Source organism: Piliocolobus tephrosceles, chromosome 13 (genome assembly GCF_002776525.5).
Source record: "Piliocolobus tephrosceles isolate RC106 chromosome 13, ASM277652v3, whole genome shotgun sequence".
Classification (NCBI taxonomy): Eukaryota; Metazoa; Chordata; class Mammalia; order Primates; family Cercopithecidae; genus Piliocolobus; species Piliocolobus tephrosceles.
The window spans coordinates 116,192,201-116,264,289 of record NC_045446.1 but is presented as its reverse complement, the minus strand read 5'-3'; the positions used below and the strand labels follow the sequence as shown (position 1 = coordinate 116,264,289).

General features: G+C 43.0%; 1 long non-coding RNA gene across 1 annotated transcript; it reads right to left on the bottom strand.

Annotated features, from left to right (window-relative positions):
• Positions 1–29,218: 29,218 nt before the first annotated feature.
• Positions 29,219–62,586, bottom strand: LOC111540045. The gene is made up of 3 exons (XR_002730876.3): positions 62,471–62,586; positions 31,914–32,094; positions 29,219–31,244 (listed from the first exon to the last, which is right to left on the bottom strand). It is a non-coding gene; the product is annotated as an uncharacterized LOC111540045 (long non-coding RNA).
• Positions 62,587–72,089: the final 9,503 nt, after the last annotated feature.

Here is a 72,089-nt window from a genome sequence, read left to right as displayed (position 1 = left end):
CCTTTTCTCATGGATGAGTCATTTCTGTAAAATAGACAGTACCCCTTCTGATGTCACTCACCTCCTCTAGAACCCTACTTAATTTTTAGCCTGACAAACTCCATCCAAACCAACTACCCTGACCACAAATCTTTCCTTTTTGCCTCCCATGCAAAGTCTCCCTTGTGCCCTTGTGTGCTGTTAGCTGTGCCCATCTGACCACTCAGGTATGATTCTTCCATCTGCCCCTCCTGTTGTAGTTTATGGGGCCAGAAACAATAACCCCACCTTGACAAATAATACCAGAAATGCTAATAAGGATGGTGATACATTGAATTCATGTTGCTCCCTCTTCCAGCACCTTGGGAGGTCCCAAGATGACAAAAATGGTACATACAAAAATTCTCATTATTTTAGACCAGAGGAAGTGGGGGAAGGAATTCTGCATTCTCTAAAATCTGAATTAATAAATTAATGAAACTTTACAATCTGAACATATATAATAAAGTAGTTCTGTTGGATAAAAAGAGTTTCTTTTAAGTATGATTAGCAATGAAATTCAGGTTTAAAAATTGTTGAATAGAGCTCCTGAGGGACTTGCTTTCACATAAATAATGCTATATACCTAGCATTTCGCTGTTGATTCCAAAACAATTTTAAATGCTTGTTTTTATGAATAGTAATGGAAATAACTAACTTTTATCAGATCAGACTGTTCCCATTTGAGTCTAACAACAGTGCATTGTAATTATCCTACTTTACAAAGGAGGCAACTGAGATCTCAAGAAGTAATCTGCCCGGAGGTATACAGCTAATAAATTCTGGGACACAAACTCTAATGTCAGAGGCACTTCTGTCCTTAACACCACTTCCTAAAGCCTTCTTTATGTTATTAACTTGCTTTGAAATCCCTATAAAAGTAAGCTCAATTTCAAACTCTTATGTATATCACTGGGAATTTGAAAAGAGGTTGGTCAGATTTGGTGAAATGTTACCATAATTGCCTTGGGATATTGGAAATAAAGGAAGGAATTGCCAGGAACAGCTCCATCATTTCAGGCTTTGAGAACAATTCCCCTCTGGACCTTTATTTCCAACTCTTATAAATATTGCTGGACCAATTCTTTGCAGGAGACCACTTGCTCCCACCTTACTTTGACTCAGAGGAGAGTCATTTGCAAAGTTTCAACCAAAGCAGAAATGCCCTTTCTGAGTTACAGGCCTGAGAAAAATTAACGCGTTTGGGTTTGCTTGGGCATTTTTTGTTTTATTTTGTTTTTAAAGTCAAGACCTTTTTTTTTTTTTTTCGCTAGCTCCCCCATAAGTCACAAATAGCTTTTCTTTCAAAGTTCAACCTTGTCAGGCTGTTAATCCTCCACGAGGAAAAGCACACATGATAAGTTTATAAAGGTTTAGCTTTAAAATAAGGAAGTTATTAACTTTTCCATTCCTTTTTGGCCCCCTTCTCAATAGTTCTGGAAGTCTCTTGGACTGAAGAGGCCAAATGAACCATTTCCTCTGTGACCGTTTGCTCATAGCTCTCTACTTTCTCCCGGAGAAAGTGTGCCCAGGGCATGAGAAGTCACCATAGAGAGCAGAGCAGGACGGGAAAAGGGCAAACCTCAGAAATGATGCTCTGAGGCTCACCAGACACCTGGGAGGGAGGTGGACTGGACAGGATCTGGTTGGAGACTCTGAGGGGAATGCTACTGATATGGGCTGAAGACATAGTTGAGTCCTCAAATATTCCTCGGCCATATTATCTTTCAGAGTCATCATCCATCAGTTAACTAGGATATTGCAAGAACTAGATTTTCAAGGCAGTTTCAGAAGGGGTATGAAAAAAGAAGGAGGGCTTAAATTCAGAAGATCTGATTTTGACTCTCAGCTCCACTTTAGACAGGTCAGCATGCCTGTGCAGGTGTTTTCTCACCTTTAGGAATCCCCACTTCTCAAGATTTTCATGAAAATAATAGCAGCATTGATTGGGTGTCTATTATGTATCCAGCATTGTGTTGCATGTGAGTTTCTTATTTATTCCTCCCAGCAATCCTAGTAGGCGCCCACTATGATGATCCTCACTTTACAGACGAGGAAGCTGAAGTTTACAGATTAGATAACTAACTTTCAAGAGAACAGAGTTGGTTTTCCAACTGACACAGTTTAGGAGAGTTCCATTCACTTAGCCATGGAATTCACTGCCTCAAAAAAGGTAATGGACATGAAAGCATTTTGTAAATTCTAAGCGGCTGCACAATAATGGTTACTTGTATTGTCCTATCAATATGTGACATCCCGAGTGTAATTCCCAGCTTTCAAAGTGACCTCCAAACAAATCCAGTAGAGAAGGGGGAACCATGAAATCACCAACTGGTGCAGTTGTTCTCACTTTAGCATGCTTCCAAATCACCTGCAGGCATTGCGGAAACACAAACTACTGAACCCCAAGCCCAAAGTTTATGATGCAGTCAGTCTGGGATGGAGCCCCCAAATTTGCATTTCTAACACTTTCTCAGATGAAGTCAGTGTTGCTGGCCTGGACCGCATTTTGAGAACCACTGGTACAGTGGTGCAAAGCTTCTGAGGGGGCGCAGAAGTCAGGCCTGCCCCTGCTGACTTAATGAGTTTGCTTGCATCTTAATTTTTCTCACCTCCAAGATGTAAATACTGTCACTGAACAAGCCAGGTGGGAAGAGTTCCGTCGCAAAACTCCAGCTGGCCTGTGGACTGGGGAGCATACCGGGAGGGAGCCACAGAAATCCGCACCATTTGCGGTGGGGAGGAGCCTGGCGCCTCCTCTTCCTGTGTGGTACCTGGAATTCAATTTGCAGGGTGGGAAGTCCACGGGCAGGAAGCACACTCTCTCGCTCGCTAAGAGTCTCTGTTTCCCTTTTTTTTCCTTTTTGCCCAATAAATCCATTTTTCTCACTCTTCAAATTGTCTGTGAGCCTAAGTTTTCGTGGCCGTGTGACAAGGACCCCGCCTTTAGTTGAACTAAGGAAAAGTCCCACAACATTAATATCTACCTTGCCGACTTTCCATGAAGATGAATAGTATGACACATGCCAAGTCCGTAGGCTCTTATCCGGAACATGGGAAGCACCGTTGTGGCCGTTTGCATCCTGCTCTCGGCAGGCCCAGCTTTGTTTTCTTAGCAGTTTTCATACCAGATCGTGCAAGAGTTAAATAGACCATCTTAATTTTGTGTCTTTTAAAACCTGTACTTTCATTTTTCATTGAAAAGGCGATGAAGTAACACTAACATGTTGTATCAGTCAGGGTCCCAACAGAAAACAGATGGTATACTCAAAATAGGAGCATTCTAGGAGGGTTTATAACAAAGGGACTGTTTACACTGTGTGGGTGTTGGGGGAACCACAAGGGACAGTACAGTAAGCTGGGGCTTAATTGCAGTTAAGTTGATAGCACCCGTAGGCCACAAGGAACAAGGAAGGGAAGACGCAGTTATTAAGCCTGGTGAGAAAGAATTCTTTAGAGCTGGCTGCCTTGAAAGAAGCAGTGATCTTTAATCAGAGGACACAACCAGCTCCAGAGTACTTGCCAGGAAGAGAGCCCAGGGTATTAACTCCCTGACCTCACTCTTCTTCCTCCTCCATTACCTGCCAGAGCTCCTTACTGACTAACTGCTCAAACCAAAGGCCGTGGGAACAAGGGATGAATCCAGTGTTGGTGTATTTACTTTCATTGTATTGATTGATTCTGACACCAATCCTATACTGCAGATGAGGAATGAGTCAGCCTAAGTTTAAGTAATGTGCCTCATGCCACACTGTTTGGGAATGGGTGGGTAGTCAAACCCAGGTAGTTTTATTTCAGAGCCTGTCCACTGAGTGAGCTCAAGAAAGGGAGCCCCAGGAGAAAAAGAAAAGAAATTGAGATGCATATTTTTGGTTAATATAAAAATATTATCCACTGTGTGTGGTGGATGTTACACAGTTGTGTGATCTAGGGCCTCAGTGACCTCATCTGTCTTGTTAAGTTTAAAAACAAAAATAAAAGTGAAGTGCTCTCTCATTGCTACCATTACAAGTAGGTAAAAGATGCATATGGTAATTGATAACATTGGCTATAATAGGACATTAGGATGATGAATGATATTCTTTTGATTTTCTCCATTTTCCAAAGTTCTAAAATATGGCCAGATTGAACTTACATCTTTTTAGCATGAAAGCAATCAAATAAAATTTTTAAAAATAAAGTAAAATGGAAGGTGAACCAGGCAATTGCCAAGTTTTGATGAATGTTTTATGAGCCTACAATCTTGATGTCAATCTCTCTATCTCCCCTCTTTTAATATTAAATTAATCCTACAAATATGAATAAAGGTCCACAGAATACATGCCAAGCCTGGGAGACTCACGCTTTAAGAAAACTCTGGTGGAGGGAGTGAAATGAGCAAAGTATAGCACAATTGCAGTGATGCCCTCTGGAGTGAGAACAGTTGCTTGTACCCTCCAGTTGCATCTCATCCATCTTCTGTAACATTTCCTTGACCTTTCTGAAAGATTTAGAAGGAGGCTGGGCAAAGCTTCGAACATGGGCAGATAATCTGCTTTTGAGGCATCCCTGGAGGACATTGCCACTGGAGCATTCTCGAAATGAGAGTTGGAGTGTCCTGTAATGGGTATCCTGCTTGCTAGATAAGCATAAATGTAAATGGCTTAGAAAGAAAACCCTGAGAGGTCAGAGCATGACATTTGAGTCGCCCCACAAATAGGTCACAGATCTCCTGCAGGCAGGAGGTCATCTTCCACAGGAGTGTACCTGCAGGTGGGTCATGGAAAGCCAGAGCCACTGCCTCTGTCCTGAAACAGTAAACTGCTCTGTAAGGACCATGTAAAGTCAAGTCTCTGCATTTCCATTTGTGATACCAGATGTCATAATTACAAATATGAGAGACTAACATAAGTCTATCAATTCTTAATACAGTTATGGCATCTTTTCCTTACGTTCTAACTTGGACAAGTGACCACCCGTGTCTAAAGGGACTTCGCGCTATTCTTAGCAGAGAGATGATCTAATCTGGTAAATTACTCAATTTTCACTCAGCATCTCTTCAGGGCACTGAGTCGATGGCCACTCGCTGACAATTTACTTTGTAACTCTTCTCAAACCATGTTTGCATAAGAATGCTAAATTCACTACAGACAAAGAAAGTGTCTTCTACTTTTCAAAACTTGCAGTGTCCCTGGTGTAGGACTCTATATTTGGGGCAGAGAGGGGGGACTATAAGCAGAAGTTACTAAACCTCAAACTTGAGTGAACTTCAGTGCCTCTCGCAAGAATCTATTCCTATGCTCCATAACGAACTTTATGTTTGTAATTTTGCATTTTTAGAAAGAGTCCCCCAAACTGTATAAATTTTAGACATCACATCCATTACACACTGAATCTACCTGGTGTGTAAATCTAAATATTTCAGACTATTTGTCAGGGGAGAGTTTATATTTCAACTATGTTTAAATAGCAAAAGCCCAGGATATAGGCTCCCTTCATTTATTCAGGCTGATATAACAAAGTCCCCTAGACTGGGTGGCTTATAAACAACAGAAATTTAATTCTCACACTTCTGGAGGCTGGAAGGCAAAGAATGAAGCACTGGCAACTTTGGTATCTGATGAGGTCTCACTTACTGTCTCAGCTGGTGCCTTCTTGCTGGGTCCTCACATGTAGAATGAGTTCCTTTGAGCCTGTTTTATCAGGTCACTAATCTCATTCATGAGTGCAGAGCTTCCCGTATCTTCCCAAAGACGCCACCTCCAAATGCCATTCAGTTGAGGGTTAAGTTTCAGCGCATGAATCTGGGGAACCACAAACCTTCAGTGCATTGCACAGTCTTCTGCTCCAGATCTGTTTCCTCTGCCTTCCCCATAACCTCACCAAGTAGTCAAGGAATGGAATGAGAAGAGGAGCTTCGGTTACCTAAACAGTTTAACGCTGAAGGCTGCCTATAGCGACAGACTGTCCGTTAGTAATCAGGTGGGAAATATGGTCCAACTGAGCAGAGAGAGTGAAGAATGGGGAGAGAGATGGGATGCCCACCAGGTCCCGAGTTCAGCCCCGTGAGTGAGCCTAGCACGATGGTGAAGAAAGTGCGCTCTGGTGTGAAACAGCCTTACTCCTTACCAAGTCTGGAATCCTGTGCCTTGTTACTGAAGTCTCAGTTTCCTTATTTTAAAAAATAAGAATGAGAATGCTTACCTCTTGGGGTTTTTACAAAGACAAAATGAGATAATATGCGTAAAATGCTCAATGTGGTATCTGGCACAGATATATATAATTGGTCTATAAACAAGAGCATCTGCAATCATCACTAAACTAGACAAGACAAAAATAAGATCATCTCAGAGAAATGCGACATACCATGTGATATTTTACTTAGCACCTTATATTATTACTCCTTTGCCCCCAACCCTTCTCATGTCTTTTATCAGTACATCATAGTTATTATAACCTCATGACTATCTTATAAGTAGAATAATATGCCATAGAATTAAGAAAAGAAACAAAACATGTCTTGCCCATGTTGACACACAAAAAAAGCAAATTATAAAATCAGAATAATAAATTATATTCCTAGGGAGCCCAAATAGTTCATGGTACCAATAAAACTTATTTCAACTTATATTAGTTGAGCACTTACTACATACAAGAACTTTGCTAGACACTATGGGATAGTCAAAGATAAAAGAGATTCCCTACTCTCAAAGACTTTATAATACACTAGAAAAGATTTCCCAGAATGAGTTCTTTCCGTGGAATACTAGTTAAGAGATGTTACATTAAATAGGTATTTCGTGAACAAATAAAATTTCAGAAGCTTCAGATTAAACACAAGTATACAGGTTTTTTCACTATCCAGCCTCTCATAACTGTTGCCATGCTGATATGCCTTGCAAAGCTCTAAGAAGTGAAAAATGACTACAGCACTTTGCAAATTTGTTTAAGTTTCTATTGTTGTTTTTGTTTGTTTTTTTGAGATGGAGTCTTGCTCTGTTGCCAAGCTGGAGTGCAGTGGCACGATCTCTGCTCACTGCAACCTCCGCTTTCTGGGTTTAAGTGATTCTCCTGCCTCAGCCTCCAGAGTAGCTGGGATTACAGGCACGTGCCACCACTCCCAGTTAATTTTTATATTTTTAGGAGAGACAGGGTTTCACCATGTCGGCCAGGATGGTCCCGATCTCTTGGCTTCGTGATCCACCCGCCTCAGCCTCCCAAAGTGCTGGGATTACAGGCGTGAGCCACACTGCCCAGCCTTGTTTAAGTTTTGAACTCTACTAGCATCGTATCTCATAGGCCTAGGGTTCCAGGAAAACACTTCAGGAAACAATGGAGTACATAACTAAAACAAATACACAAATGACTCTAGGACAGATTGAGTGAAGTTCGGTATGTAATAAGAGCTGAGTAGAAACAGCAAATATCCTAGTTAGTAAGATTCTGGAAAGATGTCGGGGGAGACTTGGTTTGAGATGGGCCTTAGCGGATGGATCAAATGTTGTGCTATTGATACCCAGGCATGAGAATGCCTTGTAGCAAGGTTAACACAGACCGGGAGAGGCACGAGGGCAAGAGTGTGGAACAGTGGGTTGGCTCCATCAGACTAACTCATAAAATACTTGCAGTCGATATGGGGGAGATAAAGTCTGAGAGAGAGTGAGCCATGGTGTGTAACAGCATGAAACCCACAGCAGAGTCGTTGGAAGTAACTGGGAGAGCTGATCAGAACTTCAGGAAGAAAATTCTGACAAAATAGAAAGACTAGATTGGACTGGGGAAAGTTAAGAAGTGAAGAAACCAAGCAAAGATGATCTTAACCTCAGCAAGAAGTCACCTGTCCTGAACCAAAGTGGTGACAGTTACGTAATGGGGGCCAAAACATTTCAGAGAGAAATATTTTAGAGATAAAATCTTCAGTGATTGGAACTCTTCTGTACGTTTTATCGTATTGATAACATCTTCTTATAGTTGTAAGTGGTCAAGTTGTACTTACCAAGTTTAGGAGGTTGAACCCAACATACGTAATTCTCTGCCAGCGTGATGTCAACTAAGGGAATCTGATCAAGTTACTCATGGATAGGTATTTAAATTCTTACAATAGAAGACTTCACTGAAAGAGCCAGTGACACTGTCTGATCAGATGATTGGACAGACTCCTCTGATCCCCAAAAGGTGATTTATAGGTAAAATTGACCAGAAGGTAGAGCTGAAATTCAATACGCATTTGTCTTTCTTACCACCTTAGGCTGTTCGGACCTGTGAGGAGCACTGAAACGTCGGTCACTTAGAATTCAAAGTCCTACAACACTGAAACCATATTTAAAACTGCTCCCCACACCATATACAAACAGGCCGTTAGAACAATCCAAGCCCCGGGTCTCTGCTCCCGTGCAGACTAATTGGACAAGGTACAGCATGTGGTGTGTGAGTGCAATTGTTCAGAGGGGCAGCAGGCTCTCTCAGGTCTCCTGACCCGGACTGCACAGCCCAGAGGTTGTCACCCACTGCTGCCTCTGCTGAGTACGCATGAACGGAGAGGCCTCATACTTCATCCACCAGATGGAAACCTCGCTGCCCCATACTGTGGGTGGCAGATGTTTTCCTGCTTAATTGTTGAAGATTAAGATTTGCAAACCAAAAAGTAAAAATACTTCCCCCAGGCAATTATGGCCAATCAAATCACAGACTTTGGGAAGAAAGATGATGACTACTACAGCAATTCCTCACTTAACTTTGTCGATAAGTTCTCAGAAACTATAACTTTAGGCAAAACACCATCTAACAAAACCAATTTTACTGTAGGCCAGTTGATATAAACAAGAGCAAAGTTCCTACGGCATATTTCTAGTCACGAAAACATCACCGAACTTCTAAATAAAGACCCAAAACACTTCTAATAGTAAACATTGAAATACATGTGATCTATGCATTTCAGAAAGATTAGTACAAACAAGTAAGATACGTATTTACCCACCTTTTGGTGAATCAGTGAGTGTCGGCAGTCATAGTGGTGGTGAGTTAAATCCAGGAATAAATAAATGTTTGCAAAGGGGAAATTGTCAGAGAACCGCCTACCATCACACAGTTCAAAAATGATCAGAAACATGGTGGGCTCATTGAGCACTTTTATACGGCATCGTTTTATTGTCATGTATTTGTATTACTATCACAGACTTTATAAATTTTTATTGTATAATCATTGTATTCATTCATTCATTTCCCAACCCACCTAGTCCAGTCCATCCAGTCCAAGGCACCAGGTGGGAGCCAGCCTCAGACAGAATGTTGTCCCATGGCAGGGTGTGCACTTACACACACACACACACACGCTGAGACCATGCACTTACACACACACACACACACACACACACACACACACGCTGAGACCATGTAAACACACCAGTGCAGCTATCAGGCACATCTCTGGGATTTGAGAGGAAGTCGAAGTACCCAGAGAAAACCCTTGCAGACATGGGGAGAACGTGCCAACCCCACACAGGATGGATTTCAACACTGTAACAAAATGATATTGAAAGAACCGATGTTATTCTAGGATGTGCTGTACGTCCTCCCTCTCCTTGTAAGTAAATTGCACTCCTCTGAATTCATTTGGCCACATGTGGATTTGAGTTTCCTTCAGTGTCCATCTTCTTTCCGTGTATCTATTCCAGGAGCTGTGGTGTCAGCCAGAACAGGGAGACTAGGCACTTCTGTCCTCAGGAAACTCATTTAATTAAATACGTGTGTGTGTGTGTGTGTGTGTGTATCTATCTATAGTAGCTGGGTGTGGTGGCTCACGCCTATAATCCCAGCTCTTTGGGAGGCCAAGGCAGGTGGATCACTTGAGGTCAGGATTTCAAGACCATCCTGGCCAACATGGTGAGACTCTGTCTCTACTAAAAATACAAAAATTACCTGGGCGTGATGGTGTGCACCTGTAGTCCCAGCCACTTGGGAGTCTGAGGCAGGCGAATTGCTTGAACCTGGGAGGCGGATGTTGCAGTGAGCTGAGATCATGCCACTGCACTCTAGCCTGGGCGACAGAGCAAGACTCCGTTTCAAAAAATAAAAAACTAAATAAATACAAAATAATAAAAATTATCGTTTTAATGTCCCAATGCAAAGCACTATGCTAGATGCAATGAGAGGTAAAAGTGGAGAGGCAAGTGTTAGAAAGATCGCTTCTAAATGAGAGAAACCAAGGAAGTGATCTTTGAGCTCTAGGAAGAATTTTAATAGGCAAAGATGAAAAGAGAAGGAGAGAAATAACAGAGGAAAATAGTAGGCAAGCAATTTAAAGTCATATTTGGGGTTCGGTATAGTAAGCCAGATTGAAGGCTTCGTGTGAGTAATTATACACAGCTAATGCTTGAATTATGTGAATAGATGGATCTTGGATTATTTGCGTGACTGATAAAACAGCAATAAACCTATTTATATTTTATGGAAAATTGGTACCATTTAAAAGGGCTTCAAAGAATTAACTTGGTTGCAGAACAATGCACAAAATCAAATTAGAATTTAAAACACAATCACATATACACACTAATTGTAATTGTCCTATAAAAGGAAAGAATTGATTTATCAGCAATTGTTCCTAATTAGACAAGTCCACTTCGCTGTCGGGCTACCCAGCTGGCAAACATAATAATCTTTACACATGTACACTTTGCAAAAATGAACTACAGTTCATTTTAAATCTCCCAGTTTGTTTTGGAAGCACATACACACACCCTTCTGGATATAATGAGATACATTCTGAATGATAAATATCAGTTGATTAATGTATGCAGAGCTTCAGTTTAATAACTGTTTCACAAAAAATTATTTGACTATTGTTAAATCTTAATAAATGTTTTAAATAATAAATTGGCCTGTATTAACGGCTAGCTATTAGCTCTCCTACTTGTTATTATCTATTAACGTAACTCTTTCGATTTAATAAGGTATTTATCATTGTTTATTTTCACAGTTGTTGCTTAGAACTAGTAATGCATTTTCTTTCCTACAGATTCTCAGAGCTCTTTTCTAATATTAACCATGACTTCTCTCTTTTTCTAAACCTCTGATGACCTCCACCCAAACACAGCTGCACAACTGGGCTTCTTCAAGGAATACTTACTCAAATAAAGAATCTGCTTGCAGAACTCTGCCCAGACTCTCTTTCTAGGCCATGGCTTTGACTTGGTTTCTATTCCAATGATGCTTCAGAACGGGCTGCAACCAGTGACTCCTTGGGAGTGATGGACACCTGGCAGAGGGACTTCTTGCATGGACTAACCATAGATGTGAACTCCTCTCCCCAGTCCTGTCATAGTAACCAGGAGACTGAAGGGTGCACCTAATGAGAAAGCGTCTGAGGCATCTGGGCACAGAAGTGGTCAACAGCACACGTGTCCCACGGTGCCAGGCTGCAGCCCCCTGCTGGCACACCTTTCCCACCTGAACCCTCAGAACAGGTCCCGGCTCCTTTAAGAGCATCCAGTGAGAATTCAATAATTGTCTCCGTGGAAAGTACGAGTTCCCCCCAGTGCAGCGTGATAAATCATGGATAATAATAGCTCTTTCCAAAATAATCCTTAGGCAGAAGCAAAATCCAACTGAGAAGGTTGTTCAGAGTCAAAACGAGGGACCTAGATCTGTCGTTTATTTAGCTCTATAAATACATTGAGTGTTTCCTTTGTCACCGCTGTTGACATAATGTATTATTATTACTATTCAGCTATTATTCCCTTAATGCCTATATTTTTGTCTCTCTGTTTCCTGCTAGGCCTTCATTCAGTGGGTTGACCGTCCACTTTTAACCCTCAGTCTTCTACTGACCAGATTTCAGTTCTAAGCCTCTCCACTTTTACCACCAAGAGTCAGTACCATACTTTCGGGAGATTTCTAGAAACAACATCCTAGTGTGAGTGGAACAGATCCAAGATTCTAAATTTTGCTGATTTTCTCTCCACGGTGGCAGGAATATCTAGAGATAGATTTCTTTTTCCCCAGGCATAATCCCCATAATATTTGTTCTGTCATTTTCACAGTGTAAGAACAAATGGAACTTTTTATGTCTATACACGGGGACCCTCAGAATGACTCCCAACACTGTTCGAAGTGGAACTTGTCATCTTGAATTGCCTGGGACTGGTTATAGTGTGATTCAGTTGGCAGAGATATGAAAGTTTTTCCAAAAGAGGAAGTAGACAGTGATTCATTATCCTGTTCACATTCATGATCCTTGGTGGATGCCTTAGCACTCGCTGGAAGACCTGGCAGCTCATCCCGGGCCCCTGCGTCCTCTACATTGCTGCACATAAAATCCCACCTATTATCTCAAGTATAGCTACCCATTGCTGAGTAGGTAAAGTCCCAGCATTGAGTACTTAAAGCTTTAAACATAGGTTTCCAAGACCCCAGGTTATTACCTCACCCACAAGTTCATGCCTTTCTTTTCGATTTATGGAGAAAGCCCAAATCATAATTCTATTTTAAAAGATCATAAGGCAGATTGTTTCGTTTTCCTTCTTTAGAGTGTAATTATTCCTAATTCCACAATTACTTTGCAAAGTGACAGTGTAATGATTAAGAGCACTCTCTTTTAGCAAATTTTTCTTATCACCAAACTCCATAAAAATTTAACTTCCTCCAAAAATTATGATGTTGTTGGGTAGTTTTTATTAGACAATTTTGGGACTTGAAAATTCTTTTTGACTGGTTTTCCTATACTCCAGCACATGTATAATTATAACTAATTGCTTCTCTGCACATTCCCCTTTTCTGTGGAAGGAAAGAAATAGTTTTGGGAAAAATAAGAACAGTGGGAAAAGCAGGGAGGGGCCCTTTTTTTTGTTAATTGTACGGGGCTGACTGCATGTCTAGTGTACAGTCAGCATTTCAATCAGCACATCTTTTCAACTTGTGGCTCTGAACAGCTGGAATGTGCTATGAAACATAGGCCAGGATAAAAGGCCATAGTATTGTATAGCTTCAAAACCAGCAATCAATGAATCACATGTGCTCGTGCACGCACACACACACACTGGGAGGTGGAATTGAACTATCTCAGGGGCTGTCATTATGCTGAATGATATGTGCTTTACAAGCATGTGAGTTGGCAAACCTATGCTCTTGACCTTCTTCAAATGCCAAGTCAGGTCTGAAATCCAAGTCAGAAAAAATCTGGAAAAACAAGTAGCCTGATCGATCAATCAGGTATGTGTCTCCCCGTGACCCCATCATTGATCGTACACACTCACGGTTTGGAAAATCAAGCTGCGAGGTTTCAGTGCCTCACCCAAATGTGAGCCTGTGTTTGAACATAAGAGATAAGGTTCAGGCCTCAAGACATATCTCCAGAGAGTCCATGGCTGTCAGAGGAGTAGACTTGCCTGGCCATTAGCGTCCTCCCATTACCACAGTTGAATCAGCCTCTGTTTTGGGGGCAGTTGTTGCAGGTTAAGAACAGAGCTATCCCTGCTTAGCCAATTACAGTGGAAGGCTTACAGAAAAACATATAGCCCGGCGTTTGATGGAGACCGGAGAGATGAATAGTTCCTTGTACTTGGGTCTCTTAATTATCTGAGATACAATGAACTCTGGTTGACCTTCTCTTCATTATCTCTGACCCCTACTTTCCAACTTTGGACAATAGAATTGGGAACTAAAAACTGAAGGAAGGGCACGGAGCACATTCTCACGCAATTTCCAGGAGAAAGTGCCAGGGAGTTTGTGAAACTTCCACTTTAGCAAGCCTGAGAGGCGGGAATAAGCCTCCTGCCATGCGTGTGTGTGTGTGTGTGTGTGTGTGTGTGTATATGTGTGTGTGCGTGTGTTAACTGCGCTGAGTTCTTCCTAGACATTAGCTCATGCAGCCTCCCAGTCCCTGGTGAGGCAGGTAAAAAGCTCTGATGCCTGTTTCACGTGCATCGAATGTCAACAACGGAAGTGTATCCATGCAAACCTCAGAGAAAGTCACAGAACTGAAGGAATCGTTTTCCTTGATACTCTAAGATCTCACTGGCAAATATGGATTAAATTCCAACTGTGTGCATCAAATTGTTCTGAGTGAAAATGACATACTGGGAAAATGGGAGATACAGTTTTTTTTCTTGAGGATCTAACACTCTTGCGTGGGGAAATAAAGCAATATACACATGTAAAGCAATTAGAGAAGAAAATAGGACAACATAACCCACTGCCACACCTCAATAGAAGACTGTTGTGATCCTTTTTTGTTAATGCCCCAAACACATCTGACAGGTATGGGCTTCTTTAAAGGACTGCTGTCATGACTTCTATGAGAGCAAGACTTCCGCGGTTTCCTTTTTGAGACTGTGGAACTGCTCTCCACACCTGATCTCTGTTGGAGTCCTCCAGCCCAAATACCACAAGGACAAACATATGTCCTAGAAATGGCTGGTGACCCCACAGAGACGCAGTTGGCACCCTGAGATGTTCCCGAGTGGGCAGCTGATGGCCTCCAGTTGGGAGGGCGCATTTCTTCCCGTGAACTTGCTTGCCTCGGTTCTTCCATTAATGAGTCCATGGGTCAAACGAGGGGCGAAGATGAAGCGCGACTCCCCGCCGCTCTCGGCCTCCCGCCTTAGGGTTGCGGAGGGGAGCCCACAGGGCCCAGCTGGGCGGGAAGAGGCGTTCCCCCCTGTCTCTCTGTCAAAAAATAAAATAATAATAATAATAATAATGTCGATGATGAAAAATCCATTATGGCTTGAGGGTGAAAATAACATTTTCATTCTAACATCCATGTGAGGCATCCAGGCATCTTCTGATAGAAAATGATGAACTTGCACATCAGGAAGTGCAAAGACTATTTAATCAAAGCCTTAAAGAAGATCAAACCTCATCATAAGATGTTAAATATATATATACTGAAAGCAGATAAGAAGAGTTTTGGACTGTGTGACCTGAATCTGAAAATCGGAAAAGAGCCTTTAAGGTTCTTCCACTACAAGGAAAATATGCCTTTTTTTTTTTTTTTTTCTCGCTCAGCAATCCAATTTACTCACTGCAGTGGGTACAAGATAGGACTTAATCAGTATGGCCAGTCGGATAGCCTGGAGAACCAGAGTGCTCTCATATGTCCCTTGTTCTCCACGCAGTTTGTTATTGACTGTCCCTGTTTTCTTATTTTGATTCATGTTATACATGACTTTTAAATGAGAAACAGAAAATGGGGAAATCCCACAATATGTGAATGAATAGGTGTCATGGAAAGAATAAACAAGATCTAAGAAGGATATGGGGATCCCTCGTTCTGGCTCCTCAAGTGGCTCCAGGGTTCAGGTCTTTGCTCTTAAGACCGGGCCAGGTTCAGTTTCACAGAAGGTAGCTAGAGGGATGCAGGAGCACATAGAAAGCCTGTAGAGAAATCAGGGGGACAACAACACAATGAGGGCAAGGACAAGGACTCAGGGTGGACCACAGTTTTAACGCCAGTGATGTTTGCATTTGTTACTATCATTAATATGTTAGTGTGACGGCAGGTCATCAATACCATTGCTGGATACTGTGGGTATTGTACAGTGGGGAAATATTAATGCCAATAGCTATCATTGAGCACTTACTATACACCAAGGATGTGCTATACACTTTTGTAGGTTATATATAATTCTCTCAACAACCCCTCAAAATAGGCATTGTTTAAACCCATTTTGCCCAAAGCGTCAGAAAAGTGAAGTAACTTGATTGAATTCATATGGTTAGAAAGAGCAAGACCTGGAATTCACCTCAAATAAGCATAATTACAGAGGTTTTATTCTTCTTTCTTCTTTCTTTCTTTTTTTTTTTTTTTTTTTTTTTTTTTTTTTTGAGACGGAGTCTAGCTCTGTCGCCCAAGTTGGAGTGCAGTGGTGCAATCTCGGCTCACTGCAACCTCCACCTCCCGGGTTCAAGCAATTCTCCTGCCTCAGCCTCCCAAGTAGCTGGGATTACAGGCTCCTGCCACCATGCCCGGCTAATTTTTGTATTTTTAGTAGAGACAAGGGTTTTATTGTGTTGGCCAAGGTGGTCTTGAATTCCTGACCTCGTGATCTGCCCGCCTCAGCCTCCCAAAGTGCTGGGATTACAAGCATGAGCCACTGCACCTGGCTTTACTTTTTTACTTACTAAATAATTCCCACTATTATTTTCAAATACAAGCCAAAAAAATCTAGAAATAGCTAAAGAAATCTACAAATTGTGCAGGAAAGTAGTTGTGTTTTCCTGTTTACCGTCTACAGGTAATACTTGGTGTAATACTCAGGCCCTAGTGGCTGTCATCCCTCATCACAAATAACTTATTATCAAATCCATCCCAGAAAAGCCAATGTGAGTAACGGGCAGGGTTTGGCACATTCCGGCTCCCACGGCGCTTCCTCATAGAGAAGAGGAAGGGTCAACTAGCAAGTAGGCTACAAGCTGTGGCAGCAACCCCGTTCCTCCTGGCGTACCTCAAGCTTGTTATTCTTTTGTAATGTCTTTTTCCTGCAACATGTTGCCAGATGACTGTTTTTCTGCTGTTTGCTCTCCAGGCTCCCTTAATGAAGGCAGCCACTGTTGTTCAATCAGATTTTACCTGTAAAAAAAAATCATGGGGTAATTTCCTAGGCCTCTCATATCCTGCTAGGAATGGCTCTATGTATGGTTTAATGGACAGGCAAGCACATACAATCCAATGAGGTATCAGTGCATATAAGGAATACATATATATATACACACACACGTACATATATACTTATATATAATACCCATATATGATATGTATTAATAGAACTCATTATTAGAGCACAAAAATGTAAAGATATGCTAAGGAGATGGAACAATGTGGAGGAATGGTAGCCATTCAAAATTATTTGAAGAAGTTTTACCGGTGGAGGAAAATGAGTTATATGCAGATTTTGAAAGGAGGAGAGAAAAGATAAAATGCACATTCTCACCATGAGAAGTAATCATCAAGTAGTAGTGAATCAGGCTGACTATAGAACATGAGTTTTGATATGTTTACAATTTATCTGAGGACAACAAATAATCCATGCTTCAAAAAAGAGAACAAAAGTAAGGCAAACAATATAAGACATCCCATAAAATGCACTGCTAAGTTTTGTGTTCTACACGAACTTTTTCTTTCCTACCACCTCCCAGGGGAAAAGACTCCTCTACTGAGGAAGGAAAGAGACCCAGGACAAATGCTGGGCGTCTGCCCTTCTTTGGCTTCCTTATCTGGCTTCTTAGCCCAGGTCAGACCCAGGAGATCCCTACAGGAGATATGCGCAGGGCACATCTTTCTAACCTAACACTTCTTTGGAAGTTATCAATGTACTGACTCCCACATGGAAAAGGGTGAAAGATGAAAGTAAGAAATGTTGTAATATCTGCCTATGCTTCTCTCACTCTCCTGCTCCAACCTGTCACCTCTGACGAAGGGAGTGAAAACAGGTAGTGACAGCCTTTGGAAGGGGAGGACGGATGCTGACTGGGCTCTGCATTCTGTGAGCAGTACTGTTTGTCCCTGATGCCTGGGCTCCGGGGAGGATAGGGACCACTGCAACTTTGGGATAGCTCTTCTCACTCTCCTTGGAAACAACTCCTTTTTTATGATCAGCAGATATACCTGAGGGCTCACAGAGCTTTAAAACTTTCATCAAGAAGCCTCCCACTACTTGAGGGAAGTTGCCTTTAATCTTCTCATATCACACAAGCATAATCAGACACATTCAGAGATTATGGATCCAAATCCTACGGAAAGCCATTAGCACACTGGTGACCAGAATGGGGAGGTCTGGATACCAGCATATTTAGACACATTTCTTATCTTCCTAGGGCTTCTTGCTACTTCCTCATCTCTGTAGCTAGATTTGGCTTGGAGAGAGAAGGCCACCCAGGTTTTCTGAGTACCTCTCTGTATTAAATCCTTCCATATTTGTGATCTCACTTAATCCTTACAGCAAGCCTTCAGGGTAGATAATATTATTATCAGCCTTACTTTATCAAGGAAGAAACTACCTTGCCTAAAATCAAACAGCCAATAGGGGTTTGAGTCAAGGGCACATCAGTGTGATCCATGCCCCAGACCCCTTCCACCACAGCATGCTGTGAAGACAAAAACTGATGCCAGAACACAGTTGGCCAAAAGAAAGGCATTGCAGATGTCAGGCAAAGCGCTTTGGAAAAGGGATGTCTGGGTAAGTGGGAGTTTGATGAATCAAGCATTCAGCACAGGTCAATTCAGGATTGTGGAGGCTGAACTGGCCCCTGAGCTGAGGGTGTGGCACAGAGTAGAGTGCCCGGCTCCAGCAGGGTCCTAGGAACATTCTGGTGTCCTGTTGAATCACACTGATCCTTCTCTAGCCCAGGGCTCAGGTCTTTGTGCCTTCAGCAAGACAATGAAGCAGGAAAGCTTGACCTTGATACATCCTTCCACCCAACACGCTACCTACTGTCTCTTTCCCTCTGTTTTCCCCTCCCGTGATTGTTTTAAAGATGCATCCCGAGAAAATTCTTCACCTGTGTGATTTTCATCAATGTTTTATTTTGTTAGACGTACTTAGTCGTTGTTTCTGCTCTTCTCCTAACCTTGGATCTTTTTTGCATCCTTCTCATCATTGCCCCTTTTGCTTTCTGAAATATCCCCCAACTTCTTGCTCTAATTTCCTATCTATTTTTCTCTTCTGAAATACGAAGGAGAACAAAAGAATGGGAGCCATCCTTTGCATCTCCCTGAATGATTCATTATTTGATTTTTTTTTCATTACATTCTTTGAATGAGCTTCATAAGATCTATGGTAACTAGATACCCCATTTGTGTCAACTGTTCTTTTGATTTGTTGGCACTGTCTAAATAAGCATTTCAGAGCATCTTCCCTCCCCTGTTTTTGTTTCACAGACCTGGTGGTTGGGTTTCCAGCTGAAGGGAGAAGAAAAGAAAGAAGAGGTTTGCAGAAAGGTCAAACAGGCAGAGAGCAAGCCGTTGTCCAGTCCGCAGGTGACTCAGGCCTTTGTTTTGTTTTTGGTTTTGTTTGAGGGGAGGGAGGAATTGGAAAACGACTCACTGTTTTTGTGTACACACACTCTTGCACACCCACACGCATTTCAGACTGAGAATATCAGTGTTGGGTAGGCACAAAGTCATATAGACCAGACCATTCATTTCAGTGATGCAGAAACTAAGACCCAGAGAAGCAAAGTAGCTTCTTAAGACCATAAAACCAACCAATGGGTAAACTGGAACTAGAATCCGAGCATCCTGACCCCCCACATTTCAGAATTTTTTCTACTGACCTGTCTAAAGATGGAGCTCTGAATCTTTCTGACTTCCCTTTTAGTGATCATTTTTGGCTCTATTATCCAAGAACTTATCTGAAGTCTTCTCGAAGCTATTTCTGTTTTCAGTGTCATGCTCCCAAGCAAGGCTCTGAAACCACTGAGATGGAGGAAGATAAGAATGTGAAGGGGTTTATTTTTGTGCATTCTCAGATCCCTGACCTTTCTCCTCCTGAGGGAGTCAGGGGCCTTACAACTTAGGAGAGAGATCTAAAGGCGAAGGATTTTGTTTTGGGAGGGGCTTCAGGGCAGGCCCTTTGTTAGCATTTCCCAGGAAATGAACTATCTTCCTCCCACAGGTAGCATTTGGCAGCAGACACGCATCTAAAAGGGACTCTAATCTGACTCTGATCTTGGACGCCTGTCCAGTTCTCACATCGTAACCCTCAGTGAGCTTCGTGTAGAAGAGGCAAGTCAACAGATGTTTCAGCCAGAGCCTGGCTTGCTTCCCGATTCTCATTTCCTCATTACTTCCTGGCAGACTTGGGGCCAAACTACCCAACTAGCCCCTAAATATTGTGGGAACAGACAGTAGAAACCAGTCAGTTCCTTCTCCAGGACAAGATCATGAAAGAGTCAGGAACAGAGCCTCAAGGGCCCGGATTCTCAGGCCACCAGAGCAAGCTCTGGCTTTGTTCTGGGAGAGGTTGTCTTTGCCTTAGTCAGCTGCTCAGAACGGAGAGATTTTCAAATGTCTCTTGAAAATCAAAAGTTGGGAAAGGTCTTCTTTTTAATGATCTAGGCCCCCTCCTGTTAATTTCCCAGCAATGTGGCCTTTCATCTTTCCTCGGGTTCAATATAAAAGGGTCCGGATCTGGTGGAGAAATAATAGGAGGAAGGAGATAACCGCAGGACTTGGGGCTGGATTTTTTCCATTTAAACTAGGAAGATACTAACGGCTTGGAAGATTTGCATAATTAAAGGAGCCTATCCATGCAAAAACTGGGGTGATTGGCGATGAGAAAGACCACCTAAGGGGTGTGGGGGCGGGGGGACAGAAAGAGAAGAGTGCTACAGTGAAAAGAAATGAGAGTTGGTGCCATGGGGAAATGAACCAAACTGTTCTCTTTCTTCTTAAAGAAAATTATCATTTCAACTTTGCTCAGTCTTCTCTGTGACCACTTAGAGAAGGAAGGCTCCCAATCTGCATTTAAATGGAATGATTTCAGGGAGCACGAAACAGAGAGTAGGCTTTTCACCCCTCCCCCTTCAGGAGAAGGCCATGAATGCATTAAAATTGACAGCTGTTCTTTGCAAATGCAAAAGGCTACACTCACCCATTTCCAGTGGCCCTGACAGGCCACAGGCTTCTGTGATTTGGTTTTAGGGATGGAGAAGGTCCTTTGCTCAAAGGAAAGGATCAAAATGCTGTCTGGAACTCTACCATTCTATGTAATTGAACTTCTTCCAGGTCACTTTGATCTGTTTTTAAAATACTGATGTCCCAGGAGAAGAGGCAAAGCTCTCAGCTGTTACCAGTCCTCTACATCGAGGTGTGATTGGGAGCTTTGAGAGGAGGTTTTCATTCCTTTAACAAATACTAGAAAAGCAGCAGCTGCCAGGCAGGCATCGTGCTTGGTTCTGGGGAGGCCAGAACAAGGAGAAGTCCTGGCCTAAAGAAGTTCCCAGTCAGTGGGTTTTGCTGCTCAGGGAAAGGGAAGGGGCGCCAAGTGGAGAAACAGAAAATTTGAGTTCTACAGAAGGATGGAAGGAGCAAAAACAGGAAGCAGAAGAGCACCAAAGATACGCTCTTTTTTTTTTCGAGACAAGATCTTGCTATGTTGCCCAGGCCTGTCTCAAAGTTCTGGGTTCAAGCAATCCTCCCGCCTTGGCCTCCCCAAAGTGCTGAGATTAAAGGCATAAGCCACTGCACCTAGCTAGAAGATACACTTCTATGACATTTCTATGCTTTTCCATTTGTGTCGCAAGCTGGTCCCATTTCTGACAAATGGCTCCCTGTTTGACTTCCGAGGATATAAAGCACCTCTGTCCTTACTGTCTTAATTTAATGTAACTTAATTTAGGAGAGCTAAGTAATTAAACATGAGGCCAAAGTACATAAGAAAGCGGCAGCCCTTTATTGCAAATATGCACACACTCTCGGGGGAGGTTCCCTGGTCCTCAGGTGTGGTGGGGGGGCCAGGGAGGTCGCCCCGGCGCTCTCGGGTGAGGTTCCCTAATCCACGAATGCGGGGGCCGAAGAAGTCAGGCCGGCTCCTGCAGTACCAATGCAGCAGACTTTTATGCATTGGTACTGGAAGGGGGCGGGCAGTGGGCGGGATAAGGGCGTGATAGGGGCGTCTCCATAGGCGTGGCCGGGTAAGTCTCGGTCTCTTCGTTTTGACGTCACCTGGCGCATGCTCGGTTGATCTGCATCTTCCAGGGCGCGGGCTGCGTTTTCCGCGCGCAGGAAAGTTGGTGAGGAAGAACCTGGAAACAACAGGTACTGCTCGATGTTGTTCACCTTCCTCCATTTTGTCCCTTCTCCCTCACCCAAACACTTATCCCTGCTGTCACTGGAGATAGAGAAAGGCAGAAGGGGAAAGGAACTGTTAACATACACCAGGATTTTTTTCCCCTAAATTTCTTACACTCCCACCCCTCAGGGCTGCTTTGCTGCTAAAAGCAGAGTCCCATCCTCTTACGAAAATCTCCCCTCCATTTTGCTTGGTCAGCATTAGAAGGACTGAGGACTGTGCCTTTTCATTAAAATTATTTCTATTTCTGACAGGCCCCTAGGTGGGTCACAGGACAGGCGCCTCTGTCCAGGGTTGACTGAAGCTCCTTGTCAGGGGATGGCAGAGCGTTGGCATCAAGAGTCCACTTGGAATGTCCCAGGAAGGTTGTTATCCTTTCCCCTGACTGTCTAGTGGGGCATTGCAAGAACTGAGGCATTTGCAAGAACTGAGGAGTTGCCAGGTAGATCAGTAGAATTTTGGAAGAGTCAGCCTTATTTTAGAGCAGCCAACATTTTTGGCACCAGGGACCGGTTTTGTGGAAGACAATTTTTCTGTGGACTGGTGTGGTGGTGATGGTTGGTGGGGAGGAGTCAATGGTTTCAGGATGATTCAACTGCATTACATTTATGGTGCACTTTATTTCTATCATTGTTACATTGTAACATACAATGAAATAATTATATAACTCATCATAAGGTAGAATCAGTGTGAGCTCTGAGCTTGTTTTCCTGCAACTAGATAGTCCCATCTGGGGTGATGGACACAGTGACAGATCACTGGGGATTACATTCTTATAATGAGCAGGCAACCTAGATCCCTGGCTTGCGTGGTTCACAACTGGGCTTGAGCTCCTATGAGAATCTGATGTCTCTGTTGATCTGATAGGAGGCAGAGCTCAGGCAGTAATGCAAGTGATAGGGTCCTGCTGTAAATTTAGATGAAGCTTCACTGCTTGCCCACCTGCCCCTCACCTCCTGCTGTGCAGCCTGGTTCCTAACAGGCCATGGACCAGTACCAGTCCATGGCCCCAGGGGATTGGAGACCCCTGTTTTAGAAGCATAATGGAGCTTCTAAAGCAGCTTTTCTTGGAGAAAGGCATTTTGCAGAGGTAATTCCTCTACAAGTCATCTCTGTCTTGATACATACAGGTGCCAGAAACCCATGGCCATGAGCTTACCGTGTTTACTCACTTATTCATCCATCAGTTTGTGTTGGGCAAGTCTGGGCCAACCATGTGGGTCCAGCAGGGGATGCAGAGATAAACAGGATGAAGACCCTGTCCCCTAGAAGTTTACTACCTAACAGAAGCCATGACATCACCGTCTCCCTCCTGGAGCTGATCTTCAGAGAGCAAGCTCTGGGCACAGTAGTTCTTGCTTCACAGATATTATGTCCTGACACCAAGCAGATCTACGAGGCAAGGACTGAGTGGTCCGGGGTTGCACGGTTTGCCAACACTAAGGTTGGAAGCTGGTTCTCTGCCCAAAGAGCTCTTGCTCTTAGCCATCACTGAACACAGATAGTGAGGTAGGAGTGGGATCAGATGTCCACAGAGGGCTGTGCCCATTCAGAGAAAAGACCTGTCACTCATCACTTCTGCTGCCACAGTCTCTGTCAGAGGGCTTTGGAGAGCTGTTTCTGGCTGCTCCACCAAAAGCACCTGGCAGCTTTCCTGGGCCAGCTCACAAACAGGGACAAAAAGACATGCCATTTGGATTGGCCCCTGTGTCCAAGAACAGGACATATTTTTCACTCCCTGGCTTCCCAGATACCCCAAGCTGTCTGCCTCCTAAAGGTGAGATAAACATTTCAACTGGGGGAGGCCTTAGAGAGAACCTAGTCAAGTAATTCACTCCCATCCCCTAGTTCACAGGAAAGGAGATTGAGACTCAGGTGAGCTAACCATGGGCCATAGTCAGAGGCAAGGCAGGACCTCTAACCCTGGGTCCTGGGCCCCAACCCTCTGATAACCCCCACCTGGAGCTCACCAGAGAAGTCTTAATACAAAGTCGGACATCTCAAGAGATGGGAGTGACTGGCTTTTATGTGTGCCATCTACTAAGTCAAACCGGGCAACAAGCAGTGATTCAGGGGTCTGAGCTCTTGTCAATCTTGCCTCTTCCCAAGCCTGACACTTGCTAAAACCAGATTCTGAAAACTCTCACTTAAAGGAAATCTCCCTCGGCTGATTAACTCTCTGCTTTATCCTAACCAACAGTCTTTATTGAACACACTCTGCTAAGCTGAAGGTCTCTGGAGAATCGATTGTACAATCCTTGCTCTCCTATTCACCGCCTAGGTCTCTGGGAACACCTGGACTGGAATTCCCCTAGATGGTCTGGTTTCCACTTTCCCTCTTCTCAACCCCATCAATGAACATGCAGCAATAAGCACCTGGGCATATTTTGAAACTAGCCGGATCTGGCCATCTAGAGAGCATGTCTGTAACATGAGCTCCCCACTGCCACCAGCTTCCTGAATGAGGACTCAGGGCCATGCGTAGCTTCGATTTGGAGAGAATGCCTTACCTAGGGTCATCTTCTTAGCAGGAGAGGTTGTGGAAACAGCAGGCGCCATGACATGACGGGGATTGCTGGGGTGGAGATAACATCCCCGCCTTGAAGAGTAAGCGGGAGATTTACAGGCTTACGAGTCTGGCGCCTGATTCAGCAGAAGCCGTTTGTTTTATTGCACCCTGCGAAATTCAGTCATTCCCAGGGAAGGCCTTTGCCTGGGAAGGGGGAGATTCAGGCTCTGGTTAAGTTAGGATTAAGTTGCTGATTTCAGCAAATGAAAACCAATGACCGCTGTTTGTCTCCCACTTGCGGGGGGCACCTACCGAGGTAACTCAGCCTCCCCAGTGTCAGGATGAGGGCTTGGATAAGTTCTTGGGGCAGGAGATGCCATTTGGATGCTTTAGGGCACCTCGCCCTTACTTCGTGGACTCTGACATTTCAAAGGGTGAGTTTCCTGCTGGGGCTTATTTTCTTCCTGAGTCGGCACAGAAAGGAGATGAGGGTTGCGGACTCAAGCTCGGGTGTCTCAGGAACTCTCCCCCTAGGGCTCTCTTGCAGACTTTTGCACAGGTGGCAAATCACTTACATGTACATAGGCATCACCGTTTTCTTTGAGTAAAGCTTGGAAACATCTCCTGCCACCCACCCCGCTACAGGCTTTGTTCAGTCTTTGTTTATTCTTGCTCAGGACAGGGAGGAAGATGGCTGCTCTCCTTAGGGGTGGTATAAATTTTGGTCTTCAGGTTTCTCCATCTGAAATGCAAATACAACTTAGGCCAATGCCTCATCAGGCAACACATTAGCCTGGCTTAATAACAGTCAACTGAGACAAAAAATGAAGCTTAGCATCCACAATAATGATATTATCTATGATCTATTTAATAATTACTATGTACCAGGCGCTATGCTAAGCTCTCTACAAACAATATCTTTCTTTCCTTTTTTTCTTTCCTTTTAATCCTCACACAGCTCTGAGGCAGGTATTCCATTTAACATTCAGAAAGGTTTAGTCACCAAATAAATGCAGAGTCAGGAGTCCAACCCAGGCAGTCGGCCCCCCTCACCCTTTCCTACAGGTGCTTAGAGTTGCAGCAAAAATTAGGAGAAAGAAACAGAAGAGGAAGGGAGATTTTGCTTCAAGGGGAGATGGGAAGGAACAAAAGATAGCTTGATGTGGTTGAATGATTAATGTCCTTAGAGTCACACAGACCCTCATTCATACCTCAAATGGAAAAAGTCCTCCCTGCTCTGTGGGAGCTTAGGCTGTAATTCACTTGTCTCTGATTGTCACTTACCTTATCATGGTCCCCTTTTCCCTTAGCACTACAGAGGGTGGCTCAAAAACACTCCCGCTGCTGGTCCCACATCAATGCTGGGAAGCAAATATTATATTATTCCATTTTTTTAAACAAAGATCCTGAGATTAAGCTGGGATAATTAACAGGCTGATAGTTACCCAGAAAGTGAGGAATAGATTTATCATAATGATAAAATGAATTCAAGACCAGTGTCAAGCCATGGCAGACCTCAATCCACTCTTCTTGATCTCTCCCTTAGCTTGCTTTCTTTCTTCCTTTTTTTCTTTTTGGTCCAGCTTTATTGAGGTATAATTGACACGTAAACCTCTGCGTAAGGGTTGCTTTCTCTCGGAAGCCTCCCTGACCTTTCACCTCTTTTTACTCTCTTCTAAAAAGCTCATGGTGTATATCACACTGTATTTTAGTACGTACTCAATTGTACCTTTAGAGGCAGGGAATGAGTCTTCTCTACTGTTATGCATTCTGGACCTCATGAACGTTGAATGAATGACTGAAAGAATGAATAAATTAATGAGTGAATGAATGAGCTTACAATGAGAACTAAAACAACATGGGACACAGAAGACATCTAAGAGATTAGCGCCATTCACTCCCTTGGCAAGAGGTCAGCCTCAATAGAATCACTGCTGAGTGCCTCCCGAAAGTGAAATAACAGCCATCTAGGACAAAGAGACTTTTAAAAGATATTTCCCAGTGTTGGTGACTCTGATTTTTGGTCTAGGGCAGAATTGTGCAGTGACAATGGGGTGCTCAAAATGTTGAGCTTCTCAAAGGCAGCCAGCGTCTTCTTCAGCCTTGCACTTCCCAGTTGTGGGTGAATGTTAGGTTGACCTGAAGAGGTGGCATTCCTCCTTAGTCATTGTACGTGCCCACTAGGATGCTAACCTCATTCTGAACCAGTGCTGAGGCCATGGCAGCAGAGGTGAGTGACCACAGCTCAGCTGTGACAAGAATAACTACAGCCCAGCCAGTTGGTAAAGAGCAGGTGAGTTTGTGGGAAGGATCTGATTCATGGAGCCATGAGCCCTAGGCCCTGACACTTTCTGAAAAGGAAGAGCCTACAAATAGCATCCCAGGAAGGTATGAGGAGGTGAGTGGGGAAGGAGGGACAGGACAAAGACCTGCTCTGTTACCACTGCCCTTACGCAAGAGTCCCTGTTATCTTCACACCAACAGAGTGCAATGGTTAATGTTATGTTTCAACTTTTTAATTTTAGTGCCAATTATACCAGTTCTTATGTATTCAGCCTAACCTTTGCACCTCACACTACAGCGGGTGACTCAAAAACTTCCAGTGGCAGGCCCTGCAGCAATGCCATGAAGCAAATATTTATATTATTCTTTTTTACAAATGAAAATCCTGGGATTAAGCTGGGATAATTAACAAGCTGATGGTTACCCAGAAAGTCAGGAACGGATGCGTCAGAATGATAAAATGATCAGTGTCAGGACCAGTGTCAAACAATGGCAGACCTCTTTTCACTCCTGGTCTCTCCCTTAGCTTTCTTTTTTTAAATGTCCAGCTTTATTGAGGTATATTTGACACATAAAATTTGTATATATTCAAAGTGTACAGCATGATGAGTTGATATACATATTCATTGTGTAATTGTTACCACAATCAAATTAATCAATACTTTCATCACGACACATAGTCACTGTGTGTGTGTGTATGTGTGTGTGTGCGCGTGCACGCATAAAAGACACTTAGGAGCTACTCTCTTACCAAGTTTCAGATAAATGGTTTTGTATTATTAACTATAGTCAACGTGCTATACATTAGATCCTCAGAACTTACTCATCTTGTAGCTGAAGGTACTTGCCCTTTAACCTACTTCTCCCCATTTCCCCCAAACCCCAAGCCCTAGTGATCACCATTGACTCTCCTTTTGAGGGTCTGACTTTTTTGTTTCTTAGGTTCCTATGTGTTAACTTGACTAGGCTAGGGAATGCCAAGATAAGTGAAAAAACATTATCTCTGGGTATACCTGTGACAGTGTTTCCGGGAGAGATTAGCATTTAAATAAACAAACTGAGCAAAGAAGATCTGCCCCCGCCAATGTGGGCGAGCATTATCTATTCCTTAAAGGGCCTGAATAGGACAGAAAAGCAAAAGAAGGGTGAGTTTGCTCGCTCCTCCTTCAGCTGGGATGTCCATATTACGCTGCCCCCCCCCTCCCCCGACAGTGGCACTCCTGGCCTTTGGGCTTCAACTGAACTACAGCGCCGGCTTTCATGGGCCTCCAGTTTGCAGATAACAGGTCATGGGACTTTTCCACCTCCATAATCATGTGAGCCAGTCCCTCATAGTAAACCTCCTATGGGTGCCATTTCTCTGGAGAACCCTAACTAATCAACAGAACAACCACTTAAGGACCAGTTTCTCCTCTTCAACTCTATTTCCCTCCCAGATCACTCCTCCCATCTTCCCAGCTAGTTTATCTCCACATCATATGATCCCCTCAACTACTCCACAAGAAATATGTGGCGGAAATACCAAGAAAATGAATAAAGCAGAGATTGCTTTGTGTCACCCACTGATCTGAGCTCTCACCAGAACCATGAGAGGTGGGTACTATCATTCTCCCCATTTTACAGGTGAGGAAATCGAGACTCTCAGAGGTTAAGTAATTTGCCCAAGGCCTTTCAGGTGAGGAAGCTTGGAATCAAACCTAGGCGGTCTGGCTTGAGAGTCTGTGTCCATGAGGGACAGGAAGAGAGGGCAGGGAAGGGGAAAGGGGAAGTTGTGTAAACAGGAAAATGAGAATGCTGGTGAGCAGGCAGAGTGGATCCCAGGAAAGGCACTCCTTACCCTCAGCCTGTCATTTACATACATCTGTTTCTTGCACTAGCTAGTGTGTTGCCTCTTAGGGAGCATGATGTCAGATGTGTTCTCTCCACCTGCAAGGCAGCAAATGACGTACTCTGTCCTCCAGGTAAACATCAAACCTATTCCCTCACCTGCCAAGACCACTGGGTAGAGATGCCTGGCTGCCAGTCTACATATGCGTTCCACAGAGCATGCTGGAAGTGAGCTCAGGCATTGAGCCTCCCAGTCCCCACCTTTCTCCTCCCTACACTCACACACACACACACACACACACACACACACACCCCTCACCTTACGACTCTGCCACAAACATCAGCTGCTTCCCCTCAGCAGGGAATGGCAAGGGTCACCCTGTGTCATGAGGACAGCCTTCCTTCCTGCATCTCTTCCTTACCTGCATTGGCTTTTGACAACCAGGCAGATATATTTCAAACCACTTTTGTTTTTTACTGAACAAAGAAAAAAATGTCCCTGTCATTGTTCACTGTGCTGTTGCTTCCTCCTATCAGCTCTGCTAAGATGCACCCAAAGAAAAGAAAATACAAGTGCATACAATTAGCAATGGAAATTATTAATAGGAGCAAGAGATTCAATCCATTCTACAAGTAATTCTGTAGTGATTTTAGTAATTGATAGTAATTAAACACTAATTAATTCATTTCCTAACTAATGTATTTACTTTATTTATGGGTATTCACTTTAATTACACTTATTTGCATTCCTTGGGTTAAGTAATACAAATTTACTCTCTTTTCTGAAAATATTTATTTGGGCTTCTTTAAGTCATTCTTTGAGAATGTGTGAGAACAAAGACTAATTGCTTCAAATTGCAGCTAAGCACATTGATTTAACACTTTGGAATGTGGAGCTAATGAAAAGTGAAGCTTTTCTGACTTCTCGGTTGGGCCTTATCTTCTTTCCCCTCATTCTGGTCCAGCTGTCTGGCAAACAGTCTCTCTGTTTTGTTCAGGAAAGATCTGGGAATAAGTTGCATGTGGACCTGAAACATCAGGGAATAACAACCCCAGCTTTGGGCCTCACTTGCAATAAGCAGGATGAGCCCAGAGAGACATGGCAGACATGTGTCTGTTCTTTGGATTGAGTGGTCACTAGATATCTCAGTAAGACTCCCAGGACTGAAAGCAAAGAGCTGAAGGCCACCCAGCTTTCTTATCTCTCCCTATTGGCCATGTGGTCTGTCTTCAGACACTGCTCCTGAAGGGCACTCTCTTGATATTTCACCTCTGAGCAGCTCCAACTCTTAGAAATCCTTCCTCACACTGAGCCTAAATCTATCCACTTTAAGATGATCTTCTTCCCTGCCCAGCCCCACCCCAACCTGCTCTACCCGTAGGCCACAGAGACTAAGTCCAATCTCTAATCCAAAGACCAGCCTGTCTGACACCTCACAATTTACATGGTGGCACCAGGCACTCCAATTTGTTTAAGTATTCTCATGTAGAGCATTTTATTCTACAGCATCCTGTTTGCTGAAGGAACTCCAGCCTATTTTCATCCTCCCTAAAAGATGTGACGGGTTATGATCTGACTATCACAATGAAAAATAGAAACGACCTCTTTCAGTCAAGACACTGTATTTCCATTAATGACTGCATTAACTTGGGTTGTTCATATAACAATAACTTATTTGAGTTTTTAGCAATAGGCAGTGTGATGAGCATTCGTGAGATCTGTTATGAATTATGGGTAAGTCAAAAGTATAAAAGAGACTCTAGGTTACAGAAAAAGTTTAGAAATTCTAGCTTGGACATCAGCTCTACACAAAGAAGTTTCTCCATTTGGCCCATTTGGCCTTCCTTTTTAAAAAAAATTTGAAATATTTAATTGATAAATAAAGATAGGTTATATCCAAGGTGTACAATGTGATGATTTGGTATACATATACATTGTGTAATGAATGCCACCATCAAATTAATTACACATCTGTCATCACCCATATTGTACAGTAGAGTGCCAGAACTTGTTCATCTTATGACTTAAAGTTTGTACCCTTTAACCAACATCTCCTCAATTATCCCAAGCCCCTGACAACCACTATTCTACTCTCTGCTTCTATGAATTTGACTTTTTTAGATTCCACATGTAAGTGAGATCGTGTGATTTTTTGTCTTCCTGTGTCTAGCTTATTTCACTTAGTATGATGTCCTCTGGGTTCATTAATGTCTTCAGAAACGACAGGATTTCCTTCCTTTTTATGTCTGAGTAACATTCCATTGTATATATGTATCATGATTCCTTATCCATTCATTTGTTGATGGACACTTTGATTGCTCACATATCTTGGCTATTACAAAAAATGATGCAACGAATATGGGGTGCAAATATTTATTTGAGATACTGACTTTATTTCCTTTGATTATGTGTCCAGAAGAGGGATTCATGGATCATTTGGCAGTTTTATTTTTAATTTTTTGAGAATCCTTCATAGTGCCTTTTATAATGGCTTTACCAACTTACATTCCCACCAACAGTTTGCCAAGATTGTATTTTCTCCTTAACCTCACCAACACTTCTTTCTTGTCTACTTGATAACAGACGTCCTAAATAGCATGAGGTGATATTTCATTGTGGTTTTGACTCACATTTCCCTGATTATAAGTGAGGTTGAACATAATTTGTTTTATACAAGTTATATTCCACCTCAGACTGCCCAGGAGCAAAATTGGTCAGGGGCCAACAACAGGCAGAAAACCTGCAGGGTAAGGGTGGAAAATATGCCTACAGTCACGATGGTTCTTTTGGCAGCAATGTTGTCCTTTCATTTTGCAAGACTCCAATTCTCCCCTTCATTCTGGGAAGAGAAGGAAGACAAGGTAAGAGAGCAGTGACTGAAACAAGAAGAGACAGGAAAATTGGGGGTGGGTCTGTCTCCTGGGAAGTCCTGAGATGAATGTCTGTGAAAAATACATGACAATGATAAAAGAGGAAATCTCATATGTACTTAATACCTACACCTCAGGGGCCTCCCCATAATGCCAAGTTCACATGCATCATATTTTTTTTTTTCACTATGGAGTAGTGGAAGGGCTAATTGGTCTGGATGAAGAGACAATGAGAAATGAAGGCTCTGCAGCAGGCTCATTGCTCATTCACCAGCCTCTGTAGCCACTGGGGTCCTTCCATCTGATGCCAGAGCCTTACCAGAGAAAGGGAGTGGAAGGCCAGGGAAGGCGAAGTCAGAGGCGTGGGCCAGGAACTGTCCAGCCAGGAAAGTGCTGAATCCGCCCTCACCTCTGAGCACGGAGGGTCCATGGAAGCTGCTGCCAGGACCTAACCTCTGGAAATACACTTTTCCAAGCTGGGCAGGAGGTGGTAGAAATAGCCACACAACCAAATTATTACAGAATCATTATTGAAGTTTAAGCTGCTAAGAGTTCTGTTGGAGAATGGAGGGGGCCACAATGATGTAAGAAAGTCCCATTCTAGGCCTAGGGAAACACATGCTCTTCATTGAGGATACCTGGATACACAAACGAGCAGAATGACAGGAGTGATCATAATTTCCTTCCATGGTTGACGGAGCTTCTTCTCCAGCTCCATTCAGATGATAGCCCTTGACTTCCAATTTCTTTATTATGGTTTGGCCCCATAGAAATTACTTCCATTCTATAAAATAATTCCTGCCTGGCTATCTTTTGAAGCTGCCAGGATTTTCAGCTATGTAGATTTTGAAGAGGAAGGGTTTTCAACTATGTAGAAGTGAATGTAGCAGTAATACAGATGTGTCTGCATTTTAATAAAAATTGTGTGTGTGTGCACAGATACACAAATATGTGTGGTTTGGTCTTATCAGCATTCAGTGTAGAATTTGCATCTGCTAATCAGTTAAGGATCCAGAAAAGTAGCTTTTGATAGAAGAATTCCATGACTAGCCAGCCGTCTGTGAAATACTGTACCTGTTCCATAAAGACAGGCCTGTTTTCATCCCTTACACACACACACACACACACACTCTCTCTCTCATGTGACCTGGGTATGCCACAAGGGAAATCAGCTAAGAATTCATGACAAAGTCCCTGAAGAGGGAAGAAAAATCAAGGTTCTTTGAATTTAGTTTTTTTATGAACTGGAATGAGATTTCAGGACCAGAATCTTTAACATGTTGTTTTATAATTAAAGAAGGAAGGCAGGAAGGCAGGCAAGGTGAGAAGAGGGAGGGAAGGGAAAGGGAGGGAGGAAAAATGGGAGGAAGGGAGAACTCTTGCAGTCACCGAGGAGTGTGCCTCATTCAATAACTGTTAAATGAAAAATAATAATTACAGGAATAAAGTGCGCATGACCAACACATAGGCCAAATCATCTCATCCTCTTTGCCTCTCTCATTCGTCTTTGGAGGCGTGGCATTTAAATATTGGCTGGAGTTACATCCCCTGAACCATTCCTCACTTGGATTGGGTTCTGAGAGTATAATGTTAACTAAACTTTAAGGAAGTGAGAGCCTGAAATAGAAGTGAAATCAAATGCAATATAATGGAGAAAAATGATGAGACACTATTAAGAATTAAGTCCCTTATCCTATTTGTTGCTAATGAAGATTCTTTGCCTTGGTTTCTTGTCCCAAGTTAGTTCCTCTCCACATTCAGTGTGAGTTGTGTATTTGACTAAATTTAGGTAAGGGGATTCCAAACCCAGAAAAATAAGCAGTACACAGCCCATCCTATTTAAAAAGAAAAATTCAGATGGGTAATAAAGTACCATCACCATTCAGTATAGTATATGTTGGAACAAACTAAATAATCTGACCAGGCTTCTGCTCAAAATGCATTTCATAATCAAGAGGCTAATTACTTAAAGGCCCTCATTGACATGAGGAAGAACTGGAGCAAAGCAAGTCACCTAGTAATTCCACACCTATTGAAAGACTCGAGGCCTAAAATGAAGCAAGATTAGCTGAACACGCCACACAGAATCAAATCAAGGTTCAGAATCCAAGTTCAGGGTTTAAGGAATCAAAATAACAATCGAGAAAACGTTTTGTTGGATATCCATTTGTTCTGATATATGATGATTCTTTTTACTGCTGACTCCTGATTGACAACTTCATCTCATTTCTTTTCTAGTCCCTACTTATATAATACCGTCCCCCTCAAAACACTCAGATACACACCCACAGGCATGCATGTGCTTGTGCCCATGTAAACATACCCTCTTCATGCACAAAACCAGCTGTTTCTCTTCATGTATTGCTCTTCTCTCCATGTTTGACACTATCAATCATCCTCCCTTCCTTGGTTACTGAGACACTATTGCTCTTCTGTTTTCTTCCAACTATGTGGAATTGAATATACAGTAATCTTAATATGTGTGAATTTTAGTCTAAATGGTGTGTGTGTGTGTGTGTGTGTGTGTGTGTGTGTGTGGGCTCAGGCTAGCGAGAGACAATATACAGATGTGTTTCTACCTCTTTGTTCTCCTTCCTCTTTTCCCGCATCCTGAACATAGATATTTAACTCTGCCAGTCCTTTAATCCTTCCTCTGTAACTTTTCTCATAACAAGGCATTCACTTTTAAGGCTTCTGTTAGCCCCTCTATAAATACGATCATCAAATTTAACTTCAGTTCTGAAATCGGTCCCGAGTGCCACTTCCAAACATTCAAAAATTTGCTGAAGTTTTTCATCTAAACGTTCCCACCAGCACGGTAAACTCAACGCATGCCAAAATAAACTCACCTTTCATCCTTTACCCCAATCAAAAAAGAAATAAGCTTTCCAGGCTGTGTTCCTTCTGTGTGTCATGACAACTCCATCATCTCAAGCCCCAAACGCTCGTCATCATCTTTCCCTTTTTTGAGCTTTGTCAATGTTGGGTCTTTCATATTTCCTTTACCTACCTCTGCCACCACCCTAATTCACACAATCCTTATTCATCATCTGGATTACTGTAATAGCCTCTAAACCGCTTTTGATGCCTCTAGTCTTCTACATCTCTAATTTGTTTTACAGATCCCTACAGAGTGATCTTCCTAAAGCACTACTCTGATTATCTTATTCATCTGTCTCAAAAACGTCCCATCTCCTGTTACTCTAGGTCCAAAATTTAAGCTTCCTTAATTTGAACCCAGAGTTCCTCACAATCTAACATAGACAGATTATATCTCTCACCATCCCTTCACCCAGCTCAGGTGTTTTGGCCAGACTGAACTGCTTGCCATTCACTGTATATCAGCATTTCCAGTTAGGTGTCATTGTCCTTCAGGTTCACTCAACCTGGAAAGCAGTGTCCATTTCCACAGGTTCAAATCCTTTGCTCAAATTCCATCTACTCCTAGGAGTTATCCCGGATATCCAGCTGAAAGCAAGGTTATATCCCTCTGCTCTCATTGTATTTATTCTTTTCCTGACCCTAATCATTTTCTTGATTTTTCAACTTTTGTTTTAGATTAAGTGGGTACATGTGCTGGTTTTTTACCTGGGCATATTGAGTGATGCTGAGGTTTGGGGTACAAATGATCCCATTACCCAGGTACTGTGCATAGTACCCACTAGTTAGTTTTTCAACCTTTTGTCCATCTTGCCCTCCCCCTTCTCATAGTCCCCAATTTCTGTTGTTGCCACATTTGTGTCCATAGGTACCCAATGATTAGCTCCTTCTGATAAGGGGGAATACGTGTATTTGGTTTCCTGTTTCTGCATTAATTGACTTAGGATAATAACCTCCAGCTGCATCCATGTTGCTGCAAAGGATGTGGTTTCATTTTTTATGGCTGCATAGTATTCCATGGTGTATATGCACCATATTTTCCTTATCCAGTACATCATCGATTGGCACCTAGGTTGATTTTACGACTTTGCTATTGTGAGTAGTGTGGTGATGAACATATAAGTGCATGTGTCTTTTTGGTATAAATCATTGTTTTCTTTTGGATACATACTCAGTAATGGGATTGCTGGGTCAAATGTTTGTTCTGTTTTAAGTTCTTTGAGAAATCTCCAAACTGCTTTTCACCGTGGTTGAACTAATTTACATTCCCACTAACAATGTATAAGCATTCCCTTTTCTCTACTGACTCACCAGAATCTATTGTTTTTAGATCATTTTTTTTTTCTTTTTGAGATAGATCTTGCTCTGTCACCCAGGCTGAGTGCAGCAGCATGAACATGGCTTACTGCAGCCTTGACCCCCCTGGCCTCAAGCAACTTTCCTGTCTCAGTCTCTTGTGTAGCTTGGACTATAGGCATGTGCCACCACACCTGGCTATTTTTTTTTTGGTCAATTTTTATATATTTTTTCTTTTATTGGAAAGATTAAGTCTCATCATGTTGCCCAGGGTGGGTTTGAACTTCTGGAATCAGGTGACCCTCTTGCCTCTGCCTCCCAAAGTGCTGGGTTTACAGGCATGAGCCACTGCACCTGGCCTTTACTTTTCAATAATAGCCATTCTGACTGGTATGAAATAACATCTCATTGTGATTTTGATTTGTGTTCCTCTGATCATTAGTGCTGTACGGCACTTTTTTCATATGTTTCTCAACCACTTGCATGTTTTCTTTTGAGAAGTGTCTGTTTATGTCATTTGCCCATTTTTCGATGATGTTATTTGTTTTTTTGTTTGTTTGTTTTTTGCTTGTTGAATTAAGTTCCTTATAGATTCAGGATGTTAGACCTTTGTCGGATGCATAGTCTGCAAGTATTTTCTCTCATTCTTTAGGTTGTCTGTTTATTCTGTTAATAGTTTCTCTTGGTGTGCAGAAGTTCTTTTGTTTAATTGGGTACCACTTGTCAATTTTTGTTTTCATTGGAATTACTTTTGAGGACTTAAACTCTTTCCCAAGGCCAATGTCTAGAATGGTGTTTCCTAGGTTTTCTTTTAGGATTCTCATAGTTTGAGGTCTTACGTTTAAATCTTTAATCCATCATGTGTTGATTTTTGTAGATGGTGAAAAGTAAGGGTCCAGTTTCATTCTTTTGTATATGCCTAGCCAGCTATCCCAGCACCATTTATTGAGTGTCTCCTAAAAAAGGAGAGTCCTTTTCTTACTGTTTGTTTTTGTTAATAACAGACTGATGTAAGTGTGTGGCTTTATTTCCAGGCTCTCTCTTCTGTTTCATTGGTCTATGTGTCTATTTTTATACCAGTATTATGCTGTTTTAATTACTGTAGCTTTCTAGTATAGTTTGAAGTAGACTAATATGATGCCTCTGGCTTTGTTCTTTTTACTTAGGGTTGCTTTGGCTATTCAGGCTCTTTTTTTGGTTCCATATCAATTTTAGGATAGCTTTTTTCTAGTGCTGTAAAAAAACAACGTTAGCAGTTTGATAGGAATAGCATTGCATCTGTATTTCACTTTGGGCAGGATGTCCATTTTAATGATACTGATTCTTCCAATTCATGAACATGGAATGTAATGTTTTTCCATTTGTTTGTGTCATCTATGATTTATTTCAGCAGTGTTATGGACATTTTATCTCCTTGATTAGTTATATTTCTAGGTATTTTATTTTTTGTGTGGCTATTGTAAATTACATTGCATTCTTGACTTGGTTTTCATCTTGAATGTTATTGACGTATGGAAATGCTACTGATTTTTGTACATGGATTTTGTATCCTGAAGCTTTATTGATGGCATTTATTAGTTCCTGGAGGCTTTTGGCAAAGTCTTCAGGGTTTTCTAGGTATAGGATTATATCATCCATGAGGAGAGATAGCTTAAGTTCTTTTTCTTATTTGGATGCCTTTTATTTCTTTCTCTTGCCTGATTGCTCTGGCTAGCACTTCCAGTACTATGTTGAATAGGAGTGCTGAAGTAGGCATCCTTGTCTTGTTCCAGTTCTCAAGGGGAATGCTTCCAGGTTTTGCCCATTCAGTATGACGTTGGCTGTGGGTTTTTCATTGACGGCTCTTATTATGGTGAGGTAAGTTTCTTCAATGCCTCGTTTCTTGAGGGTTTTTATCATGATGGGATGCTGGATTTTATTGAGTTTTTTCCATATCTATTGAAATGATCATATGGTTTTTGTTTTTAATTCTGTTTATTTAGTGAATCACACTTATTGATTTATGTATATTGAACTGACCTTGCATACCAGGAATAAAGCCTACTTGATCATGGTAAATTAACTTTTTGGTATGCTGCTGAATTCAGTTTGCTAGTATTGTTGATCATATCTACATCCAGGTTCATCAGGGATATTGTAGTTTTTTGTTGTTGTTGTTTCTTTTCCAGGTTTTGGTGTCAGGGTGATGTTAGCTTTATAGAATTAGGGTGGAGCACCTCCTCACTGATTTCTTGAAATAGTTGCAGTAGAATTGGTACCAGATTTTCTTCCTATGTCTGGTAGAATTAGGCTATAAATCCATCTGGTCCAAGACTTTTCACTGGTAGGTTTTTAAATACTGATTCAATTTTGGAACTCCATGTTAATCTATTCAGTGTTTTAATTTATTCCTGATTCCATCTTGGGAGAGTATGTGTTTCCAGGAATTTATTGATTTCCTCTAGATTTTTTAATCTATCTGCTTAGAGATGTTCATAGGACTCTCTGAGAATCGTTTAGTATGTCCGTGGGATCAGTTGTATTATCACCTTTGTGTTTCCAGTTATGCTTATTTGGATCTTCTCTCCTTTTCTCTTTGTTAATCTAGCTATTGGTCTAGTGGTTTGGCTTATCTTTACAAAAAAAAAAAAAATAACTTTTGGTTTCACTAATTTTCCTTGCTAGCTTTGGGGTTAGTTTGTTCTTGTTTTTCCAGTGTCTCTAGGTGTGATGTTAGATTGTTAATTTGAGATTTTTCTAGCTTTTTGAAGTAGGCACTTACTCTTCTTTCCAAACTGCATTTGCTGCATCCCAGAGATTTTGGTTTGCTCTATCTGTTTTTATTTATTTCAAAGTTTTTGTAAATTTCTATCTTAATTACATTGTTTACCCAAAAGTCATTCAGGAGTAAGTTGTTTAATTTCCAGATACTTGTATAGTTTTGAGAGATATTTTTGGTATTGGTTTCTATTTTTATTCCACTGTGGTCCACGAGTAGAGTTGGTGTGATTTTTTAAATTTTTTTGAGACTGCTTTATGGCCAAGCCTGTGGTCAACCTTGCAGTATATTCTGTGTGCAGATGAGAGAAATAGATATTCTGTGGTTGATGGGTGGAGTATTCTGTAGGTGTCTATTACATCCAACTGGTCAAGTGTCAAATTTAGAATTTCTTTGTTAGTTTCTTGTCTCAATAATATGTCTAATGCTGTCAGCAGGGTTTTGAAGTCTCCCACTATTATTATGTGGCTATCTAAGTCTTTTCATAAGTCTGTAAGTTTTGTATATTCTATTTTTTATTTCAGTAGTTTTGGGGGAACAGGTGGTGTTTGGTTGCGTGAGTAAGTTCTTTAGTGGTGATTTCTGAGATTTTGATGCACCCATCACCCACACAGTGTATACTGTACCCAGTGTGCAGTCTTTTATCTCTTACCCTCTCCTCTCCTTTCCCCGAAGTCCCCTAAGTCTACTGTGTCATTCTTACGACTTCACGTCCTCAGAACTTAGCTCCCAATTATGAGTGAGAACATATAATGTTTGGTTTTCCATTCCTGAGTTACGTCACTTAAAATAATAGTCTCTAATTCCATCCATCTTGCCGTGAATGCCGTTATTTTGTTTCTTTTTTATGGCTGAGTAGTATTTCATGGTGTGTGTGTGTGTGTGTGTGTGTGTGTCACATTTTCTTTATCCATGCTTTGATTGATGGGTATTAGGACTGGTTCCATATTTTTGCAATTGCAAATTGTGCTACTATAAACATGCATGTGCAAGTATCTTTTTCATATAATGACTTCTTTTCCTCTGGGTAAATAGATACTCAGTAGTGGGATTGCTGGATCAAATGGTAGAATTACTTTTGGTTCTTTAAGGAATCTCCACACCATTTTCCATAGTGGTTATACTAGTTTACTTTGCCACCAACAGTGTAAAAGTGTTCCTTTTCACCACACCCACACCAACATCTACTAATTTTTTATTTTTTGATTATGGCCATTCTTGCAGGAGTGAGGTGGTATCGCATTATAGTTTTGATTTGCATTTCCCTTATAATTAGTGATGTTGGGCATTTTTCCATATGCTTCTTGGCCATTTACATATCTTCTTTTGATAATTATTTATTCATTCCTTTAGCCCACTATTTGGTAGGACCCTTTGGTTTTGTTTCTTGCTAATTTATCTGAGTTCTTCGTAGATTCTGGAAATTCGTCCTTCGTTGGATGTATAGATTGTGAAGATTTTTCTCCCACTCCTTGGGTTGTCTGTTAATTCTGCTGACACTTTTGCCATGCAGGAGCTTTTTAGTTTAATTAAGTTCCACCTATTTATCTTTGTTTTTGTTGCATTTTGCTTTTGTGTTCTTGGTCATGAAGTCTTTATCTAAGCCAATGTCTAGAAGGGTTTTTTTGATGTTATCTTCTAGAATTTTTATGGTTTCAGGTCTTAGATATAAGTCTTTGATCCAGCTTGAGTTGATTATTGTATAAGGTGAGAGATGAGGATCCAGTTTTATTCTTCTATATGTGGCTTGCCAACTATCTGAGCATCATTTATTGAATAGGGTGTCCTTTCCCCACTCTATGTTTTTGTTTGCTTTGTCAAAGATTAGTTGCCTGTGTTTGGTTTTATTTCTGGGTTCTCTATTCTGTTCCATTGGTCTATGTGCCTGTTTTTATACCAGTACCATGCTGTTTTGGTGACTATAGCCTTATAGTAGAGTCTGAAGTCTGGTAATGTGATGCCTCTAGGTTTTTTTCTTTTTGTTTAGTCTTGTTTTGGCTATGCAGGATCTTTTTTGGTTCCGTATACATTTTAGGATTTTTTTTTCTAGTTCTGCGAAGAATGATGGCGGTATTTTGATGGGAATTGCATTTAATTTGTAGATTTATTTTGGCAGTACTATATGGTCCTTTTCACAATATTAATTCTGTTCATCCATGAGCATAGGATGTGTTTCCATTTGTTTGTATTGTCTATGATTTCTTTCGGCAGTGTTTTGTAGTATTCCTTCTAGAGGTCTTTCACCTCCTTGGTTAGGCATATTCCTAAGCTTTTTTGTTTTTGTTTTTCGGTGGGTTTTTATTTGCAGCTATTATAAAAGGGGTCGAGTTCTTGATTTGACTCTCAGCTTGGTTGTTAATGGGGTATAGCAGAGCTACTGTTCCGTGTACATTAATTTTGTATCCTAAAACTTTGCTGAATTCATTTACCAGTTCTAGAAGCTTTATGGATGAGTCATTAATGTTTTTGGGGATACAAACGTATCATCAGCAAACGGCGACAGTTTGACTTCCTCTTTACTAATTTGGATACTCTATTTCATTCTCTTGTCTGATTGCTCTGGCTAAGTCTTCCAGTAATATGTTGAATAGAAGTGGTGAAAGTGAGCATCCTTGTCTTGTTCCAGTTCTCAGGGGAAATGTTTTCAACTTTTCCCTGTTCAGTATAGTGTTGGTTGTGGGTTTGCCACAGATGTCTTTTATTACCTTAAGGTATGTCCCTTCTATGCTGATTTTGCTGAGGGTTTTAATCATAAATGGAGGCTAGATTTTGTCAGATTCTTTTTCTGCATCTATTGGGATGATCATGTGATTTTTGTTTTTAATTCTGCTTATGTGGCATATTATATTTATTGACTTGCAGATGTTAAACCATTCCTGCATCACTGGTATGAAACCCAATTGATTGTGTTGGATTTTCTTTTTGATATGCTGTTGGATTCAGTTAACTAGTATTTTGTTGAGGATTTTTGCATCTATGTTCTTCGGAGATATGGGTCTGTAGTTTTCTTTTTTTGTTATGTCCTTCCCTAGTTTTCTCTACCTATGGAATAGTGTCAATAGGATTGGTACTAATTCTTCTTTGAGTGTCTGATAGAATTTAACTGTGAATTAGCATGGTCCTGGACTTCTTTTGTTGGCAATTTTTCAATTACGATTTCAATTTTGCTGCTTATTGTTGGTCTGTTCTGACTTTCTACATATTCCCGGTTTAATCTAGGATGGTTGTATATTTCCAGGAGTTTGTCCATCTCTTCTAGGTTTTGTAGTTTATGTACATAAAGGTGTTCATGGTAGCCTTGAATAATCTTTTGTATTTTGGTGGTATCAGTAGTAATATCTCTTCTTTCATTTGTAATTGAATTTATTTGGGTCTTCTCTCTTCTTTTCTTGGTTAATCTCACTAATGGTCTACCAATTTTATTTATCTTTTCAAAGAACCATCTCTTTGTATTAAAAAAAAAAAAGTGAGTGCTCCAATGTTGGGTACATATATATTTGGAATAGTTATGTGTTCTTGTTAAATGTAACCATTTATCATTATAGGTCCCTGATCTCACTGTCCTTTTTTAATGTGGTTGCTTTAAAGGCTGTTTTATCTGATATAAGAATAGACCCCTGGTAATACTTTTTCTTTTTGCATGATAGCGCTTTCGTCAACCCTTACTTTGAGCCTGTGGGTGTCAGTACTTGTGAGATGGCTGTCCTGAAGACAGCAGATGAATGGGTCATGTTTTTTTTTAGCCAACTTGCCGCTCTGTGCCTTTTGAATTGGGTGTTTAGACCGTTTACTTTCAAGGTTAATGTTGATATGTGAGGTTTTGGTCTTATAAAGTTATTAACTGATTGCTTTGTAGTTTCTGTTGTGTGGTTTCTTTATAGGGTCTGCAAGCTACGCACTAAGTGTGTTTTTGTGGTAGCAGATTTCTTTTCTTTTTATATTTAGAACTCCCTTAGGGATCTCTTGTTAGACTCGTCTAGTGGTAACAAATCCCCTTAGTGCTTGCTTGTCTGGATACGCTTTTATTTCTCCAAGAATCAGAAATTCTTGATTGGAATTTCTTTTCTTTAGAATGCTAAAAATAGGCCTCCCATCTCTCCTGACTTGCAAGGTTTCTGTTGAGAAGTCAACTGTTATCCTGCTGGGGTTCTTTTTGCATGTGATCTGACCTTTATCTGTAGTTGCCTTTCAGATTTTTTTCTTTAGCATTAACCTGGTGACTATACTGCCTTAGCGATGTTCATTTTGTGTTGCATCTCATAAGTCTTCTCAGGATTTCTTGTTCTAGATGTCTACCTCTCTAGCAAGATTAGGAAAATTTTCTTCAATTATTTTCTCAAATATGTTTTCAAGGTCATTTGCTTTTTCTCCTTCTCTCTCAAAGATTTTGTTTTTAAAAAATTCTCTGTATTTTTGTCTGGCTGAGTTAGTTCAAAGGACTGGTCTTCAAGGTCTGAAATTCTTTCTTCTGCTTAGTCCCTTCTATTGATAAAGCTTTACACTGTATTTCAAAATTCCTTGAGTTTTTCTATTCCAGAAGCTCTGATTGATTTTTCACATGTTTATCTCTTCTTTCCTTTGCTGGATTGCTTTGGAAGTTTCTTTGTGTTGATTTTCAACCTTGTCTTGTATCTCATTGATCTTTCTTGCAATCTATGCTTTGAATCGTTTATCTGCCATTTCTGAGTTTCCATTTGGTTTGGGACCATTGCTGGAGAGACAGATAGTGTGATTCTTTGGCGGTGTTATTACATTCAGAGTTTTCATGATGTCCGAATTCTTGCACTGACTTCTTCTCATCTGCAGATACTGGTACTTCTAATTTTTGTAATTATTTTTGTGCAGATAGGACTTTTTTTCTTTTTCTTTCTTTCCCTAGAGTATTTTTTTCCCCTTCCTTTTCCTTTTCTCCACTCCTAGGGGGTGTGACTATAGAGAATGCTGGGTAGGGTCTTGTGGCTTCACTTCTATAGCCCTATGTATTTCTTTTGGCAGGTTTTGTGTTGGGCTATGCCATTTAACCTATAAGCCAATATACAGCACTTATAGATATGAGCCTGCTGTGGCCAATATGGCTGGGGATACACTTTATTCTTGTTTTCTAACAGAAGATCTCTGTTGCCTCTGGGCTGACTCATGGAATGCACAGTGGTCTGAGCCCCCTGCTCAACCCCAGGAAGGGCAGGGGCCACAAAAGACAGGGCCAGACTGGGCAGGTCCACCTACATCAGGTCTCTTGATGGCAGGCACGAGCACCAGCACTGAGGGAGAATCCAGTGGGTGGCCACCAAGTGCCTAGAGGTGTACCCATGCATGGAGCTGAGAAACCTCGTCAGCATCAAGGTCTCTGCATGGGGATGGGTGCAGCCTAAACTCCATGAGAGTAGGTGATCCAGATGTCTGGAGATCTGCCTGGGCATGGAACACAGAGGGCCCCTGTAGCAAGATCTCTGCACTGAAGGGTTGGAGCGACTCAGGCTGCTGATGCAGTCAAATGCCTGGAGATCTGCCTGGATGTGGAGCAGAGAGGGACACCCCACCCTATACCAAGGTCTCCACACAGGAAGGGAAGGATGGGTCAAGCTGCTGATCTAGGTGAGGGGGTGCTTCAGATGCCTGGAGGTCTGCTTGGGCATGGGGCAGAGAAAGCCCTGCTGCACCGTGATCCATGCCCAGGAATGGTAGAGTGGTTCAGGCTGCTGGTCCAAGTGAGTGGGTGCTCGAAATGCCTGGAGATCTGCCTGAGGGTGAGGTGGAGAGGGCCCCATGCACCATGATCTTAGGGGAGTAGGCTGGGGCACCCAGCAATGTCACATGCAGACTGGTTCCAGGTTGCCAAACTGGCCCTGGCTGCAAGTCGCACAACCCAGGAGAAACTGCAGCTCTAGTAGCTCTCCTTCCACCCCCAGTTGCTATGGGAGAAGAGGGCAACTCTAGCACCTACTACTGAAGCACCTTCCACAGTTCTGGCTGTGGAGCCTCCTATCCTGCTAAAGAGCAGATGGTCCAATCTCTGGCCCGGGACTAAAATGCCTTCATGGCCATGCTGCTAGCTCAACAAAGAATGACTAACTTGTTATGCTCCTGGATTAAAAATGGCATCCTGCTCTCAGTCCCGCTCTGGAAAAATGCCTGCAGCCTTTCCCAGTGTCTTTCTCTCACAGCCTCTCCAAGCCTCTCCCCAAGTTAGTTCTAGAGCTTGGAAGAAACAAAAGTGTCCCCCCAAATCCCTTAGCCTGGGTTACTTGGATCCCCAGCAGAAAGGTGAGTCACAGACAGAGGCTCTTTTCCTCTCTTGTGTACTAGGCTTCACCCACTTTTATCAGCCAGTCACTTTTATTTTGGGGGCTGTTTGCCAGTGTTCTCCTCCCTGGGATCTGGGATGTCCTTCATGATTCCAGTGGATTCTCATTTTCTGTCTTGAATTAAAGCTCACATGGCCGATCTTTATGTACTTTCTTGCTATTTCCAAGTGGCTGAGGCATGCTAAAAGCCTGTAAACCACCACCTTGGGAGGAAAAAACCACAACTTTGTATGAAAGTTGCATGGTAATATCTCATCCCCTTTAGGAGACTGAAAGCTCTTGAAAGCAGAGCCTGTATCTGTACGTGACACACAACACTTGAACACATTAGTGCTTAATATGTACTGAATAAGCACATACTAATGCATGCATGGACTCATATACTTGTGCGAATACCATACCTTGCTCACTAAACATATAGTCGTTCATGGAGACAAAAGCATAAATAAATCACCATATAAATCAATCACTCAACCATGCATTTACAATGTGCTCATGGTAAGAGCTGTGCATTTGTAACTGCATGCCCATGTGTATTCATGCTTGAAAAAAAAAGAAAAATGAACCCTTTGAACAAATGGGCAATGACTCTCTGTCTCTGAGTGCTTCAAGTCATCCTAACACGGGCGCCTGTATGAAAGAAAATAAAAACCCTGGTGTTGCTCTGAAAATGCCAGGTCAGATGAAAGAGCTGCTGGGACTGGAAGAAATCCATATGCACTGGCTACATCTGAGGACTGGGGCCAAGACAGGCTGCCACTGATGGGATAAAGAAACCCAAGCTAAGAATGTGCTTAGAGGGAAGAGAAGTAAACTACAGACAATTCCAGAATGGCTCTAAATGGCAAACATCCTCCCAAATATACAGCAAACAACAGTGACATGGCTGACGTGTAGAGCTGTGTGTGTGTGTGTGTGTGTGTGTGTGTATTCAGGGTGGAGAGGAATACGAGAATGAATGAATGAATGAATTCAGGGCACCCTGATAAATTCCCCCAGGGATAAAATCCAAAGCATCTGCTTCTAAGAGATAAACAGAAAGCTGTGCTCCTCAGAGGCATGGCCAGTGGCTGAACACAGAGCTAATCTCCTCTGCAATGGGTCCCAGGCACCGCGGCAAATGTGTGTCAAAAAAAAAAAAAAAAAAAATGGAGGTAAAAAAGAGAGTCTCACTAAAGGCAGTTATGTGAATTCAAATACTCTTTGCAGTTTGGATGAAAGTAACCAAAATTGATGTTGTTTCAAAAAGACTAGAGGCGCCAGAGCAGAGAAATAGATTAATTTTGGCTGTGGAGATGAAGAGGACTCCCTGGCAAACAGGGTGGGGCCCAGCCAGCTGCCAATGAGCATGAAAATGCTGTGTGTTTTCCAAGCACTATGTGCTCCTCCATGCGCTTTCCCATTTATTATGTCGTTTGATCTTCCAAGCACCAAGGTGAGTAAGCAATGCAGGGGTTGTTACTCCTCTGCCATGGAATTTAGCTGGTGCCCAATATCTCCCCAGCCTGGAATCCATCTCCATTATGACCAATCTGTGACTTCAGGGCAGTGCTTCTCAAGCTTTTATGTAAACATCACCTGGAGTATGCACATACTGAAATTCAGATTCCAACTCCACAAGTGTGGGATAGGGCCTGGGATTCTGCATTCTGACATGTTCCCAAATGAGCCCCTTGTAGGTGTGGAATTATATAGCTTTGGACTCCATATCCATGAGCGCTGGGTTTCCATAAAAGTCAGGTTATAAGCTCTTCGTTTGGCCAGACATTTTTTAAGCTACTAAAATCCTCGGCCAGATGTCACAAGTAGATCCCAGTTAGGACTGAGTGGTCTTTAGCTCCCAGATGCATAATCACCTGCAGGAGACACCTTCCCAATCCCAACTTAGGACCCTGGAAAAGTCCCAGCCCCTCTCTGGATTTCCATTTCTCCATTTGTACAATATCAAAGCACATCCTCTCCTAGGCCCCACATGAAGAAGCCCACAGAGGATTTCTTGTTTGGATTTATTTGGCTGTGATGAAGCCCCACAAAAGGTCCCGGAACACTGAGACTCCATAGAGAGTTCATTCCCATCAACATACAAGGAAAACGTGAAGAACCTCAACATCACCATCTTTGTCCCCCACCCAGGGTGAGAGAACAGGCACGTTACCACCATCCAGTCTTTCCTGAGAATGACGGAATGCCAAAGGAAGATCTTACTTGGCATCCCAGAGCAAGGTAAAGATTGATCCCAATGCCCTGATTTGTGACCCTACACAATAGCATGAAGAGTACAGAGAAGGTCCACTCCAGACCCTGTTTGCCTGCAGAACAGCAAAGTTTTGCTGCCTGATCCTTCCTCTGGAAGCTTCGTCCCAGAGGGGCACCCACTAGGTACCAGCCGGAGCTCTCCTGTATGAGGTGTCTGTCAACCCCTGCTGGGAGGTGTCCCCCAGTCTGGAGGCACAGGGATCAGGGGCCTACTTGAGGAGGCAGTCTGTCCCTTAGCAGAGCTCGAGTGCTGTGCTGGGAGATGGGCTCAAAACCACGATGAGATATCATCTCATGCCAGTTAGAATGACAATCATTAAAAAGTCAGGAAACAACAGATTCTGGAGAGGATGTGGAGAAATAGGAACACTTCTACACTGTTGGTGGGAGTGTAAATTAGTTCTACCATTGTGGAAGATAGTGTGGTGATTCCTTAAGGATCTAGAACCAGAAATACCAATTGACGCAGCAATCCCTTTACTGGGTATATACCCAAAGGATTATAAATCATTCTACTATAAAGACACATGCACACGTATGTTTATTGCAGCACTATTCACAATAGCAAAGGCTTGGAACCAACCCAAATGCCCATCAATGATAGACTGGATAAAGAAAATGTAGTACATATACACCATGGAATACTATGCAGCCATACAGAATGATGAGTTCATGTCCTGTGCAGGGACATGGATGAAGATGGAAGCCATCATTCTCAGCAAACTAACACAGGAACAGAAAACCAAACACTGCATGTTCTCACTCATAACTGGGAGTTGAACAATGAGAACACATGGACACAGGGAGAGAAACATCACACACCGGGGCCTGTCAGCTGATGGGGGACTAGGGGAAGGATAGCATTAGGAGAAATACCTAATGTATATGATGGGTTGATGGGTGCAGCCAACCACGATGGCGTGTGTACACTTGTGTAACAAACCTTCATATTCTTCACATGTATCCAAGAACTTAAGTATAATTTTTTAAGAAAGAAGAGTACAGAGAAAAGGCCAGTTCTCATCTAGCCCCCTCACTGACTAAACACAATGCTTGCATTCCACATTAAAGCATGTTCTACTAAGTCCTTTTCACCCTCAGAAATGTCTTTCTCCAACTATAAACATTCCTGGGAGGACTGTTTAATACCTTTGAACCTTAATCATTTAACAAGATCAAAGGAATTTATGTATTAGATTTCTTATAACAACCAGCTGACACAAAGGCACTCCTAGAACAGGGTGAGGGACAGGCACAAGCAGTAAGAGTGGACCCCTAAAAGCACCCATGAGAAGTCACCAAAGACTACCATTGCCTGCTTCTCCGCTTTGCATAAAACCAGACCTGTTTGTACGTTTCCACCAATACTGCCCGAGAAGCCCTGAGTCTCTGGATGGTCTTCAGAATTCACAAAAATGCCCTGTCCAGCCACAGCCTTTCTTCTGCCCCGCCCCACCCATGATAAGGATGAGCTACGCTTGTTCCAGCTGTGCAGGAGACTCCGTGTTGTTTCAGAGCACGTGGCGTGGGGATGAGGAGATGCAGTTCCCTGATGCAGTGGCTCAGCACTGCACAGGCACCCCTCATGCAGCCTGTTCTCAGCGGGCCCACTGAGAAGACAAAGAATGAGAACTCCAGCATCCTGATTCCCCACTCCAGGGCCCACTGCCTTGGCCTCAGAGCCAGCCCCAGATGCCCTTCAGAGACTGCGAACCTCCAGGAAAAATTAAATCCTCACAAAACACCCTTTAATTTTATCCACTTGCCTTAATGAAGGTTCCGGTATTAATGACCTCGGAGGCTTCTTGTCTGACAGTTCTGCTGGTAACTAAACCCTGTGCTATTTCCCCCGCCCAACAGCCTGAAATCTCAAGCGTCGCCTCTAATCTTATTTTCTATTTCTGGGCTATATTGCATTAGCACCTTTTTATTTCTCCTGGCATGTTTGACAGTGAGTTCAGGCTAGTGAGAATCATCTCTTTGTGCTGGCAAATAGGGATTGCATTGGCTGTTTGAGAATAATGACTTACAGTTAAAATTACCCCCAGGATGTCATAATTACATGGTTGCAGCTTTCTTCTTTGACAAGTTGGAGAGGCGGAGTTCAGGTGGCCTACGGGAAGTTGCTTGGGGTGGAGGAGAAAGATGGATAAACAAATGTGTACCCAGAGCCCCCCAGGAAGCTTGAGGACCTAGAACAGAGGCTGAGGCTGTAGCATGCTGTGAGCAGGCAGGAAAGAGCTATTCAGCCCTATCTGCCCACCTCCTGCACACACACACACACACACACACACACACTCCTTCTGCCCACCCAGAGTTAAAATGAAAGGGCCACCACACTAGCTTCACTGAGGGTGGCATGATTTTCACGATCCCCCAGACTCCCCAAAACCATGAACGTCACACCCTATGGGCTTTACTGCAGCATCTGAAATTTACAAATGAAACATCCCTTTGACCTGACTCATTAAACAAAAGGTCTCTGCTGAAGCCAAGCATTATTTGGGAGATTTGGGAGGAGTTTCATCATTAACATTAACAGTTGGTTAGGTTAACTCATGGTATTCTGCGACCAATGTTTTCACGTTAGCTTTTAGGAGTGACATAAACATTCTTTTCTGTGAACCGCACGGCAGAAGACAGTGGGTACATGGCGCTGTGGATGAAACTCTGCCCACTCAGCTCCCACCCCACCCCACCCCACCCCAGGCACTTCCGATGGGGGAGGCTGCAGGGGTTCTGGCTTGACAACCATGCTGTCTAAGCTTGTAGCAGGGCGCGGGGGGAGAGCTATGGAATTGATGAGTTTTGATATCCAGGGACTAGGAAAGGCAAATGTTGAAACGCTGATTCCTGTGAAGGTAGGAGGAGGTCAAAGGGCAAGGCCCTGCCACCTGCCAGGATGATGAAGGTCGTGGGCCAATGGGGAAATGGTGAAGGGTCAAGAAACAACTAGAAATAAGACCAGAGATGAGAGAAGCATACCCTAGGAGGGGACAAATCACACCAAGGGGCCGGGACAGCCTAGTGGTTGTGAACGTGGCCTTTGGCTCCATCACCCAAGTGATGGAACGAGACCACATCGACCCGAGTGTTGGCGGGCAGATTACTTAACTTCTCTGTGACTCAGTGGCATCATTTCTAAAATGAGAAGGATAGCATGACCTAAATGTGTTAGTACAGGTGAAGTGCTGAAAACAGTGAGGCCCGCGGCTTGTCCTTAATAAGCAAATGATATTAATATTATTTTCATGTAGCTGTTATTGTTAGAACTTCCCCCCCAGACCCCCGATTTTTATCTTGCTCTTCTCCCTTGGAAGTCTCCAAAATTCTGCATCAGCCCCTGAGGAAGGGAGACGGGAATATTCCAGGGGAGACACGGGAGCTGAATTGGTTGAGTGCCAAGGAGCCGCAGTGAGGCGTGAATGACAGGATCCCAGGTATTTCTCTGTCAGGAAGGTAAGCAGGAGCCATGAGGGGCGCTAGGAAGTGAGGTGGCACATGGGAAAGAGGATTTTTTAAGCACAACTTCTCATCTGTGTAATTACTGCTGCTGGGCCAAGGCTCAAGTTGGGAGGAACCTTGTAGCCCATACTTTTTTTGTTGTTGTTTTTGTCTCCATTAGAGAGACCTTGAGACCTCCCTCAGGTTTTGAAACAAAATTACATTTTTTTCCTGCAGCAGGGCCGACTCAGCATGCAGGAATGAGGCTGCATCACAGCCTCCCAGGGTTGTCAATTGAGGCTCCAGCAGACACAAGTGTGCATCAGGCTCTTTTTGCAAATGACACTAATTAATGTGGGGATTAATGAAAAAGCAAATGCACTTCGGCTCCTTGATTGAAATCCTAAATGTTCTCCCAGACACCCCCGTATTTCTGCATGGGCTTTGGCAGCCGCTTGTGCTGGGACAGCTGTCTGACAAAAGAAGCACCTCACATGGTCCGCAGTCTCCACGCCAGGCCTGTCACTCCAGCTAACCCGCCACCTAAGGACCTGGCCCACCTTTCAGCGGGTCTCAGATCATGGAGGGTGCAGCTACAATCAGCACAGAGACGGGAGGCAAAGAGGTGGTATGATCTCATGCAGGAATCCGGAAAACACAATCGTAAGGCCAGCTGTATCTTCTACTAGTCAGGGTACCTAAACTGAATGTCCTCCACTGTTACAATAATAATGACACCGCCCCATGCACCTTACAGGTAATGGGGAAGAACTGTGGCAATGGGTGCTGAAGAGTCTTTAAACCCCAAAGCATCGCACAGATGTGATTATTTGGATGGTACTTGGAGACACAGAAGGTGGGGAAAATCGATCCTGCAACGCCATGGAGCCCAGTGGAAGTCTTGGTAGAGTAGAAGGGGAGAGTCTGTGTCTAAAGTGGAGGTCAGGTGAACACTAATTTCTCTAGTGACAGCTGTACAAGTGTGGGACTAGAGACAGTCCCAGACCAAGCCAGACTAGCCCTTTTTCCTGACAATGCAGATTCTGTCCCCACAGAGACCTTCCTAAGCTCACCCTTCCTTGATGCTGCCCTGAGGACCCCAGTCCACAGGGAGCTCTGCCCCCACTCATTGCAAGTGGTCTGTTTTCTTTCTTCTGTGTAAATGTCTTTTTTACTTCATGTGCAGTAAGACATCTGAGCCTCTGTCTGCTGTATGCTATTCATTTCTTTGTGTCTGAATGCCCCTGTGACACCAAGCCCATGGCCTGGTGCATATAGTAGGCTAAAACGCAGATATTAGCCAATAGCCTGAGCTGTTCTCCTTCATTCTTGCAGTACCTGACTGTGTAAGGATGCCCTGGTTTTCCGTTTCCTATGATCTGCTTTGCTGTAGCTCCTTGCCTGCAGAACCTCGTTGAAAGCTTGACCAATGCCCTTATCAAGATGCCTCGGCTCCATCACTACAAAGGCTGGGTTTGGGGCAGGAGATTGGGCAATGGCTGTACACAGGCACAGAGGTCCTCTTCTCTTGAAGTGATCCCTTTCCCCCACCCATCCACACCCTCCAGAGAAACAACTAGGACAAAGCTTTGCAGTATGGACGTATGAGGAAGTGGTCATTGAAAGATGCGGCCTCAGGTCAGCAGATCACCTGGGTCATCATCTCTTTATCATTATGGATCATTCTCTTCATCTCTCTGAGTCTTAACTTCCTCATCTATAAAATGAAGGATGTGAGCCAGGTGATCCCTGCAGTTCCTCCCACCTCTAAGATTCCTTGACTCACCAAGGAAGGTGGGAGGGCAGCCAGAAGTGACAAGAACCTGGGTTAAACTGAGTCTGTCCCCACACGTTGGGGCTTTATTTCTGCAGAATTCTCCATCCCAGTCCCTTTCCTAACCATGGGCAAAAACAGCTCAGGCAGCAATGAAGGTGTGACTATAGCTGAGCAGTTGGATTTAAATCCCACAGAGCCATGGTGCTGGGAAGAGGGGTTGCCCTGGCCAGTCTATCAAAAGACCATACCAACCAACCGATGTCTTATACATTGGTTTACACACGTACCCTGTATTGTGTCAATTACCCATCAGTAACACTGTTGAAATCTGAAAAAGTATTACTTAAGAAGTTGTGCTAAGAGAACATCTGTTTATTACTTATTTCCCATCTTTCTTTTTTTTTTTTTTTTTTTGAGAAGGAGTCTCGTCATCACCCAGGCTTGAGTGAAGTGGTGTGATCTCAGTTCACTGCAATCTCTGCCACCTAGGTTCAAGCGATTCTCTTCCCTCAGCCTCCCAAGTAGCTGGGATTACAGGTGCCCACCACCACCCCTGGCTAATTTTTATATTTTTAATAGAAACAGGTTTCACCACATTGGCCAAGCTGCTCTTGAACTCCTGACCTTAGGTGATCTGCCCTCCTCAGCTTCCCAAAGTGCTAGGACTATAGGCATGAGCCATCGCACCTGGCCTTCCCCATCATTTTTGTAATATCACTTTGCTATTTGTATACAGGCCAGAGGAATTGTGAAATAAAAATCACTTTGCTATTTGTATACAGGCCAGAGTATTGTGAAATAAATTACACAATACTCTGAAAAAAGAGGGTCAATCCCTTTTAGGGTTGGCAGCTGGTGTTTAAATCCCAATTTTGCCTCTTTCAAGATGTGTGATTTGGGACAGGTAACAATTGCCCTGATCCTCAGTTTACTCATTTGTTAGTTATTTGTTTATTCATTTGTTAAACTCATTTGTTAGATGACATTTATACCTATCAGATATGGTTGTGGTCTTCACAGCCACACACTTGGCCCCCAGCATATTCTAAGTGCTCAGTAAATGGTAGTATAGGGATAAAAGTAGAAGCCAGAATTGCATGTGGAAGTCAGACCAGGGCCACCTTAAGTTTTACCCTCCTTCTGAGTTCCAGCTTGTTTTTGTGAAAAATTTTAGGTCACTTTCTTTTAAATGGAATACATCTTAGAAATTATCCTTCAGGATCAAAATTATCATGGGTGACATATTAGGGTCCAGCATTAGCTAGGCTGGCTCCAAATCTGATATTCACAGGCTTCTTTGGGTTGCATTTTTTTTTTCCCATAATACAACCTCTTGCTCCATTTTTTCTAAAGTAGGACCTTATACCCTGTGCTCCCTGGCCTTCCATACCATGCTCCCTCCCAGGCCCCAGTTCCAGGCTGTGACCCCTCTATTCCAGGAAAATACAAACAGTCTGCTGTCTTGGCATCTTAAAGTTGTGTCATAACACTCTTGAGATGGCAATTTCTTTTTTGTTGTTCAGTTGAATACATTTTTAAAGAAGATTCCCTTGGCTGCTGGCTCCTCGCTTTTCTTTCTGGTTAGATGGAATAACTACAATCTTTCACGTACTTACAAGTCAATTTTCCTTTAATGATGATTTTGCCTGCTTTGAAGCTTATCAGAAGGAGGGTTCATGCACCTCAGGTCTTGGCTTGAAGCTTTCAGTGGGCCGCGGCAGCTGTTCTATAGGCAGTTGCACCTGTTTTGAATGTCATCAATGTAATGCTAATATGCAAAGCGATTTGTGATGCAAGAAGCCAGAACCAACAGTGAAAGAACTGTGTTTAGGATTATAAATCACTTCCCCATCAGCTGCTGAGCTTCCTTTGGGATTCAGCTGAAGAGGTTCTGCAGGCAGTGGGACCCTGTGGCATTCCCTCTACTAACTTCTGCTCTCTGAGAGAGGGGTTGAGAGGGACCTTGTTAAATCTGGGCAAGAAGGAATTAGAGGTGGTTAAAGTGGAATAGAGACCATAGGTGGAAAGAGAGAGGAAAGGAAGAAGAGCATATATGAGGCATAAGGCCCCAAAGAAACTTGCTGAGATCTGCTTTAGCAATGGCTGATAGCATTTGCAGAGGTTTGAATGGAGAGTTGCAGAAGGGCTGCTCTACATCTTCCCAGGAAGAAAGGTTCCATTAGGGTTCATTAGAAAGTAAAGTCTATAATCCTCATCTCAAGCAAGCCTCCACTTCAAAGTTGCTCTTGTGACTTTGAATTAACCTATTTCCATTAGCGAAACAGGAGGGGTAAAAGTTCAGGGTGCAGAACAAACCGGTGATAGTCTGGCTAGTTCAGAAGCTGAACTTCTTGACTTCTTTGGTCCTCCTAAAATGCAATCAGGGCATGGCTGCCTCAGTGGACAAATCTGTAAAATGGATCCAATCATTTTAATAAAGGGTCAGGCCTGGAGAGTTTCCCTCTAATGAGAGCTTTGCTGTTTATTAGGGCCGAGCTCACCTCCTTTCTTTTTCTGTGGAAGAATGTGGCTGGATACAGCATAAAACAATACACAAGCACAGGACATAGCTCTCAAACAACCACCCTTTATGTCACTTAAGTTGCACGCTCACCACAAATTAAAAATAAGTTTGGAACTAGGCTGGAATACTTTAGGCCCAGGCATAGAATTCACACTGGGTTTGGCAGTGCTGGTAACCCAGAATTTCTTTGGAAAGTTGTCAGAGAAGATTGGGGTTTGGTGTGACAGAGACAACAAGCTGAAGAGGGCAGGTAGAGAAACTACCTTATGTCTAAGCTGCTCCTATCCAAGAGTTAAACAATGGTTGCTGTAGTCCATCAGCTTCCTGGGATAAACAAGGTGGGGATAACTGCTACATGCAAGATGCCCGTCAACATTCTGCCCCCGCAAGAGCTTCTGTAACCATTAAGAGCTAAATAAAAGCATGAAGTGGCTTATCTGAAATGCAAGACATTGGTGCTTGAGTGCTGCAAGATTTGCAGAGAAGAACTTGTAGTGGGGGAGGGAAAGAGGAAGTGAAACCTGATCTGAAATCTGAAATGTAAAGAATTAGAGTGGAAGTAGGGGAGGGCATTTCAGGTAGAAAGAGTGGCATGAACACAGTGTGGCGATAAGAATGAGTGTCACACCTCAGGGAGACATGGGGAGGGTCCTGCAGCCTAGAATGAGAGAGGCCTTGGTTATGGGGGAGCAATCAGGGCAGACTACCAAAAGGGTCATGGAGTCACCATGCAACACAAAATTAGAAACCCTAAACCATTGGTCTCAGTACTGTGGGCCTGAGACGCAGAGAGTGGGGCATGGGGTGGGGCATCTACTCACAGATTTACCACCTCAACATGCAAGTCTGTTCCCACAGCTGCAAATAGTCTAATCTAATCAACACTAGAGGGGGTTAGCTGCCAGCATGTGAACCCTCAGGTGTCTGCGGCAGGGCAGCTGCCCCAGCGCCACACACTCCCAGGCTGATTCATACTTGTGTCTGGTGACACCTGGGTCTCATCTGTCCTGACAACAACAATGAGAATCACCCAGACAGTCTGTGCAAGAATGTCTCCTAGTCCAATTTCTGGTGTGATTGTTTTCAAAGCTGCAATAGAACTCTAGTCCCCCCTGGATTTCTTGAGGAGAAAATAACAGTTATTTACTTATTGGGTCTATTAAAAATGCACCCATTATCTGAATGCCTCTAGGCAACCGCACAAAAATATATTTTTAAAAAGATGAGAATCCAATTAAGCAGAGATGCAGATGCTCCTGCAGCAAGTAGGCCAACCAGGCTGTTCCCTGAAGAGTGGATGAGAGCCCAGGAGCAGGATACCCTTGCCTGCCAGTCAGTGCACCCAGGTTTCTCTAAGCCAGAAGGGGAGGAGCTGCAGAGATGGCAACCGTCCACCCTGTGGTTTCCCATTCTCCTGCTCTGTTTCTTGCCAGTCTTGGACTTCTACAATAGCACTCAGACTGGGCTTAGTGTCTGTGATGAGGTCAGGAAGGAATGCAAGGTAGCTGAGGTAGAAACACCTAGGTCGGAGTTTTGGAAAACGCTGTTAATTAGCTGCCTTGTATGTTATTTTGGCTTCTTGCTCAGCCACAGTCTGAAACAGTTTTACAGTAGACTGTACTGTTCCTACAGAAATCTTGTGAGATAGGTAGTGATCTTGCCAAAACTCGCATCTGATGATGTCACTCCCTACTGAGACTCTTCCCGGATTCCCAATGCTTTAGGGTCAAGATCCCTCCCTCACATGGTATGTGTGGCACTTGGCGGTCAGACTCCAAGCTAATTCTCCTCACACACCCACCCCAGCCCTACTCTAGTCACACACAACTACCTGTAGGTCCTCAATCTGTTTCAAACTAGTCTACACCTCTAGGTCTTTAAAAGCTATCTTATCTCTATATTATCAGTATCGTATCTTCTGCAACTGGACACTTTTTCCTCACCCTTCAGATCAGCAGAGGCACCACCTACCCCTGGAAGACTTTCCTGGCCTTCCATTCTGGAACAAGTGCTCCAAGTCCTGAAGAATCTGAGTGCACTGTATTGTAACCTCCTGCTGACATGTCTGTCTCTCTGATCAGAACATGAGTTACTCAAACAGAGGTCTTGTCATTCTGCTCAGGAGTCTCTGTGCCTAGCAGAGAGCATCAAAGCTAAAACAAAGTCTTCCTCTAAGACCTAGTACTGAACCTTGAGTTCTTGAAACCTCAGGCTTTCCTCTCCTGCAAAATAAACTTTATAATATTAACTGCTGCCTCATTTAAAAAACTGTGAAGATGTAGTGAGACATTACATAGAGACAACAAACCTGAGCATCTTGTGCCTGGTACGTGACCATTGTCGACAAGACGGAAGAAACAGGTACGTAGCATATGTCATTGACTTTTTCCAAAGAAGAGACTGAGCTCAGAAAAGCGAACTGAGTTGACTGGAGTTGCACAGTAGATAGGAAAATGGCAGAACTAGAATACAAACCTGGCCTTAGCTGGCTTCAAACCCCTTTCATTTTCTGTGCCATTCACAAGCTCTGCAGACCGGAGATACAACTCACTAGCTGATCTCTGCTGAAATGGCAAACCCAAGGCAAAGGCACCTCCTCTACAGGAAAACTTAGACTTTTGGGTCCTGCTGGCTGAAGAATTCAGAAATCTTTCTTCACCTTGATTATCTATGGCAGTGATTCCCAAAAACATTTGTTTGTTTCTGTAGACATAGTTGTTTATATCTGGGAAACAATTTTGTTTACTGGAATAAGCAATGGACTAGGAGTCAGCTACTACCCAATAAAATGGCATTATTTAATCAATTCTTTCCTGACACTTCCTTTTCCCCATTGTAAAATGAAGGTTTTGGAATGAATCACCTCTATGGTCCCATCCATCTCTGAACATCTGTGTTACATATGTGAAATAAGACAGCTAATGCATCCCAAAACCAAATTGGTCTTGAATTGCCCATTCTACCAAATAGCACACATTTCTGCTTCTCTCCTTGAGTTTCAGTTATCAGCAGCTATGAGTTTGTTGCTGCTCTCCACCAAGGTGAGGTCACAGTGGTGAGGTCAGCTAGGGAGAAAACATTCGTGTCAAATACAGATGGTTCAAACCTCCCTAAGCTCCTCAGTCTCCCGGGGAGGGAGAAGCAGGTGCAGGACATGTAACCTGCACTTTTCCCCAGCACCCTGCTCAGAAGCCGGCTCTTCTCTGCTCCTCAGGTCCAATGAGGGGATTATCCTGGAAAAGGAAAGACTTAAGAGAACTGACACCTCCCATCAGCTACACTGCACAACATTGATTCGACTGTGGGACCAGCAATTGCTACTAAGAGACCATTCTCCACGGGGATAGCAGCTGTGGTTGCATTAACTGTCTGAGGGACCTGCCCTCCCCAGGGGCTCCCGCATGCACTCAGCCCCACAGCCCCGCTCAGAGAGAGCTTCACTTTCAGGGAAAGCAGCATGTTTACCACCTATGTGTTCATGCACGGGGAGCCTGAGACCTGCATCATCAGTGCAATCATTCACAGAGGGACTGACTTTGCTGCAGCTGAGAATATCATTGTCATAAACTTTTCTGTCTGGACTAGATCATGGAGAGTCATCAGATAACCCTCCTTACTTGTTGTTAGAGTCAGGGAGCTACCACTGAGATCTCACATCTACTCTAGGCTGCCGTTTATTTACTGAAGAGAAGGCCCCTGTTTGCCAGCACCATCATTGTGGCTGGGCTCAGACAATGCTCAGATTGCTCTGTCTACCATCACATCATCAGCATTTCTTCTATTCACACTAGTCCCATCCATCTGGATAGGTTTGTAGTGGGGATTAAATAAATTAATACCCGCAAAGCTCCTACAACAGTGTCTGGTACATAGTAAGGGGTATAAAAGTATTAGTTGTTATTTTTATTTATCCACTGCAATGAGTATGTAGGGAGCACTTACAAAGTGTTGGGAAATGTACCAGACATTGAATATGTAACAGTGGACAATGGCGGGCTGCTTCCTCCTAGCCCTCAAGGAGCTTAGACTCTACGCAGAATCTATGGGCATTCACAGAGACTTTCCCCAGAGGATAAAAACCTGCCCTGTGAAGTGAGAAGAGCAGTCATTCAATTTCTCACTTCCCGAGCTGAGAGGTTAGCTCAAACTGACCTGCTGCTTGAGAGGCAGGGGAAGGGAAGCACCCTCTAAGCCTCCCTTTGAGCTTACCAAGGCAACTAGACTTCAAAGCTGGTCCCCTAGACTAAAAGTCTATCCCACATTTTTTCAACCTCATGTTTATCTACGGAAAAACCATTTTTGTAAGACCCCCAGATTTTGTCTCCTAGCAGAGTCTTTCCAGTTAGAATTAATCCCCAAAACGACCCTTTCAGCAAAATTGTCTGTGAGAGTTAATATTGTCAACTTTATTGGATTGAAGGATGAAAAGTATTGTTTCTAGGTGTTGCCAGAGGAGATTAACATTTGAGTCAGTGGACTGGAAGAGACAGACCCACCCTCAATGTGGGTGGGCACCATCCAATCAGCTGCCAGCGTGGCTAGAAAAAGCAAGCGGGAGAAGGTGGAAGGGGCAGACTTGCAGAGTCTTCCAGCCTTCATCTTTCTCTTGTGCTGGATATTGAACATCAGACTCCAAGTTCTTTGGCTTTTGGACTCATGGACTTATACCAGTGACTTGCCAGGTGCTCTCAGGGGTTTGGCCAGAAACTGAAGGCTGCACTGTCAGCTTCCCTACTTTTGAGGTTTTGGGGCTTGGACTGGCTTCTAAACCAATACTGGTTTTCTTGCTCCTCAGCTTGCAGACAGCCTACTGTGGGACTTGACCTTGTGATCGTGTGAGTCAATTTTTCTTAACAAATTCTCTTTCATTTATACGTATATCCTGTTAGTTCTGTCCCTCTAGAGAACCCTAATACATTGTCCTTTGTCCCTAAAAAAAATCGAGAAAATGATCCCATGGCCACTCTCAGTCACCCCATTTTTGGTACCACATAAAATCTTATTATTAGGTGATGTTTGATGCTAAAAGATCAGTCTCTCCACTGCAGCTAAAACATTTCACCATCTCCTTTTCATAATACATGGAGAATAGCCATTCAACCCCCTCCAGTGAATACCCCTAGGAGGAGTGCCCAGACTTCTGAAATGCCAACCATACATCGCCTCAAGAAAGTCTGGAATTCCTCTTAGGAATTGATTTTAATTGATTCATCATTCAATAAATATCGAGTGCATAGTATATGCTAGGCACTAGGGGATGAAAAAAATAATAAACATTTCTTCATTCAAGTAGCTCACATTCCTGAAGGGAAGACAAATGTAGACAACTTACAATACAGTTGAATGAGTTTGATAATAGAAATATGCATCTAGTGGCTCCTTGTTGCAGGGTAATTTGTTTAAAATGTTATCCCATTGTTGACAGGCTTTTCATCCTCAACTACTGCTGCTGCCCATCTTCTCTGGCAATTCCCTGGATATGCCATATTGGTTAATTCCTTCACCTGCCATGCCCTTCTCTACTGTTCCTTGTCCATATAGCAAACTCCTATTCATCCTTTAAAACCCTTTTCAGACTATTCCAACCTTTTTTTTTTTTTTTCAGATGGATTCTGGCTCTGTTGCCCAGGCTGGAGGGCAATGGCACAATCTTGGCTTACTGCAACCTCTGCCTCCCGGGTTCAAGTGATTCTCCTGCCTCAGGTTCCTGAGTAGCTGGGACTACAGGCTCACACCACCATGCCCAGCTAATGTTTTTGTATTTTTAGTAGAGACCATTTCACCATTTTGGCCAGGATGGTTTTGATCTCTTGAACTCATTATCCACCCACCTAGGCCTCCCAAAGTGCTGAGATTACAGGTGTGAGCCACCATGCCCAGCTGACCATTCCAACCATTTTAAGCATTCTCTTTTCTATACTATTGCTTTACTTTTCCGTATTTCTATTTTCACATATGATGTTCTATAAGCTAATGAATTATTTGTGTATCCACATTCTTTACCACACCGTATGTTTCTTTAGGGCCTAATACGGTACCTAACCTATGATAGATATTCTTAAATGTTCATTGATGTGTATGATATACAATAGTAATACTACTATGACCACCACCAATAACTACTATTTTTGGAATTTTCATTAGCCAGGCATTATGATAAGTGCCTCATGTGTATTTCTTCAGTTTTTCCTCAAAACAATGCTGAAGTATCATAGATGTCATCTCTAGTCAGTTATCTTTCACAGATAATGTATTGTATAAATTATTACTCTCCTCCACTTCTCTCTCTCTCTCTCGTACACATCCCTGCAATCTTATAAGCCATCTCAGAACCTCATTTACTATTTTTAGGGGTTCATAATCTGACTTAGCTATCTCACTTCTGTATTCCCACTGTACCCTGCATATGCCCATGTAAGTGCATCTTAGTCTAGTGTAACTATTGATTTGGTTGTTTGCTTCCTTCTTTAGAAATTCCTTGAAGTCAGGCATGGCCCCTTCCCTTTTTTATCCCAAATGACTCTCATGGTGCCTATAATATAATAAGTGTTGAATAAACATGTATGGTAAAAGGAAAGAAGAAAGGAAGAACGGAAGAGAGGAAATAAGAGAGAAAGAGCAATATTTTCCATGGACCAGGTGAGTTGGTTCATGGAAAACAGTCAAGCAAAGGAAAAAGAGCAAGATCAGTGGGCATATTTGTGTCTTTATAGGTAGCTTCTAATAAATCTGGACATTTATAACTAGTAAGTTATCAATCACTTGCTATATGACAATCATCCTCATTTTACAGAGAAGAAAACTAGGGAATCTTGGTGAAACAACCATCATATTCTCAGTTGACCTTAGACAAAGAACTCTTTTACTTCTATCCTATTACTTTAACTCTTGGATATAATACTTCTCACTGACAGCCCCACTGGTCTCTTGCATGCTTTATCTCTCCAAGCAAAAGTGGGCAGGACCAATGGAAATTGTGTATGTATCTATTTATTTAATAACATTTCTTACTATCAATTCTGTTCCAGGTCCTCTACCAGGCACTGGGGACACAGGGTGCAGTCCTGTAAGAGCTTTTCAGAAAGGCAATTATACACCATTTTCATGCAGCCTACGATTCAGATTTAGACCATCCAAAGTTAGCACATTAATGGTGGAAACACCTGTGTGCTCAGGTAGCCAATAAAGCTTTTAAACCTACTTAAGAAGCAAGGAAAGAGAAAGAATAAATGCCTGAAATTGAATTGGCCTGGGATTTTAGCCTGTGATTTCAAGTGACTTTGGGGGAAAACAAGTTAGGCATAGACAAATAAATGTAACACATGTCCACATGATTTTTCCCACATCATATTAAACAATCATTTTATCTGTGATAAATGTATTTCCAGAGAAAATCTCCAGATTTATTAGAAGCCATTTACAAAAACCAGGCAACTTGCAGTTCCTACTACCCACACTTTGTTATGACTTGTAGCCCACCTCCTGCAGATCCCAAAACTCATCATGTCCCTAAGACACAGAGGGAGAGGTGGGTTGTACTCACAACTCCCCATGGAGGAGAATACTCAGAGTGGTCCAACAGTCCTCCCTGGATCTCTTTCTCCATCTTTTCCACTGATAGGTACAATGCAATAGGTGTATCACCCTCCTCCCAGTTCCCAACTTCCACGCGAGGCCATTCCTCACGGTTGGTCTAGTCCCCAAAGAGCCACTCACTAACTCTCAGCTGGTTAGTTTTATAGGATCAGCCAGGTTCCCACTTAGGCTGAGGAGAAGGAAATCCAGCTTCTTTGGGTTCAGAAGCAAGCCCTTTCCGCCCCCGACCCCGCCGCCCCATCTAGAGGCACTGCTTCTCTTATCCTTCACCCTGTGACCTCTCAGACACCTGTGGGAAGGTCCCACTCAAGTATCAAGGGGTCACCAGGTACCTGATACCCAAAGCGCTCCCCACCCACCTGGGCTCCTCAGACAGCTGAAAGGGGATTATAACCTGTAATTTCTCATCTCAGCTAGCAGGTGACAGGCTCCCATAACATGGCATCCATATGGCGTCACCCCTTCTGTTGAGCACAATTTTAGGGCAAGATTCATACCACTTCTCTCTGTGCTCAAAATAGATGCCCAAAATTGGGATAGAATTTACATAAGTTGGCTGAAGAGACTGTGTTCAATTAAAAAGCTTTTGTTGCCAAGGAATTTTTTTAGTTGATACATATGCTCCTTTATTGCAGTCCTTTGGGGGGAAAGATTGCGGCACTCTCTCTTCTCTCTCTCCGTCTTCCTCCTGCTCTGCCTCCCCCACTTAGTAAATAAGGAGTGGGGTGGATATCTCCCCGGAAGCCTGAGTGAGCAGCAAATGAAGAAACCACCCATATGGAAATAACAGGAACCCTGGCCCATGAGAAACAGAAGCCAGTGATGCCCTCTTGCCTAGCCTGGGGCAGCACAAGCCAAAGAGCTCTTCTCTGTGTGTATTCTGGCCTCTGCCCCAGAAAGAATGGGTCCTCCCGCTTGCAATCACCGTAAATCCAATGGGATGTGTTTTCCGTTGCACTGACACTGAAGTATGCATTTAAAAGTATTGAGTGTGTTTTTTCAATCATGAAATGATACTGTTCTTGTGCAAAAATTTGGGAAACGGAAAAGTGAAAAGGAAGAAAAAATTCACTGGCAATTTTACCATTCAGAGAACTTATAATACCAAAGAGTATTTCCTTCCAGCCTTTAGTGAAACTGTGTATATTCACACAAATCTGGGATCGTCAAATATAAATACTTTTGCATCTTGGCATTTTTGTGGAACATTGTATCATAATTTCCTGAGCGTTTTTCTATATCAAGTACATTTTAGGAACAGCACTTTTAATAGCAAAAAACTATAAGGTATTTAACCATTTCTCTATTTGGGATATTTATGTTATTTCCAATATTTTGTTGCTATCTGTACTTAAATATTGCTGCATTTAACAGCCTTGACTCTTGGTATGCATCTGAGATTACTTCTTTAGGATAAGTTTGCATGGGTTGTGACATTCCATAGAGAAGACAAGGTGCCCTGAGCTCTTTACACGCTGCAGGACTGGTTCATCTTATGATTAATGTGTGCATTTTTTACAATGCCTGTTTAGCATCAGAAATGATGTCAGTGTTAAAGAAAGTAGTTTGATTGTGGAATATTTTCCCAGGAAAAGCTAAATAACCCTGGGTGAGATATCTGTTGTTCTTGCCTGCTAAGCCTCCATCCCCCTCATTTCTGTTTAAGAGTGTACACTTCGGCAGGGCGCGGTGACTCACGCCTGTAATTCCAGCACTTTGGGAGGCCGAGGTGGGCGGATCACGAGGTCAGGAGTTCAAGACCAGCCTGACCAACATGGTGAAACCCCGTCTCTATTAAAAATACAAAATTAGCTGGGCGTGGTGACACGCTCCTATAATCCCAGCTACTCAGGCTGAGTCAGGAGAATCGCTTGAACCTGGGAGGCGGAGGTTGCAGTGAGCTGAGATTGTGCCACTGCACTCCAGCCTGGGTGACATAGTGAGACTCTGTCTCAAAAAAAAAAAAAGAGTGTACACCTCTCCCCACTCTGCATTCTTGCAGTTCCAGTGGAGTCTAATGAGCCCTCACCTTTGTGTAAGGAAGTAGCTAATCAGGTCACAGTGAAGGGTGGGCCTTGGAATTTTGTCGAGAATAGGACAGAGGCTCTCTTTCCTCTGAGATTATTACCCAGGTGGAACATAAGCCCAGCAATGCTGGGAACCATCTCTGCCCCCACACGTAAAGAGTCTACACAAGAACCAAATCAACCTCGACAAAAGCAGAGCTAACCAATGGAGATAAATAGACACCTCACAACTTTTATAAACTCTGATCTACCTGTGCCTACAGCTAGCAAAACTACCCCCACAGATTTTGCAGTTATTTGATGCATGAAATCCCTGTTATTACTTGAAATGATTTGAATTTGATTTCCATTTGGTGCAATCGAAAATGTCCAGCTAACACAGACCAGCTTCAAGGATCAGAGGTTTGGGCTTGTGATAGCTGTGTCATCCACAAATAGGCTACGGACAAACTATGTGATCATCTAACACCTGCTGTGAGTGGGGTTCTATGCTAAAATGTGCTAGTGAAACTTCAGTAATTCCAGCTCCAGGCTTCTAGAAGTGTAAAGTCTGGCAAGGTGACAGGGAAAGAACACAGAAACCAAGCTAGTGCAGAACATGGGACCATGAGGGAGGAACCACTGGATGTTCCTCAGGATGGGCAAGTCCTGTTGTACTGAAAAATCATTTTGTTATGGTGGGATTTAGTTTAAACCTTGACAGTTGGTGGAGTTTCCATGAGTGACAGTAGCGAATGAAGGAATAGCATGCCAACTAAACAAAGCAGGAGCAAAAAGGCAGAAGCTGGAAGGTACTACTGGTAAGCTAACACTGAGTGTGGAACTCAAAGGGGACCTTTTTCTCTCTCTTGCAAAGTGTCAATAAGCCATTAACTGAAGAGGGGGCTAACCATTACCTGGAGTGTTGTTATGAGATTATAACTGCCTGAATTACATCTTTCAATGACATATTTCAATTATTTTCTCACCTACTGAACAGAAGACTTCTTGAGGTTAGGCATAGCCTTTACTCTGTACCCCCAGCTCTTGGCATACTGTCCTGTATTCTGCGGATGTTCCCAAAAGACTCATTGACCACAAAGTAGCTTAAAGTTTATTGCAGTGTTCAACTGAACACAATCTAATAGACGTTGCAAGACAACAATCTCACTTTGTGTCAGAACCTTTTCTTGGAAGTAGAGCAGGCAAGTGAGCACATTAGTTGTTTTCAACCACTAAATGCTCTTTGGCTCTGATAAGTGTCTTTTATTTTCCAAGATGATACTCCTGACTCACCATGCAAGACCTAATAAGGTACCTTGCTTGTAAATAAGAGTGCAATACCAATGTTGCAAATTAAATTAACAAGCCATAGACTTTGCTTTGTTTGTTCTTTTAGTTCTTAGAGCTAGCCACACTCTTTTCCCACTTCCTGTCATGACCTTACTAGATGTTTCTTTTTAGCTGTTCTAATATCTGACCAGGTGAAAGTTGATTGGTGAGTTTTCTGGGCAGAAGTTTCTGGCCCAGGGTTTCCTAGACATTCCTGATCACGAGAATCACCTGGGGAGCCTGGTAAACATGCAGATTACTGAGTCTCACCTTTGGAAATCCTGATTCAGTAGGCTTGGATGGGGGCTCAGAAATAGAGTTCGAAACAAGCACCCAAAGTGATGCTTTCCATAAGTTTAGAGAACCCTGCAACTCAACAGAGCTATTCTGGCTATAACATGTTAATTAACCCCAATCATGAGCAAGCAGTTAATGTGTGTAAAAGTAATCCCATAACATGGAAAGACAACTGTCAAGAGAATTAGATGTCATAGACTCAGATCCTGGCTCTAATACTCACCGGCTGGGTGACTTTGAGCAAATTACATAACCTCTTTGAACTTGTACTTCTGCCTTTGTCAAATAAGGAAGGCATTACTTGCCTCTTTCCCTCCAAGGAATCTAATTAGAAGATGTATGTAAAAGTGTATCATCTATGGGAGGAATTGTCAGTGTGCAGTAGTCTTGGCTGCCAGCAGAAGCCATACGATGATGTGTTTGGTGGAAGAGATGAGATAAGCCTCACCACAGTTGCCAGGGATTTGTAAATATTAGCTCCACAGAACCACTCATTGCACACTTGTCCAATTTTGTGCCAACACAACAAAGCTGAAAGGTCATCTCCATAAATAACAATTAGCATTTATTGAGCACTTACTCTACAACAGGCATGATTCTGGATTAGTTATTCAGATTCATCAATTTCATCCTCATACAAGCTCTGTGAAAAAAAAGTACTACTTTTACTGCCATTTCACAATTGGTGAAACTAAGTTGTAACTTGGGTGCAGTTAAATAACCTGCCTGAGGTAAAACTGAGGCATAGCTCAACGACCTATGAGAGGCTGCACAGCTGTCGAGGAGCAAAGTGAGGCTTTGAACCCAGGCTGGCACCAGAGCCCCTATTTCAGTCCCATGAAATCAAGGTGATTTATCAAGGTGGTGGATACTCCCCACAAGGATGGGTAGAATGTCCAGGGTCTCCAATCATCTCTTTCATTATTCCTCTAAAAAAATGCAAAAGGTGGTAATTTCCTATAGACTACCAACTCATATCCATTTGCCTTCTCTGGAGTTCAGTTTTTCTCACAAGTGTAACTTAATAGCTATTACAGAATATTGGATCTTGGCCGGGCACGGTGGCTCACATCTGTAATCCTAACACTTTGGGAGGCCGAGGCAGGTAGATCACGAGGTCAGGAGTTCAAGACCAGCCTGGCCAAGATGGTGAAACCTCGTCTCTACTAAAAATACAAAAATTATCCGGGTGTGGTGGTGGGTGCCTGTAATCCCAGCTACTCTGGAGGCTGAAGCAGAGAACTGCTTAAACCTGGGAGGCGAAGGTTGCAATGAGCAGAGTTCGTGCCACTGCACTCCAGCCTGGATGACAGAGCGAGACTCCATCTCAAAAAAAAAAAAAAAAAAAAAAAAGAATATTGAATCTTAATGGAATGTTAGCAAATATTTAGTCTTGGTGGGTCTCAAACTAGAGTCCCATGTACCAAGTGTGCTCCTACAAATTAGTACAGCTCTTGTTTTTAGAATAGCACCTGCCTTTCAGAAAAGCACACACTATGTACTGTGGTATTTTCTACACCTGGACATTTCACACTTGTCTGGCTCCTAAACATACTTGAATGTGCTCCTTTAATCTAGTTGCACCCCTCAAAGAGGAAACAAAGAGCCCAGACAAATGAGAAGGATTGCCCAAATTCAAAGCAAATTAATGGCTGAATCTGGAATAGATCCCAGTCTCCCAACTCTTAGATCAGTGTTCTTCCAAACCATGATGGGGGAAATCATGGCAGTTTTCTGGCCATCCCCCCAAAAACAGGAAGCACAGCAAGAAAGTGTGATGAGAGCTGAAGACGGGACAGGGAGCATTTCCTGGTCCCCAGTGAGTAAACTTTTGTTCACTCTGATGGAGGACAGGAGAGGACAGGAGCCCAGAGAGCAGCCACTTGCCCCAGACAGTGCCCAGTAATTATAATGGTGCAGCTGGGAATCATTATTGTCTGCCTGGAAAGCGGGAGCACTTAGGAAGGGCCCCCCACCAGCCCAAGGAGGCAGGAGAGTCGAGGCTGCCAATGCAATTGTGGCATTTTAATTGAAGCCTGCAAGGAAGAATACAGGAGGCTGGCCGCCTTCTCTTTGGCCTCGCAAAGAAAGGAGCAGGGGGGAGGAAAGTGGCACAAAGCCGCCACTCTCTGGGCTGCGTTCAGGTTGCCATCTCAGAGCGGCTTGTAGCTCTGGAGAACTTTTAATAGAATTCTGCCGAATGAAATGGGCTACAGCTGTTTGCCTTGATAAATATATTTTATGCTACATGCCTCAGCCGCCATCTGTTTGCTGATATGAGCACTTCTTCGTGGCAACTAAGGAGAAGTCATCAAAAGGCACAACAGAAGACGGGTTTGGGAGCAGGTAGGGAGGGTGAGGAGGATGGGACAGGGGAATTGTCTTCAGGCCAGAAGGAGATGGCCTGGGATAAAGAAGATGGGGGCAGGCTCAGAATAGGGAAGTGCACTGGGCAAAGCAGATAATCCACCTCCCATGCACTCTCTGGTAAGCTTTCAGCACACCCTCATTGTCTTCAGTCTCTCCTCCCTCCACCACCCACTTTTGGCCTCTAAAATTTAAACTAAGATGATGAAAAGAAGTATAACAATGCCACTTCCCAGCCAGCACTGGCCCGTGGCTAGCATGCCCAGTGGCCCCTGGTAAGAGCAGCTGCTCACCTAAATCAGTCCCAGCCAACAAGGGTCTCGGTTCCCTGCACCTGATTCCACTGTTCACTGAGCAACAGCCTCCAGCTCCTCTGCTCGTGGCTGAATGCCCAACAAATATGAACAGGGCAGAAGCTAATGCCCCTGCAGGTAATGCAACCTAGTCAGGAGCCAAAGCAAATCAAGGAGAAGTTTTGGAGCTCTTCTGCCAAGCCTTGTGGCCACACAGCTACCCACCCCTGCATGGACTGGAGAGATGGTTCGCATATGCTTAGAATGGATTTGAGGTGGGAAGTGGATGAGGGATGAAAAATTACCGATTGGCTAAAATGTACACGATTTGAGTGATGGTTACACTAAAAGCCCATGCAATATAGCCATGCAAGGAGACTGCACTTGTAGTCACTAAATCTTTAAAAATAAAAAATAATAAAAATAAATGGGTCAAGGTATAAGACAAATCACATCATAAGCTTCTGCCTCCAAAGCTGCCTAATTTTTTAACAGGCAAATTCTGGTTATTATAGACATTGAGGGCATCCTGAAAGAAAAAACAAAAGGAATCACAATAGCCCTTGAACAATACGGGAGTTAGGTGCATTGACTCCCTGCTCAGTCAACAATTCACTTATAACTTGACTTTCTTAACACTTCACTGCTAATAGGATACTACTGACCGGAAGCCTTACTAATAACATAAGCACGACTTTGGCCTCTAAAATTAAAACCAAGATGAAGAAAAGAATTATAACAGTGCTACCTGTCAACCGGCACTGGCCCACAGCACTGGTATACACACATTTTGTATGTTATATGTGTTATATACCACATTCTTACAATAAAGTCAGCTACAGAAAATATGATGTGATTAAGACAATTTTTTGAAAACAAGAATGGCTATGAAGGAGGAAAGATGTACCCATTATGGGACTCTAAAATGTTTTCATGCAAGACAACAGATTTGCTCACTCCTGAACCATCAAATCAAGAAAACACAGGGATTACCTTAAGAGAAACTGGCATCCTTGGGGAATGGCTAAGATATTTAGATATTTCTGCTTTCTGAGTGCACAGTCTACATGAACTTGCCTCCCCTCCCCACACTTGGGAAAAAATGTGAGAGGCCGGTGTGACTCACGGCTGTCCTGAGCGTTTCCTATTTCTGGCATCTCATGGTATCACCTACCCATCTCTGTCTCCCACATGCCAGCCCCTCTGCTGTTCCACTCAGAGAAATTCAGCCTACCCGGAAATGGAGTAAGTGTGTATGGATCCCACGTAGCACCACCCAGGAGCAAACTGAACCCCCAGTGTGTCTCCCTGTTCCCTTCTCCTTCCTCTGTCCCTAGCTGAGTCATGGGATTAGGGAAGCTACCACTCAGATTCCTCCTGTGGGCAACACAGAGACAGAGTGTCCCTGTAGCTGCATCCCATACCCTCCTTCCATACCCCATGGAGGCTGTGAGCCTCTAAAACAACTGGCTGGGAAGCAGGTTTTTGATGCTAGAGGTTAGAGAGGTTATTATTCCTGGCTGTGAAGAACAAACGGACAGCTCAGAGACACACAAAGCAAAAGGAAAACTGGGTAGCTGAAGAGGGGATATAAGCTTCCAAAAACACATTAGTCACAAACAAACTGGACCGCGCACCCGCTGCTCAGTGCCACCTCCTCCCGAGGATGTGGGCAGGGTGATTGCTGGTGACATGCTCTGAGAAGCTCTGACAGAAGGCACTAAATCATTGTGTACTGAGCATTGTGATTTTGGGTCCAAGAAACCAAGTACTTTGGATGAGCTTCAGAACTGCTGGCTGTTCATTGGAGCCAGAGCAAGCCTCCGGCTCCATCGAAGCACCAGCCCCTGGTATTAATAAGTGTTTCCATGGCACTTGATATTTTGCAATTATCTTTTCTAACACGTCTGCCTTAGCAGAAGAAGCAGGCCAAATGTGAATCCTTCTGCCCTCCCTTCTTCCTGCCAGCTTTTGAGGAAGGCATCCTGGTTCCCTGGCACACTATAAGAGGGGATGAGTAGGGGCCACCACTGGAAGGGGCCCTGAATCTGCAGCCTCCTCCATCCCCACTCACTGGCTGGCTCCACACCCACCTCTTCTTCCCGCTCTTTCAAGGCCAGCTGAAACCAAACTCCCTCCCATCATGCATCTATTTATTCATTCAGCAAATACCTGTGGAGCACTTACTGTACGCCAGGCACTGCTTCAGGCATCAAAGATACAGCAGTGGAAAAAAAAAAATCTCTGTCCTCATGTAACTCACATTCAACTAGGAGGTAGATCATAGGCAGTTAAATATTTAATGCTATGAGTAAAAATAAATATAGGTAAGGGGTAGAGAGGGATAATATTGTAGATCTAGAGGTCAGAGGGCTTGAGATCTGAGCAGAAATCTGAATAAAATGAGGGAGCAAGATAAGCAGGAGACCAGGGTCTCTTTGCATACAGACCCTGAGGTGGGAGCACAGCAGGTGTGGAGAAACAGCAAGGAGGCCAGCTGGGCTGGACTGGAGCCCTTGCGGGGACTGTGTTGTCATGGTAATATTTGTGGCCAAAGAGGGAGGGGGGCCTCTGACCAGGAGCCCTTTCTTCTCTAGCGTGATTGACACCCTTCTTTGAACTCCCTTATTAGCCCTGCCCCAAGTGGTTCATTTGGACCTTGTCTGTCACCTGCTTCACCATTTCATACCCTTGTGCTTTGTTTCCCCAAAGCAGTTCCCCCAGATTTCCTAGCAGATCTTTTTCAAGCCCCTTGGTCATTCCAACCCTCCGGATCCTTTCTAACTTCCCAAGCTTCTTTCCATCGCCTCCTGGAATCCAGATGTTACAGACAAAGCACACCTCCTGAGTTCTATGGTTCCTTGAACCACCCAAGCGCTCAGCAGCACTCATACTTTCAGCTTTCATTTTAATCAGACAGTAGCTCCACTGCTCAAATTAATCGTAAACAGCAATTTGTCTTTTGAGAAGGCATTTATTTACTCAGCAGTCATTAATTTATTCATTTACCTTTAAATATTTTTTAATTTACTTTGTGATTTAAAAAAAGCATCTGGAAACTCTGCTAGATGCTGAGGATAAAGAGATGAACAAGATAGCAGCAAGTCTAGTGGACAGAAAAATGAGAACAAGAGAAGTAAATGCTAAACAAAAAAAACAAATGAAACGCCATGAGGCCACAGAGGACAAGGCGATTCGTATTTGATTATTTTTGGAGAAGACAGGGAAGTTTTACGTGGGGACTGACATTATATATAGGGATTCAAATATGTGTAGGCTCTTTCCCAAAGCTGCCCTCCTACTAAAGCAAAGCATCTCTCTTCTTAGTACTCCTTCCGGACAAGGGAGTGCAACACATGAGAACAGGGGTCCTCAACAGGCAGTGATTGTGCCCCCGGGGCATTTGGCAATGTCTGGAGACATTTTTGGTTGTCATGACTATGGGCAGGAGAGTGCTACTGGCTTCTAGTAGGTAGAGGTCAGAGATGTTGTTAAACATCCTATAATGCACAGAACAGTTCCTCAACAATGACCTGGGCCAAAATGTCAGCAGTAGTGCCAAGAATGAGAGACCCCACATTAGAAGTAAAGGGAGCAACAGGAACAGAGGCGTCAGGTTGCAGAAGTGGCCTGGCAGGTCAGAAGGGCCTGGCAGGCCTAGGGAACAGTGGAAGTTCAGGTGT